This window comes from Cherax quadricarinatus, chromosome 22 (genome assembly GCF_038502225.1).
Source record: "Cherax quadricarinatus isolate ZL_2023a chromosome 22, ASM3850222v1, whole genome shotgun sequence".
In the NCBI taxonomy this organism is placed as follows: domain Eukaryota; kingdom Metazoa; phylum Arthropoda; class Malacostraca; order Decapoda; family Parastacidae; genus Cherax; species Cherax quadricarinatus.
In genome coordinates this window covers 32,343,113-32,415,201 of record NC_091313.1, presented here as the reverse complement: position 1 = coordinate 32,415,201, position 72,089 = coordinate 32,343,113, and the positions used below count along the sequence as shown (strand labels likewise).

At 39.7% G+C, this 72,089-nt stretch overlaps 2 protein-coding genes across 14 annotated transcripts in view; one reads left to right on the top strand and one right to left on the bottom strand.

Annotated features, from left to right (window-relative positions):
• The window catches only part of Tcs4 (Threonyl-carbamoyl synthesis 4), a 154,267-nt gene extending 152,289 nt beyond the window's left edge, over positions 1-1,978 (top strand). The window contains exon 10 of one of the 3 annotated variants that reach the window (XM_053778146.2): positions 640-1,978. In XM_053778146.2, coding sequence (XP_053634121.1) covers positions 640-715 — 76 coding nt within the window. In that variant the 3' untranslated portion in view covers positions 716-1,978. The remainder of the gene's footprint in view (positions 1-639) is intronic. The other 2 variants (XM_053778147.2, XM_053778145.2) reach the window with 2 other exon arrangements.
• Positions 1,979-12,522: 10,544 nt separating this feature from the next.
• On the bottom strand, positions 12,523-71,626 carry LOC128689733 (androgen-induced gene 1 protein-like). Of its 11 annotated transcripts, XM_070087636.1 has the most exons (8): positions 61,961-62,004; positions 61,272-61,484; positions 55,704-55,866; positions 45,086-45,286; positions 41,460-41,597; positions 34,195-34,412; positions 31,488-31,639; positions 12,523-13,455 (listed from the first exon to the last, which is right to left on the bottom strand). In XM_070087636.1, exons 4-8 carry the CDS (start codon positions 45,245-45,247, stop codon positions 13,412-13,414), a joined length of 714 nt encoding a protein of 237 aa, XP_069943737.1. In that variant the 5' UTR covers positions 45,248-45,286; positions 55,704-55,866; positions 61,272-61,484; positions 61,961-62,004; the 3' UTR covers positions 12,523-13,411. The 11 variants fall into 11 exon arrangements, with proteins under 11 accessions (XP_069943737.1, XP_069943736.1, XP_069943738.1 ...); XM_070087635.1 differs by lacking the exons at positions 55,704-55,866; positions 61,272-61,484; positions 61,961-62,004 and adding exons at positions 70,625-70,688; positions 70,745-70,915; XM_070087637.1 differs by lacking the exons at positions 61,272-61,484; positions 61,961-62,004 and adding an exon at positions 70,543-70,656.
• Positions 71,627-72,089: the final 463 nt, after the last annotated feature.

Here is a 72,089-nt window from a genome sequence, read left to right as displayed (position 1 = left end):
GCTAACACAAAGTGGGAGTTGTCACAGTTGCTCTTTGCTGTTAATGTTGTAGCTTTATAACTGTAGTGTAAGCATGCCTCTGGCAAGGCAGTGATGGAGTGAGTGATGATGAAAGTTTTTCTTTTTCGGGCCACCCTGCCTTGGTGGGAAACGGCCGATGTGTTAATAAAACAAATAAATAAAAAAATGCATCTGATACAAAAACAGTTTAGAAATCAAATCACTTTGGAAATTCAGCTTAAATAACATTTCTTGACTAACATGTACAAACAAATGAACCCACCACACAAGTGCAAATTATGATTGTTTTATAAACAATTAACATAGAAAAAGTATATGAAAGCATAGCTTCACCTTCCTGGCTGTATCACAGTTGTGTTGGTGGCTTCTTGTCATGTCTCTCATTAGCTCAGTTTATTTGTAACATACCATAAACTTATTACTTATACCATAAATTTGTTAGTGTTGCTCTTGTATGTGATTTACATTATAAATGAATTACTTATATTGACCTGCAAACAAATATTAAGAATTCAGTTAAAGATAAGCACTGTTACATGATGTAAATATTGCTCTTGAGGCATATTATACAACTTTTTTTATGACATGGCATTAACTTTAAAAATTCTTTATTTTCAGGTGCCAAATAGGAACAGATTTAACTGATGATGTTCGAAGTCTTGGGATTCATGCACAAAAATGGGTTAAATTTTGATACTGTATATAATGAGAGACATTTAATGTTACTGTGTAATGTGTATATTGAATTAAAGTTGTAATTAGTTGTCAATATAAATTTGAGTGATAAAATGGAAATTTATTTAACATTTTGCACTCTGGCAGAATTGCTCATTTTTCCAGTCTGTCACATGAACATTAATTTTTTTTTTCACACACCAGCTCTCGCTCCCACCAAGACAAAGTGACCCAGAAAAGAAGAAATGTAAAGTTTTTCTTTTACTTTTAGTAATTTATACAGGAGAGGGTTACTAGCCCCGTGCTCCCAACATTTTAGTCACCTCTTAGAGCACACTTGGAGAAAGGATTCATCTTCACTTCTCCATGGAGAATGAACATTAATGTATCACACTGTTTTAAAGGTATAATAAAACTTGTCATATTCAGTGAAGTCGAGACCAAGAATGTGCTCATTTTACATAGCATATTTCACTACACGATATTTTTAAATAACTGTTGAATTGTACCCTACAAGGAGGGTTTTTTCATGCTGGTGAAGGGCTCTTGAGTCAAGAAACTAGAGCTACTTTCCCCTTGGATCAAACCTGATTGCCCACACTTTCAGTCCTTTGGGACTGTATGACCCTTTTGGGTTTAGTACCTTCCCAGTGGCATGTACTCAGCCAAGGTAAGCACTGCTTACCCTATAAAAAATTTTTCCTTTCGGAATTAGTACCTACTGAAATTTAATATTTGTTTCTGTGAATTTAAATCTGATGTAAAAGGAGTTCGAACTTAGAAACTCGTTAGACAGGAGAATGTGTGATAATAGAAAAATCTGTCCTCTGGATACATATCAGTGAATCCGCAGTATCAATGTTTATCCACTTACTGGGTAAAATGGTACACTGCTGTCATCTGTAAGATGAAAACTATTAATTTAAATTACATTAATGTAATTTTTCCAAAATCTATGTAAGTAGAATTCAGATCAATCTAATATGCTGTGAAAAGCATTCTGATGATAGAAGCTCCCCTCAGTAATATTTACTATCATCAAAAAAGAAAATCTTTTACTAGAGATTTGGACAATGAAAACAGTGGACTGCCAATTGTCTCCTCCTTCACTTCTGTTCCCTACAAATCACTGCCAGCAACACTGCAGCAATATGAAACAATATTTAACCAGGTAATTATCAGATTCAGAAATTTGGTGAAAATATTTAACCAGGTAATTATCAGATTCAGAAATTTGGATTCAATAGGATTCTTAGATCTTTTGCACTCTCCATCATCAAGTGAGTTTAGAGAAGAATTTACAGACCTTGCTTTTTTGGTCGCTGAAATGTAACTATAATTTTTCTTTATTTTTTAATCAATGAAATCACAGCTGAAGTTAGCTACATGTTGGAAGAATTCAAAAATAAAACTATGTATAACAAATATTTATTAATATTCATACTTTAGCTTTATCAAAAAGGCTAAAAAATTTATTTTCTAACTGCATTATATTCACATTGCACATTGCCCTCAGATATGACATCTCAGTGCCACTAGCCTTCTCTTTGTTGCAACATTCACCACCCATGCTTCTCCTTGAAATCTACAACAGAACACAGTCGCAGCACAAGGCCTGGGGCATCTTTCTGCATCCCTCATGTCAGTCTCACACTTTGTAAAAATACAGTGCACATAAAGGGCCCAAAGAGCTGAAATTCACTACCTGAACCGATAAACGATCCCCTGACTACTTATAAATTTAGGATTTTGCTTAAAAATCATCTCATCTCTCAATATTAACCAAAACAACTTATAATCAGTTGAAGCTACTCTCCCAAATATTATATTATATGACCTCAAGTCTATTAAACATCTGCCAATCCATGAAATATTACTGTTTGAACCATTATTTGTGATACTGTTTTTTTTATGTGCAACTTCAAGATTATTATTTTTATAAACTTCCACCTTGTCTACCTCGCATTAGTACTAAGGTTAAATAACAATTTTTATACAAGTTAACCACTTACCTTGTCTAGATTTAAGTAGTTATTATGTACTAGGATTAGTCTGCCTGAAATGCCCCAGCATGATAGTGGCTTTCTTTGTACTTAGCAAACCAAAACTGTAATTACACTTTTTTCTTTTTTTTCCAACAAGTCGGCCATCTCCCACCGAGGCAGGGTGACCCAAAAAGAAAGAAAATCCCCAAAAAGAAAATACTTTTATTATTATTCAACACTTTCACCTCACTTATACATAATCACTGTTTTTGCAGAGGCACCCAGATACAACAGTTTAGAAGCATATACAAAGATATATATCATCTCTCTCTCCAAACTGCCAATTTCCCAAACCCCTCCTTTAAAGTGCAGGCATTGTACTTCCCATTACCAGTACTCAAGTCTGGGGTGTTAATGTTGCAATTTTATAACTGTAGTGTAAAGCACCCCACTGGCAAGACTGCCTTGGTGGGAATCAGCCAATGTGTTAATAATAATAATAAAAAAAAAGGTCCGGCTATATAAAAATAACCGGTTTCCCTGAATCCTTTCACTAAATATTACCCTGCTCACACTCCTACAGCTCGTCAGGTCCCAAAAATCATTTGTCTCCATTCACTCCTGTCTAACATGCTCACGCACGCTTGCTGAAAGTCCAAGTCCCTTGCACACAAAACCTCCTTTACCCCCCTCCCTAAAACCTTTTCGAGGACAACCCCTACCCCGCCTTCCTTTCCCTATAGATTTATACGCTCTCCATGTCATTTTACTTTGATCCATTCTTTCTTATGACCAAACCACCTCAATTATCCCTCTTCAGCCCTCTGACTAATACTTTTATTAACTCCACACCTAATTTCCACACTCTGAATTTTCTGCATGATATTTACACCACACATTCCCCTTAGACAGGACATCTCCACTGCCTCCAACTGACTCCTCATTGCAGCATTTACAACCCAAGCTTCACATCCATATAAGAGAGTTGGTACTACTACACATGTACTTTCATACATTCCCTTCTTTGCCTCCATAGATAACTTTTTTGTCTCCACATATACCTCAATGCACCACTCACCTTTTTTCCTTCATCAATTCTATGGTTAACCTCATCCTTCATAAACACATCTGCTGACATGTCAACTCCCAAATATCTGAAAAACATTCACTTCTTCCATACTCCCTCTCTCCAATGTGATATTCAATTTTTCTTTATTTAAATCATTTGATACCCTCATCACCTTACTGTTATCTATGTTCACTTTCAACTTTCTACCTTTACACACCCTCCCAAACTCGTCCACTAACCTTTGCAACTTTTCTTTAGAATCTCCCATAAGCACAGTATCATCAGCAAAAAGTAACTGTGTCAGCTCCCATTTTGTATTTGATTCTCCATAATTTAATCCCACCCCTCTCCCCAATACCCTAGCATTTACTTCTTTTACAACCCCATCTGTAAATACATTAAACAACCATGGTAACATTACACATACCTGTCTAAGACCTACATTTACCAGGAAGTAATCTCCCTCTCTTCTACACACCCTAACCTTAGCCTCACTATCCTCATAAAAACTCTTTACAGCGTTTAGTAACTTACTACCTATTCCATATACTTGCAGCATCTGCCACAGTGCTCCCCTATCCACTCTATCATATGCCTTTTCTAAATCCATAAATGCAATGAAAACTTCCCTATCTTTACCTAAATTCTGTTGACATATATGCTTCAATGTAAACACTTGATCTATACATCCCCTACCCACTCTAAAGCCTTCTTGCTAATCCACAATCCTACTCTCTGTCTTACCTCTAATTCTTTCAGTAATAACCCTACCATACACTTTTCCTGGTATACTCAGTAAACTTATTAACATATAATTTTTACAATCTCTTTTGTCCCCCTTCCCTTTATGTAAAGGAGCTATACATGCTCTCTGCCAATCCCTAGGTACCTTTCCTTCTTTCATACATTTATTAAACAAAAATACCAACCACTCCAACACTATAAATCCCCCTGCTTTTAACATTTCTGTCATGATCCCGTCAGTTCCAGCTGCTTTACTCCCTTTCATTCTACATAATGCCTCGTGCACCTCCCCCACACTCACATCCTGCTCTTCTTCACTCCTAAAAGATGTTATATCTCCCTGGCCAGTTCATGAAATTACCGCCTCCCTTTCTTCATTGACATTTAAAAGATCCTCAAAATATTCCCGCCATCTGCCCAATACCTCCAGCTCCCCATCTACTAACTTCCCAACTCTGTTTTTAACTGACAAATTAATTTATTCCCTATGCTTTCTTAACTTGTTTATCTCACTCCACTGTAACCTTTATAAAGAAATACTCTTTATCTTTTATCTTTTTCACCCATATAAGAGCAGTGGTACCACCAATGCTCTTATATGGTACCACCATACATTCCCTCTGCTTCCATGGATAACGTTCTTTGTCTCCACAGACTCCTCAGTGCACCACTCGCCTTTTTCCCCTCATAAGTTCTGTGATTCACCACATTTTTCATACACCCACCTACTGACAAATCCATTCCCAATTATCTGAATGCATTCACTTCCTCCGTACTCCCTCCCTTAAATCTGATATTTCATCTTTCATTACCTAAATTTTTTGTTATCCTTATGACATTCACTTTTAATTTCCTTCTTTAAAATACCCTTCCAAACTCGTCCACCAACCTCTATTTTAATTAAATATATTTTAGGTTCTATGATATAATCGGCAATGATGAAAAGGGGTGGTTACCTGGTTATTCCGGGGATCAACGCCCCCGCGGCCCGGTCCATGACCAGGCCTCCCGATGGATCAGGGCCTGATCAACTAGGCTGTTACTGCTGGCCGCACACAGTCCAACATACGAGCCACAGCCCAGGCAGTTCAGAATTTCTGCATTTATTTTACAAGATAAGAGCATAGAAATTAGAAGATGGCATGGGGTTATGAAACAAATAATTCAGAAGGGGGGGATAGGGTTTTTTGAGGTGATTGTGGACCTTAAAAGACATGCCTTTTTAAAACTCCCCTCCCTCCCATATCCCCTTACCCCACCCTGGTTTTTCTCACAGGTACTTTGCGCAGGTGCATATCGGTGTTCACCTGCCTGTATGCCTTATTAGTCCTCCTTGCCAAGACCAGTATCGTGTACCTCTATCATTTTAGCCCTGGTACTCTCTCTCTCTCACACTTTTCCTCTCGCTAGCTTATTCTTTCCCTATCCCAGCTTCCCTGCTCACCCCACAAGGGTCTTACCTATACTCTCTTTCTCTTGAGGTAGTTTGTACATTTAGGGATGATGGAGGAGAATAGGATAAACAAGAGTATTTATAAGTTTGGAGTGGAGAATAGGAAGAGTAGGGGTCTTCCCAGGAAGGGTAGGAGGGTGTGAAGTCTAAGTAGCAGGGGTATTCACCTCATCAACACTTGCTCTGATGACAGTCTAAGTATCTAGACCTCTGTGATCTTGTTTCGTTTTTCACTTTGTACCAGTTTTTAATTTATAATTCTCTTGAGTTAAGAGTTATTAGCACTGATTTTACTTTGGGCTTAATGTGTTTTCTACTCTGTATCACTATCCTTTTGGCCCTTGACTGTGAAATTTCCATGACCCTCTGTTAACCTATGCATTTTTTTTCTTAGCTTCATGGTCAAATAAGAAAAAGGATGCGCTAGGAGAAGCAATATTCAAGATATGACTATATGTCTTAAATGTTGTGATGTCTGAGTGGTCCTACTCTATTCTTGACTCCTCTATTCTGGGAACCAGAAACTTATTCTGAGGGAGTGAATCTTTTCAGTAAAACTGGCTTGTCTAACAAGAAGTCTCAGAGCAGACTTCCATCCCTGGCCATTAGTCAACTTAGAGACCTGTTTCATAAGACATCTACCAGAGGACACTCATCTTGACCATTACTTTATTCTTTATGTTGTATATTCCTCTTCAAGTAAGTGAATCATTTCATTTATATTTATAAATGTGAAGACCCATACCCTGTTTTTCATCTTTTTTTATAATCTCTTATTAATGAAGATTTAGATTTTCATTCACTTTACATTATTCCTTGTTTTGATTATATTTATTATAATTTTGTTTTCCTTCATTGTTACTTTCCTGAAAAGGGAAAGGACTCCAGCTCTTTTTCTTTGACTTCTGCTATTCTTAATATTATTATTCTTAATATCATTATTATTATTAATATTATTATTATTATTATTATTACTTTTTAACTCAGTAACTGTCTCCTCCTAAGGCAAGGTAACCCAGAGAAAAAAACGCATTCACTCAGTCACTGCCGTGCCAGAAGTGTGTTGTCATCATAAGTCAGATTGCACTCCAGCTGCAATATCCCCACCCCTCCTTCAGAGTACAAGTACTACCTTTCCCACCTCCAGGACTAGTCCAGTTCACTGGCTTCCCTGAATCCTCTCATAAAAGATACCTTGCTCACACTCCAACAGCACGTTCAGTAAAAACCACTTGTCTCCATTCATTCCTAACGTTCTCATACAAACCTGCTAGATGCTTAAGCCCTTAAAACTCAAAGCCTCATTTACCCCCCCTCCCTCCATCTGTTTCTGCGATTACCCCTTACCCCTTCTACCTTGCATCTTATATTTATATACCGTCTTCATCATCCTACTAGGAATGGGACCTGCTCTCCTATTCCTTGGATTGAATCCAAATGCCTCCCATTTCTCAAACACTGTATGACCCCCTATGAGTTTAGCACTCCCCTCCAAAATGCAATAATAATAATTCTTCAGCCTATCCCTCTCCATTCTCTCTACATGCCCAACCCACCTAACCAACCCCTCCTCAGGCCTCCGAATAACCTTGGTGATCCTACATCTGCTTTTAATCTCTGAACTCCAAATTCTCTGCATGATATTCATACCACATGATTATTATTTTTATTATTTTTACCATTTTAATATTTTTTTTTTATCATTTAGAAAGGATGGGGCAAAATAGGATGACTTGGAGAATGTATAAATGTGTAGTGGAGGGGAGGAGGGGTAGGGGTCATCCTAGAAAAGACTGGAGGGAGGGAGTGAGAGGTTTTGTGTCCAAGGGGCTTGGACATACAGCAGGCATGTGTGAGTATGTTAGATATGAGTGAATGAAGACGAAATGTTTTTGGGACTTCACAAGCTGTTGGAGTGTGAGCATGGTAATATTTTGTGAAGGGATTCAAGGAAACCAGTTAGCCGGACTTGAGTCCTGGAGGTGGGAAGTACAATGCCTGCACCTTAAAGGAAGGGTTTGGGATATTGGCTGTTTGGAGTGACATCTGAACTGTTGTATCTAGGCACCTTTACAAAGTGATTGTGTGAATGATGATGAAAGTGTTTCTTTTTTGGGTCACCCTGCCTCGGTGGGAGACAGCTGACGTGTTAAAAAAGATTATTATTATTACAGTATGCTTATTATAGTATAATATTCACAGAAAGTGCTAAACATGTATGGATAATTGAGTGCTGCACAGCAAATTGGTGATGTTAGAAGATGAGTGGAGGATGAACACCTTGGTGATAGGAGGAAGTCAGAGTTGGTGCTGTTGTATAAGGTGAGAAAAGAAGAGAGCAGTAGTGTTTTATTACTATTATATATTTTTGGGTAAGCATTAAATCTGTAGGGGTTATATAACATGTAGTTATCATTATAACCAAAACTAAGCGCTAAACCCACCAGGGTCATATAGCGCTACAGGGCAGGGTGTGTGAACTGTGTAATATGCTTGATCTGAAACTAGCAAGGGTGGAGAGTATAACAGAGGTACAGTTTGTAAGGGCGGTGAAGAGTGCTAAAGGAAGTATAATCAAAGGTTGTGTAATAAATCTGTTGCTGTGAAATACATTAGTTAAAGAGGAAGTCTGTGTCAAAGGTGCGGCCGTCACTTAGGAGGGAAAATAAAGTAAGGGTGTATATAACATGTAAGAAATAGGAAGTAATCAGGTTTGATCCAAGGAAATAAAGGAGAGTGCCAATTTCATAAACCAAGAGTTTTTTCATCAGCATTAAGACAACCCATTGGGAAAAAGTAATTAGATAAAATATTATTTAAATGCAACTCACAGTACACGATTAGCCGGGCTGTGATTCGTATGTTGGGCAACATGCAGCCAGCAGTAACAGCCTGGTTGATCAGGCCAATTCACTGGGAGGCCTAGTAAAGGATGAGGCAGCAGGGGCATTGACCCCTGGAACACCCTCCAGGTAGACACAGTAAATTTTAGTGCCAAGTCAGTGGCTCCACTTAGCCTTAACAATACTAATCCTGCTGCCTCAACCATTTTTTTTTTTTTTGTTTACCACATTAGCAATCTTCCCCCCAGGTAGGCTGGCAAAAAAAAAAAAGAATTATCAGCATTCATTCAGTAACTGTCTTTGCAGATGTTCCTGGACATCACAATTCTCCTTATATTCTGTGAATCTTAAATCCATGGATACTGGACATGTTAAAAATTTAAGAGCACGTTCACTTTTTGTTATAAAAACTGAGCTTCACTAACATGATACATGTATTAGTAACAGATGATTAATAACTCAAACCAGAATGCTTCCTTTTCACGAGGCCTTGTATGATCCTATGGGTTTAGTGTTTTCGTATACAGTGGACCCTCTAATTTCATGATCAATCCATTCCAGAGAGTCTGCCGAATGTTGAAATTCATGAAAATCAAAACCATTTTCCTCATTAATATAAAACCAGTTAATCTTTTTCAGACACCCAAAAGTATTAACAAAAAATGCATTATTCAGAGATTAAATATAGATTTACATACAGAAAACAATTAGAAATATAAAGCAATAATAAAATGTATAAATGAACATTTAACATCACACTTACCCTTATTGAAGACTTGTTGGTGCATGGCAGATGGGGAGGAGGGGAGAGGGAGGCGAGTTTATTGTTTGGAGACAAGACAATATGCTTCAATATGATGCTAATATCAACTCTACAACTTATTTATCTATCACAATTCATCTAATGTGACATAATAAATAATGTTAATAACATAGAAACATGATATATACTCTAGAAAAATATGTCATTACTTATGACTAGTGGTAGTTCTATGTTGTTTGGTTATCAGGGCCACTGGCGGCATAAACCATATAGTGGTGGCGGCGGCGGCGGCGTTGTCAGTGGCTCTATATACCTCCAAGCTGTATAGTCCTTGTGGCTTAGCGCTTCTTTTTGATTATAATAATAAATAATATATACCTCCAATAACATTGGAGGAGTTAAGTTTCATGTCACCCTTTTCCTATCGCTTAATCGCTTAAGTTACTTGCTACACTGTTAATGCTACAGTCTATCATTGCCTGGCGTTATAGCCTCTATCTACTCGTGCTGCTTTAGTATTGTACATATTGTAGAATCACTTAAGGCACATTATCCCCTCTTCTTCCTCCACTTTGGCACTTTGCTATGATTTCTTTCTTTAATTCTATCTTGTTTCTCACCTTCTTTACCAAAGGGCTGGTACTAGGAGCTTTCTTTTGGCCCATGGTGGCTTATTTAACAGTTGCAAGCACAAAAACAATGGATTATTACGAAATGTTTCTATGAACGCGGGGGTGATGCTCAGTCACCAAGAAACAATGCCAAACTGTCTCTTGAATGCGTCTGTAGGAGGCTTTGTGTGTGTTGGGCCACTGGGACACATACCGAATGGCCGCCAAATTTAGCGGGAAGTCACGAAAATAGAGGCTATTTTGGCGAAAAAAATTGCTGATAATCGAAATTCATGAAAATAGAGCCTCACAAAATTAGAGGGTCCACTGTATATATGTATATTTTTTTTTTAATGTATCAGCCATTTCCCACCAAGGCAGGGTGACCCCAAAAAAAAAAAAAAAAAAACCCAAGAAGAGAGGAGAAAGATCTTTCATTATCATTCAACATTTTCACCATTTATAAATGCATATTTTTTTTAGGAAGATAGGGGCAACTGATATATCGGATCATTATTTAGTTGTAGCTACAGTTAGAGTAAGAGGTAGATGGGAAAAGAGGAAGGTGGCAACAACAAGTAAGAGGGAGGTGAAAGTGTATAAACTAAGGGAGGAGGAAGTTCGGGTGAGATATAAGCGACTATTGGCAGAAAGGTGTGGTGTAAATATTATGCAGAAAATTCGGAGTGTGGAAATTAGGAGAAGGTGTGGAGTTAATAAAAGTATTAGTCAGAGGGCAGAAGAGGGGTTGTTGAGGTGGTTTGGTCATTTAGAGAGAATGGATCACAGTAGAATGACATGGAAAGCATATAAATCTATAGGGGAAGGAAGGCGGGGTAGGGGTCGTCCTCGAAAGGGTTGGAGAGAGGGGGTAAAGGAGGTTTTGTGGGTAAGGGGCTTGGACTTCCAGAAAGCGTGCGTGAGCGTGTTAGATAGGAGTGAATGGAGACGAATGGTACTTGGGACCTGACGATCTGTTGGAGTGTGAGCAGGGTAATATTTAGTGAAGGGATTCAGGGAAACCGGTTATTTTCATATAGTCGGACTTGAGTCCTGGAAATGGGAAGTACAATGCCTGCACTTTAAAGGAGGGGTTTGGGATATTGGCAGTTTGGAGGGATATGTTGTGTATCTTTATATGTGTATGCTTCTAGACTGTTGTATTCTGAGCACCTCTGCAAAAACAGTGATAATGTGCGAGTGTGGTGAAAGTGTTGAATGATGATGAAAGTATTTTCTTTTTGGGGATTTTCTTTCTTTTTTGGGTCACCCTGCCTCAGTGGGAGACGGCCGACTTTTTTAAAAAAAAAAAAAAAAAAAAAAAAAAGATTGTACTTAGTATGGTAGGACTGCTGGTGTCTTTTTCTGTCTCATACACATTCAAGATTTCAGGTACATCTTGCTACTTCTACTTACACTTAGATCACACTACACATACATGTAGTGTGACCTAGTGCTTGTTAATTTCCGCTTATCTCCATGGAGAAGTGGAACAGAATTCTTCCTCCATGAGCCATGTGTGTGTTGTAAGAAGTGACTAAAATGCTGGGAGCAAAGGGCTAGTAACCCCTTCTCCTGTAGGTTACTAAATTTAAAAAGAGAAACTTTTGTTTCTTTTGGGTCACCCTGCCTCGGTGGAATATTGCCAGTTTGCTGAAAGAAGATTGTACTTGCTATATTACCCAACATGGCTTACCCCTTCACCTTGTATCCTTTTAATACACTATATACTGTAGGGTAATACAAAGACATTTATAACAGAGCAAGCCTTTATTAGACATTTCACTATAAGGTGAGCTTTCCAAGTCATGAGACATTTGTATCACAGAATGCCTTTAATACACAGCATTTCACTCAGAGGTGAGTGCACCTTTGAGTGAAATGTTTTTTGATAAAGGTTTCCTGTGTTATGTCCTTGTATTACCCTACTTGTTGGCATTTAGCCTTCCATTCCTATCGTACTGTGTTGTCCTCCTCATCTTTCAGTCAAAAATACACATGGTCAGACCATTTGAAGTAAATTTTTCCACATTCCTTTTTTAGTTTCATATTAATTGCAAATTTTCATTCTCGGCTTAATATAAATTTTAGTACTTTATTTGTAAGTGAATGTTCCTATATTTCCACATATTCAGAAAGATTATTGTTGTGCCTATTCAAATGTAGTTTTTAGATTTTTAACTAAAGTTATTCAAATATTGAACAAATTATCGTCATCAGTTTAAGTGCTAAACCCAAAAGTGTCATACAGAAATATTGAATAAAATATTAAAATGGATAGATGAACAAGATCGAAATGAATGTGTAATAATACTATTAATTACACCATTCTATAATGCATTAAAGAATATACCCATATAGTCACTTTATTCACATGTTTATTTGTAAATAAATACACCTGCTTACACCACAAATACAAATCAGCATAGAAACTATAACGCATTATTACTATTCATGTATGTACACAATATCCATTCATAAAGATTTTAGTCTTCCTAACTGCCAGAACATATAAATCTTTTAACATATAAACAAACTTGTGGAGAAAATACAACAGCAGGTAAATATTTTACATTTCAGACTTATATTGAAACCCTCTTCAACAGTCTTTTGAAGATTATCCCTTTAAAGGTGCTTTGATGCCAGTGAAGGAATCTTGACCCAAGGAATTTGAGTTACCTTCCACTTCCTTGGATCAAACCTGACTACCTCCTATTCCTTAGGAGCTGTATGATCCCTACTGGTTAAGCACTTCCAAATGAATATATATTAATACTGAAGATAATTATTAGGCTTAGATTATTATAATCAAAACTAAGCACTAACCCCACCAGGGTCATATTAGGCTTACAGCCTGTCTACTACACGAGGGTCATTAAATATTTTAATTCCTAAACTATGGATTAAAATAAACTTTTAGCATATACATATATACCAAGAAACACATGCAAACCTAGTTTTACCCTTCAGTCTGTTGAAGAGTACCATAATATGAGACCAAAATATACAATTCATACCATACCAGTGACTATTGTGCAATTACTATATTTTGTGTATTTGCATATATAAATCTTGATGTTTAATGGTTACAACTTGTCTGACCAATGCCTTAGTTCATACAGTTTTGCACAATGTAATAAAGCATAATGAGTGTTGTAAACATTTTGCTTTGAATTCAGATAACATGAAATTTCTGTGAAAAATATTTGTAGCAAAGTATCTTCTGTCAGCTGCACTACTATTGCTCTCACTCTTTCTTCCCCTTTCTTTTTGTCTGCTCTTTTGGAGAACCTGTAACAAATTAATGCTGTTCAAAATATTTCAGTGGAATTAGAAAAAATATAATACAATATTTTATGAGATGAAAAAATAATTAGATACAAAATAAAATTTTTACCAAAATTTCTATAACTATAAACAAAAATATTGTTAATATGGTATTATATCTCAGCCATAAACTGAAACATACATTTGCAATACAAATGCTGTAATCACATTTTTTATCTAGGATGATTCATAAGCTGATTGATGTACTGACTATTGTCATACTGGCTCTGACAAGGTGGAGTAATAAGGCCACCTAAGAAAGTGATCACTATTCATGCCTAAGTTTTATTTTTGAAATTGCTATGGATTCATCTACTCTTATGTTTGAAATATAACAGTGAATTAACTGAATCACCTCACTTAACTAGAGTGCACTCCCTATAGTCAGTATGAATAGCAATAGTAATCATTTTCATTAAAAAATAGATATAACAATGTTGACTTAATGGTTTGTGTACAGAATAAAACGGCTCTTGGTTATATTATTCAACTGTTGTTGGCAGGAGAGGTGCAGCAGTCATAGGTGGTGTCACATTTGTCCAATGTGGAAGTAGGTCGTGCCCAAGGGTTAGGCAAGCGAAGAATTCCTAAGTATTAAGATACCAAGAAGTTGCAGTGTCTGACAGGATTGTAGATGAATAGTTCAAAGAACCGACATGTTAAATTAGACACACGTACAACTCTTGGGTATCTTTATTGAGAAAACGTTTCGCCACACAGTGGCTTCATCAGTCCATACATAGGAGAAACTTGAAGAACAGGAGGAGAATGAGGTAATCAGTCCCTCAACCTTGAGTCGATGTGGTCAGTCCATCAATCTTCAACCTATGACTGCTGCACCTCTCCTGCCATACGGTTTATAAGATGCTTCTCTGCTTATATGCCGTATTCTATTCAAGATTGATGGACTGACCACATCGACTCAAGGTTGAGGGACTGATTACCTCATTCTCCTCCTGTTCTTCAAGTTTCTCCTATGTATGAACTGATGAAGCCACTGTGTGGCAAAACGTTTCCTCAATAAAGATACCCAAGAGTTGCACATGTGTCTAATTTAACAACATGTTGGTTCTTTGAACCATTCATCTACAAGTATCATATTGCTGATCTACAATACTGACAAGCTGATGAGTGAGACATGGGAAGCTTGAATATCTTTATTGCAGAAACATTTTGCTTGCACAGTTGGCTTCATCAGTTGAATACAGGAAAATATAACACTGGAGACAGAAATTAGTCCTGCAACCTTGATATTAACTGATCTAAAGCAGAGGCATGTTGCCAAACCTTATATAATGAAGTATAAGTGAGCTGTAGCAGCTGGAGATGACATAGGTGAATGTAGCCCACCAATGGAAGTAGGTCAAGCTAAATGGTTTGATGCAGCAATACCATGACATCTCGGTACGAAGTCTTCTACAGCTCCTTTGCCAATGGACTGTCGTGCATGACACTTCTACACGTACTGCTACACCTCGCTTCTGCTCCAGTGTATAAGGTCTGTTGCATGCCTCTGCTTTATGCTGAGTAAATAACCACTTTAAAATCAAGGCTGAGGAACTGATCACCTCAATATTACAGCTGTCCCCAGTATTATATTCACAGTAATGTGACTGACATAGCCTGCTGCACAGGCAAAACATTCCATCAATAAAAAAACCCAATTGTTACACAAGTATCTTATTCGTGTCAGTACTGTATACCATCAATAATATGATACTTGTCCAACACAATGGTATCTTGGTACAAGTGTTTTGCATGACCTACTTCCACTAGTGGGCCACACTCACCTGTGACATCACCTCCAGCTGCTATGCCTCACTTCTGCTCTAGCAAATAAGATCTGGTCACATGCCTCCATTTTAGGCTGAAGGACTGATCACCTCAAAATCAGATGAATGTAAGAAACATCCAGCTATGTGTTATCTTTATTTTCAAGACATTTTGCCTGTTCAACAGGATTCTGTTGGATTACAGAGGAGGCAACAGTAGTAGTGAAGACGCAGATATGAAGTGACCAGTCCCTCAGCCTTGAAGAAGTGTATGGTTAGTCTCTCAGTCATGGTGTGTACTCGGCTCTATAGCATCGATCACTGTTAAACTCAGACATGAGAAAGCAGCCAAAAGTGAGCTATGGAGGTGGGGGTGGCATCATAGTAGGCAAAGGCCCACTAGTGAAAGTGAAAACATAAGAATTTTGAAGTATTGCCTATTGACCCCTCTTCAAGGGGGGCTCCTTGGCGTGGTGAAGAGGCTCTTGGTCTGAGGAATTAGCCCTGTCGGTCTTCTTCCTCAGACCGAACCTAATTACCCCCCATTCTCCCCTCCCCTATCCCATCCTCCCCATCCTCCCCTTTTTCCATTCCTCCTCCTCCTCCTCACCCCTCCCTTTTGCCCTTCCTCTTTTTAGCCTTCGTGATTTCTCCCACAGGCGCGCTAGTTCCTAGGTAGGGGAAAGGACACCGGGGTCGATCCCATTCCGTTGAGGTTTCTTGGCGGTGGCGTAGTTTGCCGTGGAATCTGGATTGCCTAGGGATGTCCCGATCCCTCTCCGGTATCCCGGAGTAGCTTTGGGTGTCTTTTGGGCGACGGGTGTATCTCTGGAAGCCACCTTTCGGATTCCGGGGGTGGTGGCTGAAGGAGGTATGCTTTGTGGCGGATATCCGGCCGCCCTCTCTTTTGTCCACCGAGGTAGCTCGGCAGATGTGAGGTTGCTATCCCGGATTGCTGGTTTACTGGCATGAAGGGTAGGGTATGGCACGGGTTCCATGCTGCATCTGCGCTACTAGCGGTGTCGAGTCCTCTTGGGCGCGGAGGGAGATTTCCGGCCCTTTCATTCCTCCTGGGAACTATTCCTCCCCGCTCCCCCCTTTTTTTATTCTTTTTTTTGTTTTTATTTTCTTTTCTTCTTTCTTTTTTTTTCTTAAAAACAAAAAGCAAAGGAGTAACCTAACCATGGCAGCCCTAGTCCATGAAACCACTACCCCCGGGCCCCTTCTTGATACCGCACCCCATTCTGACCCTGCCTTGTGTTTAGACCACTCTTCGGACACTCCTGATGCCCCTGTACCTCTTGCTGGTGCTGTTTCCTCACCCGCTTCAGGTACCGGGGCTTTGACTGACTCCTTCGATTTGTCTGAACTCCGCTCTCCTTTGACTATGCTTCCGGCTTCTCCCTCTACGGTACGGCAATTTTCGAATCGCCCACCCATTTCATGCCGGACCAACTCCGGTCCTACTCCTAAACGCCAACGTCAATCTCCTGATGATGCTCCGTCGTTACCTTCCCATTCTACTCGGAAACGACCGACACGTCAAGCACTCCCTCTCCACGCTCAGTTTCGGACCACACAATGGACTAAATTCTTTACTTTAAGACCAACTTCTTCTTCTGCCTACCTTTCTGACCATAGTATTGCCAAAGCGCTCCTGCGTCATGTTGGCAGAGATATTTCATTTCACGCTCTCAAGAGCGGTACGCGCATCGTCACTGTCCAGAATGCTACCCAAGCTCATGATCTTTCTCTCCTTTCGAATATCGATACTACTCCTATCACTATTGAAAAACATCTTTCTCTCAATTCTTGTAGTGGTACTGTCATTCTGCCCCATACCATAGTCCAACAGAATTTCCAGTCATGTGGCAATGACATTTTTGAACAGCTGGAACTCCAGGATCTCCCAATCCTCAAAGTAGACACTTATGTCCTTCCTGCCCGGGGGCGGAGACGTTACCCTTGCAATGTGGCTCGTTTAACTTTTGACAGCCGAGAACTCCCGTCCTCTGTATATGTCGCGGGACATCGGTTACAAGTTCGAAAGGTGATACCTACACCGCAACAATGTAGAAATTGCTGGCGTTTTGGTCACCCAGCGAAATATTGCAGATCTATGGCCGAATGCCCAGTCTGTGGTGCCGACAACCATTCTAATACATCTTGCAGTCAACCTCCATCTTGCCTTAATTGTAATGAAGCTCACCCTTCGTACTCCCGCCGTTGCCAGGTCTACTTAAATGAACGTGAAATCCGTTGCCTCAAAGAGGCAGAAGGTCTCCCTTATGCTATGGCAGTTACTCATCTCCGCCTCCAAGGGAGACTACCCCGTGTTTCTTATTCTCGTGTTTCCAAACATCCCCCCACTTCTGGGGTCCCATCTTCTGCAGCCTCCTCTGTTGTTACCCCTCCCATAGCCATTACGGCATCTAATCCTTTTGCTGTCCTTGGCTCTGACGTCCCGACTACAACTCAGTCTGTTCTCACATCTTCGCGTCCTTCCTCACAAGCCCCAGTATCGACAAGACCTCGTACGACACCTAATACCAATCGCCCCTCTACTCAGAAGTCCAAAAAATCCACATTGCTCAAATCTTCTTTGCCCCTTCCTTCCCTTCTTCCACCTCCACACGTTACCTTTCCAGTCTCTGTACCTAGTTCTTCCCCTCTCTCTGGCTCTATTACAAGTGTGGAGATTCACCCTCCTCCTCGTACTATGCCTTCCACCCCCGTCCCCTCCCAAGTTTCTCCCTCTTCTGTCACCTCCCAGGTTTCTACCTCTTCTGTCCCCCCCCACACTTCATCTCCAGTCCCTTACACTTTTCCCTCCCCCTCTACTTTGGTACAGTCCATTACTGTCCCAATCTTTACTCACCCTCCTCCTCCTATCTCCAATATGGTTTCCCATACATCTTTGAATTCAGAAACACTTGAAGCCATTTCAGAATATATTGCAGAGACTAAACCTTCAATGGACACTGATTCACTTCCTGTTCCTTCTCTTCCCTCTCCTCCATCTTCACAACCCCATTCTTCGCAACGCTCCGTTCCTTCGCTACTTGAACATCTTCCAATGCCACCACACGTTGACTTTTCTAACCCCTCTAGTCCGTAGGTGCCTTTACCTACAGATTCCTGATATTTTCTTCATCGCCAATCATGGCCTATTTACAGTGGAATATCCGCGGCCTCAGGGGTAATCGGGGTGAGCTTCAGATGTTGCTTTCCAGGTTTTCCCCTGTTGGTGCTTGCTTACAAGAACCAAAATTACACTCGGCTGTTTTCCAACCTATCTCAGGCTATAATTTATTGTATTCTTCGGATCCTTTCTCAGATGGGACCTTTAATGAAAGTGCCCTTCTTCTACGCAATGATATTCCGTACTGTCAACTATTTGTCCATACCTCGCTGCATTACACTGCAGCCCGTATCCACTTGAATAAGTGGTTTACAATATGTTCTTTATATCTCTCTCCTTCTCGAGCATTTTCTATCCCAGACTTTGCCTTTCTTGTTTCATCCTTACCACCACCACTTCTGTTACTTGGTGATTTTAATGCCCACCATTTCCTCTGGGGGGGGTCTCATTGTGACTCACGTGGCATTCAGTTGGAGGCTTTTCTTGCCTCTCACCCCCTCCATGTTTTAAATACGGGTACTCCCACCCATTTTGATCCTCGTACTCATACTCTCTCTTGCATCGATCTATCAGTCTGCTCTTCCTCCACTGCACTAGACTTCACCTGGTCTGTTCTACCAGACTTACATGACAGCGATCATTTTCCGATCATTCTTACTTCTCCTTCCTATTCACCACCTTCCCGTAGCCCTCGCTGGCAATTTGATCGGGCAAATTGGGATCTTTACTCACACCTCACTGCTTTTAGTGAGGTTCCTTCTTCATCCTCCATTGATGAGCTCCTATACATCTTCTCGACATCAGTTTATACCGCAGCTTCTCATTCTATACCCCAAACCTCAGGCAGGCATTCTCAGAAGTGCGTGCCTTGGTGGTCTCCTGCTTGTGCTCGTGCAGTACGTTTGAAACGTGCTGCATGGGGCAGGTACCGGTACAATAGAACCGCTGAGAGACTTGTTGATTTTAAGCAGAAGCGTGCGATCGCTCGCCGTGTCATCCGTGAAGCTAAACGCACTTGTTGGCGAGACTGTTTCCACCATCACCTCTGCTTCTTCTATGAGTGCAGTCTGGAAAAAAGTGAGGAAATTGAGTGGTAAATACTCTCCTGACCCGGCTCCTGTTCTACGGGTCACTGGTGTTGATATAGCAAACCCTCTCGACGTTGCCATTGAACTTGGCACACATCTGGTCCGTATTTCCCGAGGGCTCCATCTATGCCCCTCGTTTCTTTCCTCAAAGTCTGCCAGAGAGTTAGTACCCTTGGACTTTTCTTCTCTCGGAGAAGAACAGTATAATGTGCCTTTTACACTTCAAGAACTGGAGGCAACGCTCTCAGCTTGCCGATCATCGGCAGCTGGGCCTGATGACATTCATATTCGTATGTTACAACATTTACATCGGTCAGCCCTTGTAGTCCTCTTACACCTCTTCAATCTTATTTGGGCACAAGGAGTTCTTCCCCAGCTGTGGAAATCTGCCATTGTTCTCCCTTTCCGCAAACCGGGTACTACAGGACATGATGCCTCCCACTATCGCCCCATCGCTCTTACAAGTGCAGTTTGCAAAGTGATGGAACGCCTCGTAAATCGACGTTTAATGTGGTATTTAGAGACTCACAACAGTCTCTCCGCTAGTCAATATGGCTTTCGTAAGGGTCGTTCTACCATAGACCCCTTACTACGCTTGGATACGTATGTTCGTAATGCCTTTGCGAATAATCACTCAGTTATTGCCATATTTTTTGACCTTGAGAAGGCATATGACACAACTTGGAGGTATAATATTTTGGCCCAGGCCCATTCCTTAGGCCTCCGAGGCAATCTACCATCCTTCCTTAAGAACTTTTTAACTGACAGACATTTCCGTGTTCGAGTCAATAATGTTCTTTCCCCGGACTTCGTCCAAGCTGAAGGTGTCCCTCAGGGATGTGTTCTAAGCACAACACTTTTTCTCCTTGCTATAAATGATTTGGCCTCTGTTCTTCCACCCAATATTTGGTCATCACTCTATGTTGATGACTTCGCTATTGCTTGTGCAGGCGCTGACTGTCACCTTATTGCAGTTTCTCTCCAGCATGCGGTCGACCGTGTTTCCACTTGGGCCACCACACATGGGTTTAAATTTTCAAGTACCAAAACTCACCAAATTACTTTCACTAGACGCTCTGTTATCTCCGATCATCCTTTGTATCTCTATGGCTCCCGTATCCCCGAACGTGATACAGTCAGGTTTCTAGGCCTTCTCTTTGACCGTCGGTTAACCTGGAAACCTCACATTACCTCTCTGAAGACAACTTGTCACAGCCGGCTAAACCTTCTTAAAACCCTTGCTCATCTTTCCTGGGGAGCTGATCGTCGAACTCTGCTTCGCCTACATTCAGCCCTCGTTTTATCGAAACTCGATTATGGTGACCAGATTTATTCCGCGGCCTCTCCTGCTACTCTCTCTAGCCTTAACTCTATCCATCACCAAGGCTTACGTTTGTGCCTTGGTGCTTTTCGCTCTTCCCCTGTTGAGAGCCTCTATACAGAAGCAAATGTTCCATCCTTGTCTGATCGCCGTGATGCCCATTGCCTTCGTTACTATGTACGCTCTCACGATCTACACAATCCTTCCATTTATAGAATGGTCACCGATATTAGTAGACATTCTTTATTCGTTCGCCGCCCCTGTTTGCTCCGTCCCTTTTCTCTTCGCCTACTTTCACTCTTGTCTTCCCTTCAGTTACCACCTTTATATGTTCATGTAGCATCTCACTTTTCCCTACCCCCCTGGGAAGTTCCAGCTGTTCGGGTCTGTTCTTTCTCACTCCCTTGCTCGAAAGCTCAACTGCCTACGGTGGCTTCCCGCTCTCTTTTTCTTGATCACTTCCACTCTCATTCTCATGCCACCGCTGTGTACACAGATGGCTCTAAGTCTTCAGACGGCGTCGGATTCGCAGCAGTGTTTCCGGACAGCGTCGTACGAGGGCATTTACTATCTTCAGCTAGCATTTTTACTGCTGAACTGTATGCCATTCTTGCAGCACTTATTCGTATCGCATCTATGCCTGTGTCATCATTTGTAGTAGTCTCAGACTCCCTTAGTGCTCTACAGGCTATTCGAAAATTTGATACATCTCATCCCCTAGTTCTCCGTATCCAACTTTGGCTACGCCGTATCTCTACCAAACATAAAGATATTGTTTTTTGTTGGGTCCCTGGTCATGTCGACGTACAGGGCAATGAACAGGCAGACACTGCTGCGCGGTCAGCAGTATATGACCTACCAATTTCCTATCGAGGTGTTCCATTTCTGGACTATTTTGCTGCAATAGCTACCCACCTTCGCACCCGTTGGCAACAACGTTGGTCAACTCTGCTCGGTAACAAACTTCATTCTATTAAACCGAGCATAGGTTACTGGCCGTCTTCTTGTCATCAGTGCCGAGGTTGGGAGACCACTCTCTCCCGCCTTCGCATTGGCCACACTCGTCTTACTCATGGGTATCTCATGGAGAGGCACCCTGTTCCTCTCTGTGAGCAGTGTCAAGTTCCAGTATCGATTAGCCACATTCTGTTAGACTGCCCTCTCTATCAACGAGCACGCAGAATTTACCTCCAACGTCGTCTTCGTTCTCCTACTCTCTCTTTACCTTCCCTTCTTGCTGATGGACCCTCCTTTAATCCTGACTCTCTCATTGACTTCTTGACAACGACTGATTTACTCCACAAACTCTGATGATACTTTTCGCACTCCCCTCAGCCCTTTCTGGTTCAGTCTCTTGCTGCCCTTTACCCTTTCACCATCCACTGCCCCGCTGTTATCCGTAACCTGTTGCTCATCCATCTCCCTTTTGCCACCTGATGCCCTCGCTTCCTTCCTGCCCTGCAGCGCTGTATAGTCCTTGTGGCTTAGCGCTTCTTTTTGATTATAATAATAATAATGCCTATTGACCCATGTTAGGCAGGTCTGCATCACTAATTCTTCTCATTCATAACTGTTGATTGAGCAACAAAATTGTAGATGTCCTTTGTACCAAGATCCCATGGTGATGCTGTATCAATCATTAAAATAATGGTATAATGGAGACAACAGTAGTAGTTAAGAGGTATGTCTAGTTCCATAGCTTCACTGCAAAGTTATGGAACTGAACACACATGGCCAAAGGATTGAAATTCTCAAACTAACTTCAAGACTGAGGGACTAATCACCTCATATTTATGTCTCCCTCCACTTATGTTATCTCCTGTATTTTGACTAAAGTAGCCTGGTGAGCAGGTAAAATGTCAATAAAGATATACTGTTACACATGTATCTTACTTATCTGCTTGTCATTACCGTATACCATCAATATAACGATACTTGTCAGACACAGTAACTTGGTGGAGCAGACTACAATTTTGCTGCTTAACTAATATTTATGAGTGAGAAGAATTAGTTTTGAGGACCTGCCTAGCATGGTCCAGTAGGCTTGTTGCAGCACTCCTTAATTCCTATTTTCTTACTTCCACTAGTGTGATCCCACTTCCTATGACACCATCCCCATCTCCACAGCTCACTTCTGGCATTATATCAGGCTGCTTCCTCATGCCTGAGATTCACAATGAGCAAAGCTATGGAGCTGAGCACACAATGTGACTGAGAACTGACCACTCAACTTCAAGGCTGAGGGACACATCGCCTCGTATATCTCTGCTACTTATGTCATCTCTGTATTTCGACTGAGAAAAACTTCTGAGCAGGTGAAACAGTTCATCAATAAAGATACCATACTGTTACACATATGTGTCTTACTGATCTACTTGTTGATATTGTATGCCATTAATATGATTACTCAAGACTGTGCGAGGGGCTTGGACTTCCAGCAGGCATGTGTGAGCGTGTTTGATAGGAGTGAATGGAGACAAATGGTTTTTAATACTTGACGTGCTGTTGGAGTGTGAGCAAAGTAACATTTATGAAGGGGTTCAGGGAAACCGGCAGGCCGAACTTGAGTCCTGGAGATGGGAAGTACAGTGCCTGCACTCTGAAGGAGGGGTGTTAATGTTGCAGTTCAAAAACTGTAGTGTAAAGCACCCTTCTGGCAAGACAGTGATGGAGTGAATGATGGTGAAAGTTTTTCTTTTTCGGGCCACCCTGCCTTGGTGGGAATCGGCCAGTGTGATAATAAAATAATAAATAAAAAGACTGCTCTAACTCTCTATTATTATATCTGACTGAAGAGGCCTGCTGCACTGGTTAAATATTTCAGCAATAAGGATACCTGAGTATTACATCATGTTCATCAACTTGTCAGTATTGTATACCATCAATAATAGGATAGAGGAGAGCCCCACATTACGGCATTTTGATAATGCAGTGGTTTTCAATTATACCCATTCTTCATTTATTCACCTCTTCAAGGGGGGCTCCTTGGCGTGGTGAAGAGGCTCTTGGTCTGAGGAATTAGCCCTGTCGGTCTTCTTCCTCAGACCGAACCTAATTACCCCCCATTCTCCCCTCCCCTATCCCATCCTCCCCATCCTCCCCTTTTTCCATTCCTCCTCCTCCTCCTCACCCCTCCCTTTTGCCCTTCCTCTTTTTAGCCTTCGTGATTTCTCCCACAGGCGCGCTAGTTCCTAGGTAGGGGAAAGGACACCGGGGTCGATCCCATTCCGTTGAGGTTTCTTGGCGGTGGCGTAGTTTGCCGTGGAATCTGGATTGCCTAGGGATGTCCCGATCCCTCTCCGGTATCCCGGAGTAGCTTTGGGTGTCTTTTGGGTGACGGGTGTATCTCTGGAAGCCACCTTTCGGATTCCGGGGGTGGTGGCTGAAGGAGGTATGCTTTGTGGCGGATATCCGGCCGCCCTCTCTTTTGTCCACCGAGGTAGCTCGGCAGATGTGAGGTTGCTATCCCGGATTGCTGGTTTACTGGCATGAAGGGTAGGGTATGGCACGGGTTCCATGCTGCATCTGCGCTACTAGCGGTGTCGAGTCCTCTTGGGCGCGGAGGGAGATTTCCGGCCCTTTCATTCCTCCTGGGAACTATTCCTCCCCGCTCCCCCCTTTTTTTATTCTTTTTTTTGTTTTTATTTTCTTTTCTTCTTTCTTTTTTTTTCTTAAAAACAAAAAGCAAAGGAGTAACCTAACCATGGCAGCCCTAGTCCATGAAACCACTACCCCCGGGCCCCTTCTTGATACCGCACCCCATTCTGACCCTGCCTTGTGTTTAGACCACTCTTCGGACACTCCTGATGCCCCTGTACCTCTTGCTGGTGCTGTTTCCTCACCCGCTTCAGGTACCGGGGCTTTGACTGACTCCTTCGATTTGTCTGAACTCCGCTCTCCTTTGACTATGCTTCCGGCTTCTCCCTCTACGGTACGGCAATTTTCGAATCGCCCACCCATTTCATGCCGGACCAACTCCGGTCCTACTCCTAAACGCCAACGTCAATCTCCTGATGATGCTCCGTCGTTACCTTCCCATTCTACTCGGAAACGACCGACACGTCAAGCACTCCCTCTCCACGCTCAGTTTCGGACCACACAATGGACTAAATTCTTTACTTTAAGACCAACTTCTTCTTCTGCCTACCTTTCTGACCATAGTATTGCCAAAGCGCTCCTGCGTCATGTTGGCAGAGATATTTCATTTCACGCTCTCAAGAGCGGTACGCGCATCGTCACTGTCCAGAATGCTACCCAAGCTCATGATCTTTCTCTCCTTTCGAATATCGATACTACTCCTATCACTATTGAAAAACATCTTTCTCTCAATTCTTGTAGTGGTACTGTCATTCTGCCCCATACCATAGTCCAACAGAATTTCCAGTCATGTGGCAATGACATTTTTGAACAGCTGGAACTCCAGGATCTCCCAATCCTCAAAGTAGACACTTATGTCCTTCCTGCCCGGGGGCGGAGACGTTACCCTTGCAATGTGGCTCGTTTAACTTTTGACAGCCGAGAACTCCCGTCCTCTGTATATGTCGCGGGACATCGGTTACAAGTTCGAAAGGTGATACCTACACCGCAACAATGTAGAAATTGCTGGCGTTTTGGTCACCCAGCGAAATATTGCAGATCTATGGCCGAATGCCCAGTCTGTGGTGCCGACAACCATTCTAATACATCTTGCAGTCAACCTCCATCTTGCCTTAATTGTAATGAAGCTCACCCTTCGTACTCCCGCCGTTGCCAGGTCTACTTAAATGAACGTGAAATCCGTTGCCTCAAAGAGGCAGAAGGTCTCCCTTATGCTATGGCAGTTACTCATCTCCGCCTCCAAGGGAGACTACCCCGTGTTTCTTATTCTCGTGTTTCCAAACATCCCCCCACTTCTGGGGTCCCATCTTCTGCAGCCTCCTCTGTTGTTACCCCTCCCATAGCCATTACGGCATCTAATCCTTTTGCTGTCCTTGGCTCTGACGTCCCGACTACAACTCAGTCTGTTCTCACATCTTCGCGTCCTTCCTCACAAGCCCCAGTATCGACAAGACCTCGTACGACACCTAATACCAATCGCCCCTCTACTCAGAAGTCCAAAAAATCCACATTGCTCAAATCTTCTTTGCCCCTTCCTTCCCTTCTTCCACCTCCACACGTTACCTTTCCAGTCTCTGTACCTAGTTCTTCCCCTCTCTCTGGCTCTATTACAAGTGTGGAGATTCACCCTCCTCCTCGTACTATGCCTTCCACCCCCGTCCCCTCCCAAGTTTCTCCCTCTTCTGTCACCTCCCAGGTTTCTACCTCTTCTGTCCCCCCCCACACTTCATCTCCAGTCCCTTACACTTTTCCCTCCCCCTCTACTTTGGTACAGTCCATTACTGTCCCAATCTTTACTCACCCTCCTCCTCCTATCTCCAATATGGTTTCCCATACATCTTTGAATTCAGAAACACTTGAAGCCATTTCAGAATATATTGCAGAGACTAAACCTTCAATGGACACTGATTCACTTCCTGTTCCTTCTCTTCCCTCTCCTCCATCTTCACAACCCCATTCTTCGCAACGCTCCGTTCCTTCGCTACTTGAACATCTTCCAATGCCACCACACGTTGACTTTTCTAACCCCTCTAGTCCGTAGGTGCCTTTACCTACAGATTCCTGATATTTCCTTCATCGCCAATCATGGCCTATTTACAGTGGAATATCCGCGGCCTCAGGGGTAATCGGGGTGAGCTTCAGATGTTGCTTTCCAGGTTTTCCCCTGTTGGTGCTTGCTTACAAGAACCAAAATTACACTCGGCTGTTTTCCAACCTATCTCAGGCTATAATTTATTGTATTCTTCGGATCCTTTCTCAGATGGGACCTTTAATGAAAGTGCCCTTCTTCTACGCAATGATATTCCGTACTGTCAACTATTTGTCCATACCTCGCTGCATTACACTGCAGCCCGTATCCACTTGAATAAGTGGTTTACAATATGTTCTTTATATCTCTCTCCTTCTCGAGCATTTTCTATCCCAGACTTTGCCTTTCTTGTTTCATCCTTACCACCACCACTTCTGTTACTTGGTGATTTTAATGCCCACCATTTCCTCTGGGGGGGGTCTCATTGTGACTCACGTGGCATTCAGTTGGAGGCTTTTCTTGCCTCTCACCCCCTCCATGTTTTAAATACGGGTACTCCCACCCATTTTGATCCTCGTACTCATACTCTCTCTTGCATCGATCTATCAGTCTGCTCTTCCTCCACTGCACTAGACTTCACCTGGTCTGTTCTACCAGACTTACATGACAGCGATCATTTTCCGATCATTCTTACTTCTCCTTCCTATTCACCACCTTCCCGTAGCCCTCGCTGGCAATTTGATCGGGCAAATTGGGATCTTTACTCACACCTCACTGCTTTTAGTGAGGTTCCTTCTTCATCCTCCATTGATGAGCTCCTACACATCTTCTCGACATCAGTTTATACCGCAGCTTCTCATTCTATACCCCAAACCTCAGGCAGGCATTCTCAGAAGTGCGTGCCTTGGTGGTCTCCTGCTTGTGCTCGTGCAGTACGTTTGAAACGTGCTGCATGGGGCAGGTACCGGTACAATAGAACCGCTGAGAGACTTGTTGATTTTAAGCAGAAGCGTGCGATCGCTCGCCGTGTCATCCGTGAAGCTAAACGCACTTGTTGGCGAGACTATGTTTCCACCATCACCTCTGCTTCTTCTATGAGTGCAGTCTGGAAAAAAGTGAGGAAATTGAGTGGTAAATACTCTCCTGACCCGGCTCCTGTTCTACGGGTCACTGGTGTTGATATAGCAAACCCTCTCGACGTTGCCATTGAACTTGGCACACATCTGGTCCGTATTTCCCGAGGGCTCCATCTATGCCCCTCGTTTCTTTCCTCAAAGTCTGCCAGAGAGTTAGTACCCTTGGACTTTTCTTCTCTCGGAGAAGAACAGTATAATGTGCCTTTTACACTTCAAGAACTGGAGGCAACGCTCTCAGCTTGCCGATCATCGGCAGCTGGGCCTGATGACATTCATATTCGTATGTTACAACATTTACATCGGTCAGCCCTTGTAGTCCTCTTACACCTCTTCAATCTTATTTGGGCACAAGGAGTTCTTCCCCAGCTGTGGAAATCTGCCATTGTTCTCCCTTTCCGCAAACCGGGTACTACAGGACATGATGCCTCCCACTATCGCCCCATCGCTCTTACAAGTGCAGTTTGCAAAGTGATGGAACGCCTCGTAAATCGACGTTTAATGTGGTATTTAGAGACTCACAACAGTCTCTCCGCTAGTCAATATGGCTTTCGTAAGGGTCGTTCTACCATAGACCCCTTACTACGCTTGGATACGTATGTTCGTAATGCCTTTGCGAATAATCACTCAGTTATTGCCATATTTTTTGACCTTGAGAAGGCATATGACACAACTTGGAGGTATAATATTTTGGCCCAGGCCCATTCCTTAGGCCTCCGAGGCAATCTACCATCCTTCCTTAAGAACTTTTTAACTGACAGACATTTCCGTGTTCGAGTCAATAATGTTCTTTCCCCGGACTTCGTCCAAGCTGAAGGTGTCCCTCAGGGATGTGTTCTAAGCACAACACTTTTTCTCCTTGCTATAAATGATTTGGCCTCTGTTCTTCCACCCAATATTTGGTCATCACTCTATGTTGATGACTTCGCTATTGCTTGTGCAGGCGCTGACTGTCACCTTATTGCAGTTTCTCTCCAGCATGCGGTCGACCGTGTTTCCACTTGGGCCACCACACATGGGTTTAAATTTTCAAGTACCAAAACTCACCAAATTACTTTCACTAGACGCTCTGTTATCTCCGATCATCCTTTGTATCTCTATGGCTCCCCTATCCCCGAACGTGATACAGTCAGGTTTCTAGGCCTTCTCTTTGACCGTCGGTTAACCTGGAAACCTCACATTACCTCTCTGAAGGCAACTTGTCACAGCCGGCTAAACCTTCTTAAAACCCTTGCTCATCTTTCCTGGGGAGCTGATCGTCGAACTCTGCTTCGCCTACATTCAGCCCTCGTTTTATCGAAACTCGATTATGGTGACCAGATTTATTCCGCGGCCTCTCCTGCTACTCTCTCTAGCCTTAACTCTATCCATCACCAAGGCTTACGTTTGTGCCTTGGTGCTTTTCGCTCTTCCCCTGTTGAGAGCCTCTATACAGAAGCAAATGTTCCATCCTTGTCTGATCGCCGTGATGCCCATTGCCTTCGTTACTATGTACGCTCTCACGATCTACACAATCCTTCCATTTATAGAATGGTCACCGATATTAGTAGACATTCTTTATTCGTTCGCCGCCCCTGTTTGCTCCGTCCCTTTTCTCTTCGCCTACTTTCACTCTTGTCTTCCCTTCAGTTACCACCTTTATATGTTCATGTAGCATCTCACTTTTCCCTACCCCCCTGGGAAGTTCCAGCTGTTCGGGTCTGTTCTTTCTCACTCCCTTGCTCGAAAGCTCAACTGCCTACGGTGGCTTCCCGCTCTCTTTTTCTTGATCACTTCCACTCTCATTCTCATGCCACCGCTGTGTACACAGATGGCTCTAAGTCTTCAGACGGCGTCGGATTCGCAGCAGTGTTTCCGGACAGCGTCGTACGAGGGCATTTACTATCTTCAGCTAGCATTTTTACTGCTGAACTGTATGCCATTCTTGCAGCACTTATTCGTATCGCATCTATGCCTGTGTCATCATTTGTAGTAGTCTCAGACTCCCTTAGTGCTCTACAGGCTATACGAAAATTTGATGCATCTCATCCCCTAGTTCTCCGTATCCAACTTTGGCTACGCCGTATCTCTACCAAACATAAAGATATTGTTTTTTGTTGGGTCCCTGGTCATGTCGACGTACAGGGCAATGAACAGGCAGACACTGCTGCGCGGTCAGCAGTATATGACCTACCAATTTCCTATCGAGGTGTTCCATTTCTGGACTATTTTGCTGCAATAGCTACCCACCTTCGCACCCGTTGGCAACAACGTTGGTCAACTCTGCTCGGTAACAAACTTCATTCTATTAAACCGAGCATAGGTTACTGGCCGTCTTCTTGTCATCAGTGCCGAGGTTGGGAGACCACTCTCTCCCGCCTTCGCATTGGCCACACTCGTCTTACTCATGGGTATCTCATGGAGAGGCACCCTGTTCCTCTCTGTGAGCAGTGTCAAGTTCCAGTATCGATTAGCCACATTCTGTTAGACTGCCCTCTCTATCAACGAGCACGCAGAATTTACCTCCAACGTCGTCTTCGTTCTCCTACTCTCTCTTTACCTTCCCTTCTTGCTGATGGACCCTCCTTTAATCCTGACTCTCTCATTGACTTCTTGACAACGACTGATTTACTCCACAAACTCTGATGATACTTTTCGCACTCCCCTCAGCCCTTTCTGGTTCAGTCTCTTACTGCCCTTTACCCTTTTACCATCCACTGCCCCGCTGTTATCCGTAACCTGTTGCTCATCCATCTCCCTTTTGCCACCTGATGCCCTCGCTTCCTTCCTGCCCTGCAGCGCTGTATAGTCCTTGTGGCTTAGCGCTTCTTTTTGATTATAATAATAATAATAATAATTCATTTATTCAGACTTCCTATAATAAATATATTCGCCACATACTATAAACTAAGGGTGAAATATTTTAATGTAAGTAATGTGCACTGTATTTTTTAGGCCTAGCTTTATTGCTCGCTTAATATATGATAGCGTAAACATGTTATCTGGCTTTTATGTGCATTTGAAAGTGAAAAAAGGCTATGATTTTCACTTTACAGCAGTAGCCCAGAACCTAACCTGCTGTACGTATAAGCAGGGCCCTCCTGTACTCGTCTGACACAGCAACATCACGGTATCTTGGTAAAGTGGATGTATTCTGCAACGCCTTTTCTAAATAACTGTTAAGCAAGATCCACTTCATGTTTGATGTCACTTTCAGCTTCTGCTCCAGTATGTAAGGTCTCTACATATCTCTGCTTTAGATTGAGTGAGTGACCACCTCCTATCAAGGTAAGGGACTGTTATTATTATTATTATCACACTGGCCGATTCCCACCAAGGCAGGGTGGCCCGAAAAAGAAAAACTTTCACCATCATTCACTCCATCACTGTCTTGCCAGAAGGGTGCTTTACACTACAGTTTTTAAACTGCAACATTAACACCCCTCCTTCAGAGTGCAGGCACTGTACTTCCCATCTCCAGGACTCAAGTCCGGCCTGCCGGTTTCCCTGAACCCCTTCATAAATGTTACTTTGCTCACAATTACTTCTACTGTCTCCTGTGTTATATTCCCCTGTATTTGGCTGCAGCAGCCTGCTGCACTAGGAAAGCTTTTTGGCAATAAAGATACATAAGTGTTGCAAGTGTGTCTTATTCATCAACCTTTTGGTACTGTGTACCACCAATAATTACCCAAGCTGTATACATGTATTATGTTTGGTGGCTTAGGACTCTTATCAAAAAAAATTAATTAGTAGGACAACAAATTAGACTGAAGTGCTTATAATCTAGTAGATAAAGACTGTCAAACCATAATTTTACAGTATGGAGCCATGTTCTTTGTCTCATTAGTAAAGTGAAACTCGATTTACACAACCTGTTATCTTAAATTTTTCCAATTTTTAACTGTAGTCTAAAATTACTATTCTGCACTTACCCCATACCCTGTGGTGAAGCTTCTGACCCAAGAAAACAAAAAGAAGATTTGGTAAAAGAAGAGCAGCTAAGAAAAGTGTTCTTCCAGTAAAGTCCAGAACTTCAAATACTGGATACACCCAGATGCCACCAGCATATGCAATGTAACAAATCCTGCAAAAAAAAAAAAAAAAATAAATCAGTACCAAATATCATAAAAATGCTATGAATAGTTAAAGATTATATTATTCTTTCCCCTCAAGGCTGTATAGCCCTTGTGGCTTAGCGCTTCTTTTTGATTATAATAATAATAATTTCCCCTCAAGGAAGGTTCCTTGACACGGGTGAGGGGCTCTTGATCTAGGGAATTGGATCTGTGCTCTGGTTCCCTGAATTAGGCCTGAATACCTTCCACATCTCCCCCACAGGCATTGCATAATCCTATGGGTTTAGCACTCTCCCTTGATTATAATAAATTATTCTTTTTATATAACCCCCATACATATGCTTCCTCATGAATAAAATGAAATAAAATGTACTCTTATTACAATAAAACTCATATTGAACCTTTTGCTAACTGCCAACCCTTGTTAACTGATTTCCTTTATGGCTGGCAATATCATTAAAAAATACAATAAAATTTCACTGCATTATAAGTGGTAACCTGGTGGATGGCAGAGAAAGAGAGCAGTAAGTACATCTGATTAATTTTGATTCAGTTTATCTCATAAAATCATGCACAGCCTCCATGTGCATTTCTATTGTCACGTCCTAATTACTGCCATTATTTTTTCAGCAAAAATTTATGCAATCCTTTGAAAAGTGAATATAACACAAATAATGTTCAACAAGCATTTAAAAAATCATTACTCATAAAAGTATATTGTATGGACTATGAATTTAACAGTGGTTTAACTTCTGTACCGTGGGTGATACTGAACAATACTCTGAAAGTAATGTCTTCCAATTTTATGCTATTCTTGTACCGAGTCTCTATGAACCAAAGTTAGTGGAATTAGATAAAAATGCTCTGACTTTGGTATTAAAAAAATCATAATGAACCATTTGTAGATGCTTTTGGGAAATATTTAATTAGCTAATGAAAAATCTCTTCAACCCTTGGATTTAATGCAAACAAAGCTCTTAAAATTATTCATGGTTGGCTAAAAACTACCAAACTCTTTACATGAGGATAAAGCTTAGTATTCTTAGTCAGTTTCAAGACAAATGAACCTACCATTGTACTTGTTATTAAGAGACTGAAAAATAAAACATCAAAGCAAATCTTACTAGATGTCCAAGTAGATACAAAAAAAAAAGCAATAATGTAGAATTCTACAACTACGTATAAGACAATACTCATTATAGACACCAAGAGCACTTTAACCATCCATGAAATATATACATGTTTGTATTCACTGGGCTGTATAGCCCTTGTGGCTTAGCGCTTCTTTTTGATTATAATAATAATAATTGTATTCACTGGACATTCCATCCCTCCAAGTACTCCACAAAGGCTCTGAGGTAAAATTATGACCACTCAACTTCTTTAACCCTTAAACTGTCCAAATGTAGATCTACATTTGCACGCATAGTGCTCCGACCTTGATTTTCTCCATGAGAAAGAATGTAAAAAAAAAGCGGAGATCTACATTCGGAGTGCTACGTGAGCAAATGTAGATCTACATTTGGACAGTTTAAGGGTTAAAGTTACTGATTGTATCCCTTGTACAGGGTGCTATGATGCTGAAGGGCTCTTGATCCAAAGGACTGGAGCTACCATTTCCTTGGCTCAAACCTGATTACCTCCCATTCTCAAGAGGCTGTATGACACCTATGGCTTTGGTGTTTCCTTATACTATTAATAATATCTGATTTGGTATTAAATAAAATGCATGCAAAGGTGAGTTAACTTCTACAAGATTAAGACTGCTAAGCATTACATCTTTGTGATAATTAAACCTTTATATAGCAAGACCTCAGTATAACAGAAATAAATGGAAAGGGGGTGTCCAATTAAACGAAAATACACAGTACTGCAATGCCATATGCACATGCAATAGTCAGCTGTATGGAGAGCCTATTGGACACTCCCACACTACTGCTATTACAAAAAATCTTAATGGATCAGACTTGGGCCACTGTATGTATTTGTCTGCTAACAGACAGACAAAAAGCTCAATGCAGCAGAAATGTTGTTACATCAAGCATTTGTCCAGCCAAATATTTTGTCCTTTATATCAGAAATCCATTACATGGGTCCATTATATTGAGGTTTTACTATAAAATATATCCAGACCAGATAAATACTGTCTTCTTAATCCTTTATTTTTGTCAACAAACTACATTCTTATGTAATCACACAACCCTGAGTTACATTCCCTTGGAAGACAATCTTACAACTCTACAAATTAGTTCTACATGACAACCAAAAACTCCTTTCTCGAAACAACAATGTACAGTAATTCAATTTTAACCCTATAAAATATTAACTATAATAAATTGAGTGTTATGCCTATTTATTTTAACATAATCCTCTCTTTTATTTAATTCATGCTAGAGACATTATTATCACAGCATTAAAGTGCCAAATTTTAAAATTCTAAATTTAAGTTTAAATTCTAGATTTAAATTTAAAATTCTAGAGTTGAAGTCTAGATTTCAAAGATTGACTATTTTAATATTCCATTTATTTACAGAAATGTACTAAAAACTATAATGATACATACCAGGAAAGGTAGAGGAAGTAAGCAACAAGTATAGGCACATAGAGTTTCCATCCTTTCAGATAAAAGTGATATACCATGTACATCTCTAGAATGGTGCCAATGACTGGCAAGGTATGCATGATGTGGTTCAGCCAAGAAGGGAACCATTCATCAAGGGATGCTGGGAAGATTAGCTCCCGGTCAAAAGCATACAAAGCCCAGAAGATGAATGATACAAACTGTCAAAAGAAAAAGATAATGAATGAGTTGAGTATCAGTGGTAATAATATAATAAAAAAATAGAAAATACATAGTATTTGCAGTTTGGAGGGTCATCTGAACTATATTATTGGCACACTTCTGGCAAGACAGTGATACAGTGAATGATAGTGAAAGTGTTTCTTCCTTTTCAGGTCACCCTACTTTGGTAAGAGACAGCCAGTGTGTTGAAAAAAAAATGTGTGCGTATATATGTACAGCAGGGCACCACTTATGGCAGGTTAGGTTCCAGGCTACCGCCGTAAAGCAGAAATCGCCATAAGTGGAACACACTTTTCTTCCACTTATAAATGCATATAAATACTAGATAATAAGTTTACACTAACATATATTAAGTTAGCTATAGAACTAGGCATTAAAAAACAATAAAAAAGTAAAATACACATATAGTACACTCATTACTTACCTCAAAATATTTGTAGTTTTAATCTAGGGTGAGATGAGTAGTATGTGATGGCTACCATACCAGGCCACCCCACACACACACATAGTATTCTGACATTTAAGCATCCCAGAGTGATAAAATGCATATACAGTTCACTCATTACTTACCTTAAAATATTTGTAGTCTTAATGTAGGGTCAGAGGTGGGTAAACGAGATAAAATGAATAAATGAGAGAGAAAGAGAATGAGTACATGAGGGAGGACAGGCGCAGAGTTATGTAAACAAACCAGGCAAATGCAAGTTTTGTAAACAAACAAAGTGTACACGTCTGGTTTGTGTACAAGTTGTCTCTACATTGATACGGAGGACTACATAAAGAGGAACACTCTCATTCTCATATAACACCATTTTTAGAAGAAATGAAGCCCTGAGTGAAGGCAATGGAAAAAGTCTCACAGACTTTTTTTGGGGTTATCCTAGGTACTTTACACATATGCTGCTATGTATGATAATCTATGTAACTGTATTTGTGTATACCTAAATGAACTTACTTACATATGAAAGGAATAATTTTCTGCAGTTACCCATCATAGATGGATTAATGAAAATACGTATGTATATTAACGTAATATACGACATTTAATGAGACCCGGTGATTATTATTATTATTATTATCATCATCATCATCATCATTACTAATATGGTGTCTCAAGACATAAGACACTCTTACTAATTTTAATGTGTACCTGCATGCCAGCACAGTATACATAAGTATAATTATCAGAGTATATATAAAATCGAGAGAGAGAGAGGAGAGAGAGATTTTGGGAAATGTTGAGTGAATGCGTAGGGAGTTTTGAATCAAGTGTGAGAGTAATGGTGGTTGGGCATTTCAATGCTAAAGTGGGTAAAAATGTTATGGAGGGAGTAGTAGGTAAATTTGGGGTGCCAGGGGTAAATGTAAATAGGGAGCCTTTAATTGAGCTATGTGTAGAGAGAGATTTGGTAATAAGTAATACATATTTTATGAAAATGAGGATAAAGAACAAAGAAGGGAATGTATGAAAGTATAGTAGTACCAACACTCTTATATGGATGTGAAGCTTGGGTGGTAAATGCAGCAGCGAGGAGACGGTTGGAGGCAGTGGAGATGTCCTGTCTAAGGGCAATGTGTGGTGTAAATATTATGCAGAAAATTCGGAGTGTGGAAATTAGGAGAAGGTGTGGAGTTAATAAAAGCATTAGTCAGAGGGCAGAAGAGGGGTTGTTGAGGTGGTTTGGTCATTTAGAGAGAATGGATCAAAGTAGAATGACATGGAAAGCATATAAATCTATAGGGGAAGGAAAGAGGGGTAGGGGTCGTCCTCGAAAGGGTTGGAAAGAGGGGGTAAAGGAGGTTTTGTGGGCGAGGGGCTTGGACTTCCAGCAAGCGTGCATGAGCGTGTTAGATAGGAGTGAATGGAGACGAATGATACTTGGGACCTGACGATCTGTTGGAGTGTGAGCAAGGTAATATTTAGTGAAGGGATTCAGGGAAACCGGTTATTTTCATATAGTCGGACTTGAGTCCTGGAAATGGGAAGTACAATGCCTGCACTTTAAAGGAGGGGTTTGGGATATTGGCAGTTTGGAGGGATATGTTGTGTATCTTTATACGTATATGCTTCTAAACTGTTGTATTCTGAGCACCTCTGCAAAAGCAGTGATAATGTGTGAGTGTGGTGAAAGTGTTGAATGATGATGAAAGTATTTTCTTTTTGGGGATTTTCTTTCTTTTTTGGGTCACCCTGCCTCGGTGGGAGACGGCCGACTTGTTGAAAAAAAAAAAAAAATGATGTAGCACGTAATGAAAGTAGTTTATTAGATTATGTATTGGTGGATAAAAAGTTGATGGGTAGGCTCCAGGATGTACATGTTAATAGAGAGGCAACTGATATATCGGATCATTACAGTGGACCCCCGGTTAACGATATTTTTTCACTCCAGAAGTATGTTCAGGTGCCAGTACTGACCGAATTTATTCCCATAAGGAATATTGTGAAGTAGATTAGTCCATTTCAGACCCCCAAACATACACGTACAAACGCACTTACATAAATACACTTACATAATTGGTCGCATTCGGAGGTGATCGTTATGCGGGGGTCCACTGTATTTAGTTGTAGCTACAATTAGAGTAAGAGGTAGATGGGAAAAGAGGAAGGTGGCAAAAACAAGTAAGAGGGAGGTGAAAGTGTATAAACTAAGGGAGGAGGAAGTTCGGGTGAGATATAAGCGACTATTGGCAGAAAGGTGTGCTAGTGCAAAGATGAGTAGTGGGGGGGGTTTGAAGAGGGTTGTAATAGTTTTAAAAATGCAGTATTAGAATGTGGGGAAGAAGTTTGTGGTTATAGAAGGGTGGGGGCAGGAGGAAAGAGGAGTGATTGGTGGAATGATGAAGTAAAGGGTGTGATAAAAGAGAAAAAGGTAGCTTATGAGAGGTTTTTACAAAGCAGAAGTGTTATAAGAAGAGCAGAGTATATGGAGAGTAAAAGAAAGGTAAAGAGAGTGGTGAGAGAGTGCAAAAGGAGAGCAGATGATAGAGTGGGAGAGGCACTGTCAAGAAATTTTAATGAAAATAAGAAAAAATTTTGGAGTGAGTTAAACAAGTTAAGAAAGCCTAGGGAAAGTATGGATTTGTCAGTTAAAAACAGAGTAGGGGAGTTAGTAGATGGGGAGATGGAGGTATTAGGTAGATGGCGAGAATATTTTGAGGAACTTTTAAATGTTAAGGAAGAAGGAGAGGCAGTAATTTCATGCACTGGTCAGGGAGGTATACCATCTTTTAGGAGTGAAGAAGAGCAGAATGTAAGTGTGGGGGAGGTACGTGAGGCATTACGTAGAATGAAAGGGGGTAAAGTAGCTGGAACTGATGGGATCATGACAGAAATGCTAAAAGCAGGGGGGGATATAGTGTTGGAGTGATTGGTACTTTTGTTTAATAAATGTATGAAAGAGGGGAAGGTACCTAGGGATTGGCGGAGAGCATGTATAGTCCCTTTATATAAAGGGAAAGGGGACAAAAGAGAATGTAAAAATTATAGAGGAATAAGTTTACTGAGTATACCATGAAAAGTGTACGGTAGGGTTATAATTGAAAGAATTAGAGGTAAGACAGAATGTAGGATTGCAGATGAGCAAGGAGGTTTCAGAGTGGGTAGGGAATGTGTAGATCAAGTGTTTACATTGAAGCATATATGTGAACAGCATTTAGATAAAGGTAGGGAAGTTTTTATTGCATTTATGGATTTAGAAAAGGAATATGATAGAGTGGATAGAGGAGCAATGTGGCAGATGTTGCAAGTATAGGGAATAGGTGGTAAGTTATTAAATGCTGTAAAGAGTTTTTATGAGGATAGTGAGGCTCAGGTTAGGGTGTGTAGAAGAGAGGGAGACTACTTCCCAGTAAAAGTAGGTCTTAGACAGGGATGTGTAATGTCACCATGGTTATTTAATATATTTATAGATGGGGTTGTAAAGGAAGTAAATGCTAGGGTGTTCGGGAGAGGGGTGGGATTAAATTTTGGGAAATCAAATTCAAAATGGGAATTGACACAGTTACTTTTTACTGATGATACTGTGCTTATGGGAGATTCTAAAGAAAAATTGCAAAGGTTAGTGGATGAGTTTGGGAATGTGTGTAAAGGTAGAAAGTTGAAAGTGAACATAGAAAAGAGTAAGGTGATGAGGGTATCAAATGATTTAGATAAAGAAAAATTGGATATCAAATTGGGGAGGAGGAGTATGGAAGAAGTGAATGTTTTCAGATACTTGGGAGTTGACGTGTCGGCAGATGGATTTATGAAGGATGAGGTTAATCATAGAATTGATGAGGGAAAAAAGGTGAGTGGTGCGTTGAGGTATATGTGGAGTCAAAAAACGTTATCTATGGAGGCAAAGAAGGGAATGTATGAAAGTATAGTAGTACCAACACTCTTATATGGGTGTGAAGCTTGGGTGGTAAATGCAGCAGAGAGGAGACGGTTGGAGGCAGTGGAGATGTCCTGTTTAAGGGCAGTGTGTGGTGTAAATATTACGCAGAAAATTCAGAGTGTGGAAATTAGGAAAAGGTGTGGAGTTAATAAGAGTATTAGTCAGAGGGCAGAAGAGGGGTTGTTGAGGTGGTTTGGTCATTTAGAGAGAATGGATCAAAGTAGAATGACATGGAAAGCATATAAATCTATAGGGTAAGGAAGGCGGGGTAGGGGTTGTCCTCAAAAGGGTTGGAAAGAGGGGGTAAAGGAGGTTTTGTGGGCAAGGGGCTTGGACTTCCAGCAAGCGTGCGTGAGCGTGTTAGATAGGAGTGAATGGAGACGAATGGTACTTGGGACCTGACAATCTGTTGGAGTGTGAGCAGGGTAATATTTAGTGAAGGGATTCAGGGAAACCAGTTATTTTCATATAGTCGGACTTGAGTCCTGGAAATGGGAAGTACAATGCCTGCACTTTAAAGGAGGGGTTTGGGATATTGGCAGTTTGGAGGGATATGTTGTGTATCTTTATATGTGTATGCTTCTAAACTGTTGTATTCTGAGCACCTCTGCAAAAACAGTGATAATGTGTGAGTGTGGTGAAAGTGTTGAATGATGAAAGTATTTTCTTTTTGGGGATTTTCTTTCTTTTTTTGGGTCACCCTGCCTCGGTGGGAGACGGCCGACTTGTTGAAAAAAAAAAAAAATATATAAAATATGAAATAACTTTTAAAAACACTTGAAGAGACTTAGTGCTTACAGATCTCACAGAATGTAAACAAACCGGGTGGGGCATGGTGACCGCATTAGAAAGTCAAGGGGGGGGAGCCGTGAAGAGAGTTTTGGTCATAATTTGAAATGACCATATTAGCAGAACGCCATAAAGCAGGGCCCTACTGTATATATGTATAGTCATTAGTCCAGAGCTCTTGATCTGAGGGACTGAAGCCAATTTAGCCTCAAACTTGTTTATATCTGGCTTTAACCTCTAATGAAGGTGTCTTTAGTTTTCTAATGAATAACTGATATTATGAATACTCATTTTTTTTTAACATGCCGGCTGTTTCCCACCAAAGCCAGGTGACCCCAAAAATAGAAACATTGTCACCATCATTCACGCTATCACCATCCTTATAGCAGCACTAAATCAAGTGAAAAGTTTGTACGAACATTATTTCAATAATTAATAAATATGGTGGTACAGTACATAGTCTGATCTTTGAAAAAAAAAATTAAACTGATTCAATGATGTTTTGTGTGTAATACAATAAATTGCAAGAAATAGGTATGATTTGGTAGAATGTTCCACTGACCTATTCTCTCATGAAAGAAAGAGCTATGTTCATTGTTTGAATTCATATTTTTCCTTTAGCAAACTGACTTATTTTTACAACTTTTAAGACAAACTATATGCCAGTCTTCCAAAAGAAATCTGTGGTTTATGATTATTATTTTCATATGGAAGTACTAAACCCATAAGGGTCATACAGCACTTGTGGAATGGGAGACAATCAGGTTCGACCCAGGGGAGGGCAGGGATGCTCCAATTATTTGAATCAGGAGCCATTCACCTGCAACCAGGTACCCCTTTCCCCACGAAAGGATTTTTTAAAGAATACAGCCCTTTTCTTCCAATTTACAGGCATACCATGCTAATACGGTAGGTAAGGTTCCAGACCGCCACTGTAAAGCAAATCACAGCCTTTTTCTTCACTTGCCAGTGCACATAAAAGTCTAAAAAAAGATATGAACTGTCATTTATTAAATGCACAATAGCACTAGGCCTAAAAAACATTGCAAAAGTAAAAATAATAAATAAAAACTGAAAATTGCCAAAAACCATCTTTAGAGCAAGACAAGCACCGAAAATAATAAATATGTGTGCCTATATTAGGTAAAATTTACTATACTTTACTTTGGCTCTGCTCAATACAATCCCTATTCTATTTCTCAAAACAAGCTACAGTAATATTTTTCACTTAGCATTATGATTATACGCCATCAAAAACACTCATTTTTAAAATACATACACTAATGTTTTGCCTTACTGAAATATACCTTTAACTAAATGCCTTTAGATAACAAGTATTGACAGCATTGCATTTAGCCATCGTTTTTATTATACTATGGTTCTTTTTCATTTTAAAAGAAGAAACTATTTTCCTTTATCATGTTTTTAAGATACAGTGGTACCCCGAGTTTCATACAGCTCCCAACTCGAACAATCATGTAAGTGTATTATTGTAAGAGCTTTTGAAAGTGTATTTTTGGGGATCTGAAAAGGACTGATCTAATTTACATTATTCCTTATGGGAACAAATTTGTTCGGTAACAGTACTCAGCCTTCTGGAATGAATTATGGCCGAAACTCGGAGTACCACTGTACTGAGACAAAGAATATACTATTTACATTATACAAAATGTCTGCATGCAGTATATAAAAGATTAGTTTATTTGCTTCTTAAATGTCATACTGGTTAGAATTCCTTAATTAAACATTTTATAGCATAATTTTATTTTTCCTCACTTTAAATATTTCTTGTTATCTTTCTCAAAGACAATGCTATACATAATGTGCAGTGTGGTACAAAAAAAAATTCTTATAACTTACCACACCCATTGGAAAAACTAAAGATGTAAACAGCCAATCACGTAATTTCTGCAGGGAACTCTGTCGGCTGAGGGTCATTGTATTTGATCCAAAAAAGTCGTTCAGCACGCACAACCCAAAGAAACCACATTGTAGGAGCTGCAAAAGTTTGATAATGCAAATCCTTGATATATATTCCTTTTAGTATGACAAACAGAGAAATAAACATCATTTTGCAAAACTAGTACATTAAATATGCCCCGTGTTGTTAATACATACCATATGTAACTTTAGTGCAACCTATAGGGACCCATAGCCTCAGAGAAATAGATAAAAAGGCTTCAAGGAAAAATATTTAGATTTCTTCCCAAAGCCATTTGAATATTGCACTTCTACCACCAGATTTTTTTTTTTTTTTGAACTGCACAAATAGAAATACAGTGGTACCTCGGTATACATTCGCTTTGGAATAAGTCCAAATTGGTATACATCCTGTTTGGAGGCAAAAAATTTTTGCTTTGTATATTACCTTTGTTTGGAATACGACTCACCTAACAGGACCTATATTACACGAGAAGGCATTACCAGGATACAAGCCAATGAAGGATAGATTAATTCTCTTGTTCTGTGCCACTGCAAGTGGGGACTTCAAACTGAAGCCTCTAATGATCTACCACTCTGAAAACCTGAGGGCCTTTAAAAAACATAATGTGCAGAAAACTCAGTTACCTGTGATGTTGAGGTCAAACAGCAAGGCTTGGGTAACCAGAGAATATTCCAGCGAATGGCTTAATGTTGTGTTTGGGCCAAGTGTAAAAAGTTATTTAAGAGGAAAACCTGCCTCTGAAGGCCCTCCTCATAATAGACAATGCTCCAGTTAACCCTCCAAGCCTGCAGGACTATGTGCTGCTGGAGTCTGACTTCATCACTGTAAAGTTTTTCCACCCTAACAAGACTCCTCTCATTCAGCCCATGGATCAGCAGGTCATCAGTAATTTCAAGAAGCTCTGCGCTAAAGCACTATTCCAGAGGTGCTTTGAAGTGACCTCTGACACAGAGTTAACCCAGAGAAAGTTTTGGAAAGATCACTTTACTATTGCCCATTGCATAACTCTCATTGACAAAGCCTGGCAGGAAGTTTCATACAGAACAATGAACTCTGCTTGGAGGAATTTGTGGCCAGAAGCAGTGGCTGAAAGGGACTTCGAGGGCTTTGAGGCTGTGTCTATAGTGGAAGATATTGTCTCTCTGGGCAAGTCCATGGGTCTGGATGTGAGTGATGGTGATGTGGAGGAGTTAGTGGAGGGGCACAGGGAAGACCTGACCACTGAGGAGCTGCAGGAACTTGAGGAGGAGCACAAGACTAAGATGGATGTACTCTCTTTAGGCTCAGAAGAGGAGATAGAGGAAGCCCCTACTTCATTAATCAAGGAAATCTTTGCCAAATGGATGGATGTCAAAAACTTTGCAGAGAAGTACAACCCCAACAAAGCCCAAACAAGCCGTGATAGCATTGTCTGGAATGACCAGACAATGTCACATTTCCAAAACATCCTGAGGAGAAGGCAGAAGCAAAGTTCTTTGGACAGATTCTTAGTAAAAGTCAAACCTGGTGAGCTTCAACCAGGTCCAAATAGGAAAAAGAGACAGAAAAAAGATGGGGACTCTTCTTCTAAACAACAACATTTCCTCCTCCTCCCTTCTCAGCACTATCCTAGTAGGCACTCGACTCTTTTCAGCAAAGTGAAACTAAATTTGCATTTATTTCATCTAATTCTTTTGTATTTATGTATGTATTTTAGTATTAAGCAGTGTTTAAATTACATATTTTAGTATTAAGTAGTGTTTAAATTATTTTATACAACCCCATTAATGTATAATATGCCAATAACACTATAATTTTTTCATGGAAACGGATTAATCGTTTTCCCTATATTTCTTATGGGAAAATTTGTTTGGTATATGTCCTGTTTGATATAAGTCCAAGGTCCTGGGACGGATTAAGGACGTATACCGCGGTACCACTGTACGTATTTTATTACTATATGTATATAATATGGTACAGTAAGATTAAAGAAACACTAATATGAATACTGTACTGTATTATACTCCCAACATACAGTAGAACATCAGTGTCAGGAGAAAAATGAACTAGATTACTACAAAGTGCTTGCCTCACCAACACCAACAATGCTCCTTTCTCTCTAGTTACATATCACAGCTATCCAATGATATGTAACTAAAACTATCTACCCCTCTCCCAGTCTTCTACTACTATTAATAATGCTATACTACTACTACAACTATACTACTACTACTACAACTATACTACTACCTGGAAGGTGTTCCAAGGATCGACACCCCCACAAACCAGTCCATGACCAGGCCTCATGGTGGATCAGGGCCTGATCAACCAGGCTGTTACTGCTGGCTACTACAAATCTGAGCACTACCAGAGACAAAAAGCACACCTCACTGATAACCCTGGTTGTTGCTATAGTTTATTTTTTTTAACCACACCAGCCATCTCCCACTGAAGTAAGATGAGCCAAAAATGAAGAAACACTTTCACTATCACTCACTCCATCACTGTCTTGGCAGAGGCATGCCAATACTACAATTCAGATGCCCCTCCAAGCTGCAATATCCCCACCCCTTTTTCAAAATTAAGGAACTGTACTTCCTACCTCCAGGACTCAAGTCCAGATACCCGATTTCCCTCAACCCCTTCATAAATGTTACCTTGCTCACACTCCAACAGCATGTTAAATCATAATAGCTACTTCCCTCCACTCACTCAGATCATTTTTTGCTTTATTTGAGCAACTCTTAGAAGTAAAACTTTCACCAACTGACCAGACACCTTAAAATTTATAACGTATATGACTACAACATATGCAAAGACATTTTCTAAGATTATGTTTTAAAACAAAATTATTTTTAAAAATAAAAAAATATATATAATGTATATTGCAGTTCAGAAACTTGCCATTATGAGGAGACAACGATAAAAAAATTTATCCAGTCTTCTGTTCAAGTAAATTTCCCTCTCGGCCATGGTTCTTTATGTATTATATACAATATCTTATAAATATCCCAATGCTTATGTTACTACTAAAAACTACTAGCACTGCATAAGAAGTAAAATATTTGAAGCAATCAGAACTGCATTTGGATTTGTATCACAATACTGTAAGTCATTAGAGGACACATTCCCCCCAAAAAGGCAAAACCAGTTAGAATATTTTTAAAAATATATCTGTTTTAACAGATACATGAATTACCATATCAGTCCATTTCAAGGCAATGATCTGTGTAATAAAGTTCAAACATCATTTTAATTATATTTTGTACAGGATTTTGTACCCAGGAGAATACTATGGTAGAAAACTATGTGGACAGCTAATTGATAATGAGGATCCATGTAAAAATTCCTCAAAATTTTTTCTGACAAATTAAGAGAATGCAATGAACAAAATAAATTCTCCGATACAGAACACAAACTACAAAATACCTGGCAAGTTTTCCATACATTAATTTTACATTGACACAGCAAATTACTACACAATGAACAAAGCATACACATTATCAAACTGAAGTGATACATATTTTAGTCACAGGACTACTAAGAAGCGTGACATCCTTACCATATCAAGATGTGTCAAATATTTGAATCGTCCACCAAAGTTATTTCTAAACTGTTCAGTCTTCGAGCCTGCTGGAGGTATATTATGATACTCATCATAATACAGTCCATACAAAAAAAAGATGAATAAGACTGCATGGCTTAACGTGGCACATGTAATCATCTTTGTTACTGTACTTCAACTAGTTATATGGTTTTATCACTGAAAAGTAAAATAAGCATTACAATATTACAGTACAGTATAAAATAAAAATTCAATACCACATGAAATCAATATATTATATTGTTCTGTACTGTATATTCAAGACAAATTACCCTAAACTATATACTAAACCAACATTAGTAGATCAGTGATATGTACAAAAAGATAATGTCTATCAATCATCTTATCTTGAATAACCAATTGAGATAAGAAAAATAGGCCACTTCTATCATTAGTTACCCTATCACAGATATTATTAAGTCGTAAGTTTTAATAATGCATTCAAAAATTTGGTTAGCTTTCACATTTCTGGTAAGGACTTCCGAACACTGGAGTGGAACCTTAATCCTGTCATAAATGTCAAGTTCATAAAAAAAGCAAAAGTACCTGAGAGTTGATGATAAACAGTGACGGAAAACATGTTATCACTAAGAGTATTTATAAACATTATTTCATAAACCAGTAAGAATACATGCAAAGAAATACCAAGAAACATGTCATCAAGGTGAGCTATGGTATTTTAAATCACAATTTTTCCCTGAAAGGGTGCAATATAGTCATCTTCTGTTTTTCTATTTTAAAATAAGTTACATGTTATCACATAGTTTAATAATATTACATTGCTCTAAGAATTATTTCACATATCAATTTTTTTTTTTAACACACCAACTGTTTTCCACCAAGGTAGGGTGACCCATAAAAGAAGAAACACTTTTACTATCACTCACTCCAACACTGTCTTGCCAGAGGTGCACTGATACTACAGTTCAGATACCTCTCCAAACTGCAAATATCCCCACCCTCCTTCAGAGTGCAGATACTGTTTTTCCACCTCCAGGGCTCAAGTCTGGCTAACTGGTTTCTCTGAATTTCTTCATAAATATTATCCTTGATCACATTTCAACAACATGTCAAGTCATAAAAACCTCCTGCCTCCCCTCCTAACATGCTCACACACCCATGTTGGATGTCCAGGCCCCTTGCATACAAAACATCTTTTACTCCCTCCCTCCAGCCTTTCCTTGGATGACCCCATCCCTGCATTTCCTCCACTACAGATTTATACACCCTCCAAGTCATCCTATCTTGCTCCACCCTTTCTAAATGTCTAAACCATCTCAACAACCCCTCCTCAGCCCTCTAGATAATACTTTTAGTAGCCCTATACCTCCCTCCAACCCTTCCTGGAATGATCCCCATCCCTCCTTCCTTCCACCTAGATTTATAAACCCTCTTGGTCATCCTGTCCTGCTCCATCCTCTTGAACCAAACCACCTCAGCTGCTCCTCAGCCCTCTGAATTATACCTTTGGTAATTCTCGTCTTCTAATTTCTACACTCAAAGACCATGTATGATATTCATGCCACACATTGTTCTCAAACATGATGTTTTCACTGCCTCCATCCTCCTCCTTACTGCAACATCTCACATCCATGCCTCCTACACATAAAAGTGCTAGGACCTCTGGTACATTATTATTATTACAATCATAACTAAGTGCTAAACCTACAAGGGTCACTATACTCTGGTACAGTCCCCTTTTTGCCTCCACAGATAAACCTCATTCCACATATCTCTCCACACCACCTACCTTTTTTTCCCATTGTCTATCCAATGGTTCACCTCATCTTTTATAGATCTCCCTACCAACAACTCCACTTCCAAATACTATATGAAAACGAATGAAAACGAAAATGTATTCAGTTCCTCCGTGCTCCCTCCTCCAATCTGATATCCAATTTTTCATTACCTATACAGTGGAATCTCGACTTACGAGTATCCCAATATACGAGTTTCTCGAGATAAGAGCCGTCACTTGGTCGATTTTTTGCTCTGAGTTACGAGGCAACATCCGAGTTATGAGCCAGCTTCCCATTTAACCCACAACCTGCACACCTCGCTTGTTTATCTATGATTTCATGCTTTAATTCCATGGAAATCATCCTCTTTTTATTCTCAGCACTGTCCTTTACACTACTTTCTTAGGACCCATGGTTAGAAAAAAGAAATTTGGCAAATTAACTGCACAAAATGCAAGCAAACACGAGAGAAATGCTCCCACAGCGAGGTAAACAATGGCTGCTCCAACTAATGGTGTTCTGAAGCTCCTATTATTATTTTTATTTTTATTATAATAATAATTTTTTTTTTCAACAAACCGGCCATATCCCACCAAGGCAGGGTGGCCCAAAAAGAAAAACGAAAGTTTTTCTTTTTAAATTTAGTAATGTGTACATTATTATTATTATAATCAAAAAGAAGCGCTAAGCCACAAGGACTATACAGCGCTGCAGGGCAGGAAGGAAGCGAGGGCATCAGGTGGCAAAAGGGAGATGGATGAGTAATAGGTTACGGATAACAGCGGGGCAGTGGATGGTGAAAGGGTAAAGGGCAGCAAGAGACTGAACTAGAAAGGGCTGAGGGGAGTGTGAAAAGTATCATCAGAGTTTGTGGAGTAAATCAGTCGTTGTCAAGAAGTCAATGAGAGAGTCAGGATTAAAGGAGGGTCCATCAGCAAGAAGGGAAGGTAAAGAGAGAGTAGTAGAACGAAGACGACATTGGAGGTAAATTCTGCGTGCTCGTTGATAGAGAGGGCAGTCTAACAGAATGTGGCTAATCGATACTGGAACTTGACACTGCTCACAGAGAGGAACAGGGTGCCTCTCCATGAGATACCCATGAGTAAGACGAGTGTGACCAATGCGAAGGCGGGAGAGAGTGGTCTCCCAACCTCGGCACTGATGACAAGAAGACGGCCAGTAACCTATGCTCGGTTTAATAGAATGAAGTTTGTTACCGAGTAGAGTTGACCAACGTTGTTGCCAACGGGTGCGAAGGTGGGTAGCTATTGCAGCAAAATAGTCCAGAAATGGAACACCTCGATAGGAAATTGGTAGGTCATGTACTGCTGACCGCGCAGCAGTGTCTGCTTGTTCATTGCCCTGTACGTCGACATGACCAGGGACCCAACAAAAAACAATATCTTTATGTTTGGTAGAGATACGGCGTAGCCAAAGTTGGATACGGAGAACTAGGGGATGAGATGTATCAAATTTTCGTATAGCCTGTAGAGCACTAAGGGAGTCTGAGACTACTACAAATGATGACACAGGCATAGATGCGATACGAATAAGTGCTGCAAGAATGGCATACAGTTCAGCAGTAAAAATGCTAGCTGAAGATAGTAAATGTCCCCACATGACGCAATGTGTACAGGAGAAGGGGTTACTAGCCCCTTGCTCCTGGCATTTTAGTCGCCTCTTACAACACGCATGGCTTACAGAGGAAGAATTCTGTTCCACTTCCCCATGGAGATAAGAGGAAATAAACAAGAACAAGTAGTAGAAAGAAAATAGAAGAAAACCCAGAGGGGTGTGTATATATATGCTTGTACATGTATGTGTAGTGTGACCTAAATGTAAGTAAAAGTAGCAAGAAGTACTTGTAATCTTGCATATTTATGAGACAGAAAAAAGACACCAGCAATCCTACCATCATGTAAAACAATTACAGGTTTCCGTTTTACACTCACTTGGCAGGACGGTAGTACCTCCCTGGGTGGATGCTGTCTACCAACCTACTACCTACAATAATAATAATTATTATTATTAATTTAGGGAACTGGAGCACAGATTCAATTCACTAGATCAAGAGCCCTCGCCAGCGTCAAGGAACCTTGATGCTGGTGAGGCCTCTCCCACCCTCAACCTCCGTCACCATCTCTACTCCAAGTGTTTAAGTATACACTTTATATAAACAGTTTAATTTCTTTACATTCTCTAATACATATGTATTATGTTGTATTATAATATTATGTTTTTATACAATATTTCTTATTTATAAATACATTGTTTCAGTGTTTTCCTTAGGAAACTAGTGATGTACTGCAGTTAGCCTCACAAACACACTGTTTTCTCTTATAATAAGAGCATGGGAAGATACTATAGTCAGAGTGGGAGAGGAAATGGCGGATGCTTCCACCGCCACCATCACTCACCATATTATGACCTATTTTATTCATTCTAGAGAATTTATCATGTTTCTATGTTAATTATACTGTTTATTATGTCATATTAGATCAATTGTGATAGATAAATAAGCTGTAGAGTTGATATTAGCATCATATTCAAGTATTTTGTCCTTCCTCCAGAGAGTAGGAATTCCGCTGTACTTTTTATTACCTGCATCCCTTATTATTTTCTCTGTTCACTTTTAATTTCCTTATTGTAGATACCTTCCCAAATTCCACCACCAATCTCTGCAACTTCTCTTCAGAATCTTCCAAAAGAACTGTGTCATCAGCAAAGAATATCTGTGACAACTCCCATTCTATATCAGATTCATTATCTCTAAACCCTACACTTCTCCCCAACACCACTGCATTCACTTATTTTACAACTCCATTTTTTTTATGGTGATAACTTATCAATTATTTTTTAAATATGTATATTTATTAATGAATGTAACATGTTAACAAGTACAGTTATAAATACCTGTACTAAATTGCAATTATAGAAAGTAAAAGATCAACAAGGATTTCTCTCAAATGCAGTTATCACAAAAGTCAATTACATTCGAGTATTGTATGCTACACAAAGCAACCTTTGGACAATTATTTAGGTCTCTTCATCCAGTGGCCAATATCCCATACAGTAATACAAATACTGCATATCATAATCCTAACTATGCACAAAAATTATAGGAGTTTCAGCAATTAATCTAAACATTGTATAAAAATTGGGTTCTGGAGCTCAGTGTACCTGGCATTTAAGGCAAACTGTAAATACAGTACAGGTGACCCTCACTTTTACGAGAGAGAGAATGTAGTCCCATCAACAAATAATTGCTCATTTTAGGAAATGCACCCAACTCAACAACCTTTCACAAAGTTGTACTTTCAAAGTAACCTGATGCTCATGAAGGGCTCTTGTTGGAGGGAATTGGAGCTACCTGGCATTAACTAGGATCAAACCTGAAAACCTCCTATTTCTAGTTCCCCAGGTGCTGTATGACCCCTATGGGTTGAGCGCTTCCTCGCACATTTGGGAATACAATTTTGGGAAAGCCCCTGTCTCATAAGAGCAAATTTATATCACATGCAGGGAATCACTGGGGGAAATGGAATTATAGGTACAGTGGACCCCCGCATAACGATTACCTCTGAATGTGACCAATTATGTAAGTGTATTTATGTAAGTGCGTTTGTACGTGTATGTTTGGGGGTCTGAAATGGACTAATCTACTTCACAATATTTCTTATGGGAACAAATTCGGTCAGTACTGGCACCTGAACATACTTCTGGAGTGAAAAAATATCGTTAACCGGGGGTCCACTGTATTGCATAAAAACAAATTTGCACATGATGAACCAACATAAAGTGAGGGATTACTGTACTGTATGCTAAATCTAAAGATTATATCAGTGATTATATATTGTATTTTATTTCATTATGAAGTTAGGTTAATCATATACTGTACACAAAATAAAAGCTGAATATAAGCAGAAATTTCATACACTGACTTAATTAACCCTTTCAGGGTTTCGGCCGTACTAGTACGACTTACGCACCAGGGTCCTTGACGTACTAGTACTCATAAATTCTAACGCCTTCAAATCTAGTGAGAGAAAGCTGGTAGGCCTACATATGAAAGAATGGGTCTATGTGGTCAGTGTGCGCAGTATAAAAAAAATCCTGCAGCACACATTGCGTAATGAGAAAAAAAAAACTTTGACCGTGTTTTTGGATAAAAACAGCGACTTTGCACTGTATTTTCATATGGTATTTATTGTTGTATTCTAGTTTTCCTGGTCTCATTGTATAGAATGGAAGACATATTACAGAAATTGAGATGATTTTGACTGGTTTAACAATGAAAAGTACCTTGAAATTGAGCTAAAAGTAGCAGAAATGTTCGATTTTTACCAAAGTTCAAAAGTAAACAAATCATGCTAAGCGTCCAATACACGTCAACTGGTGAGTCTAATATTCTTTCACAAGTGCGCCGATATTATTTATACCATTTCTACACTAATGCAGTAGTCTGCATAACAGTAAATCTTTTATTTTTTGTGAGAATAAAAATTCAAAATGGAAAGCAAAAGAATGTAAGAGGGGCATGGGGACATTACTAATGAACAGAGGAAATGTTATTTTAGTGCCAGGAATGTCTTTCTTGTTTATTCTGGACCCTATTTGGAAATTGGCATCTTTTGAAATTTGTGTGAAATTGGCAAAATTGCTAAATTCTGACCACTGTATTGGATAGTTGAAATTGGTAAATTGGTGGTTTCTTGTACTCATTCGATAGAAAAAATGGAGTTCTAGCGAAGTACATGTAGTTATGATTTTTGTCGACTAGTACATTGGAATTGGCCGAAAATAGGGCTCAAAGTGGGCAAAATCGCCGATGCGTAAACATCGTCGAGACCTCTAACTTCGCGAGAGCATAATTCCATAAGTTTTCCATCAAATTTCATACTTTTGGTGTCATTTTGATTGGGAAAAGATTCTCTATCTTTTCATAAGAAAAAATAATTTTTTTTTTTTTTTTGAAATTTGGGGGGACCCTGAGAACAAGTCTCTGAGAGGGCCTGTGGACCCTGAAAGGGTTAAAGAAAAAGGAGAAAAGGAGAAAAATGCATGAATTTCTATCTCAACATTCTGTACAGTATAAACAAAGGCTTGCTAAACATATCACTGCCATCAGTAATCTGTAATTACTTTACTGTGATTCACTTATACCTATTATTAATTATGTAATCTGTTTAACTCAATTATAAAGTATGTTATTCATACCAGTTACATTAAACTTATGTTGCATATTTAATAGCTAAACTTAATGAACTTTAACCCTTAAACAGTCCAAATGTATATACTATATGTTCGTGTGCGTAGCGCCCCAAACGTATATATACGTTTTCTTTGTCATTCATTCAACGTTGCCACGATAAGCCTGAGTCACCTAGACATGAGAATGGGTGTGCACACTCACTGTGTGCCATATTAAAATAATTGGGGATGCCTGGGTACCATATGCTCTTTTTTCCTATTAAAAAAAGACAATTTTTTTTCTCTTAAAAAATTTGGGGCGCTACGCGAGTGAACGTATATATACGTTTGGACCGTTTAACCCGTAAATGGTCCAAATGTATATACAGTGGACCCCCGGTATTCAATGGCATCGGTATTTGATAAATCTGGTATTCGATGCATTATATCGCAAAAAAATTTCCTCGGTATTCGATACGATTCATACGAGACCTGTCCACGTGTGGCCTGAACTGCCCCGTGTGTGCCAGTGTTTACAAGCCAGCCATTGTGCACGCATCTAAGGATACATTAGGTACATTCCATATTATCCATATTATCACTGTGTTTGGTGCTTGTTTCTGCAAAATAAGTCACCATGGGCCCCAAGAAAGCTTCTAGTACCAACCCTGTGGTAAAAAGGGTGAGAATTAGTATGGAAAGTAAGAAAGATTTTGAAGGGTTTGGGGCTAACCCTGAGAAGCCTATGCCAGTTGTGGAATCCATTGTGCCTACTTCAAAAATTAAGGAAATGTGTGCACAGTGGGTTGAAGTGCAAACTTTTATGGATGAAAATCACCCTAACACAGCTATTGCAAGCCGTGCTGGTGACTATTACAATGACAATGTTATGGCCCATTTTAGACAAATCGTAAAATAACGGGAGGTACAGAGCTCTATGGACAGATTTGTTGTGCGACAGAGGTCCAGTGACTCTCAAGCTGGTCCTAGTGGCATTAAAAGAAGAAGGAAAGTAACCCCGGAAAAGGACTTGCTACCTCAAGTCCTAATGGAAGGGGATTCCCCTTCTAAACACTAACACCTCTCCCCTCCTCCCATCCCATCAATCATCACCAAATCTTCATTAAAGGTAAGTGTCAATTATTTTATTGCTATTGTAATTATTCTATTGCATTGAACTTAATATTTCATGTAGTAAAATTTTTTTTTCATACTTTTGGGTGTCTTGCATGGATTAATTTGATTTCCATTATTTCTTATGAGGAAAATTGATTCGGTTTTCGATATTATCGGTATTCGATGAGCTCTCAGGAATGGATTAATATCGAATACTGGGGTCCACTGTATACGTTTTTTCAACATTTGAAAGTATGTAAAAAAAGTAGATCATCTTTTTTTTTTTTTTTACATTTGAAAATGTGTAAAAAAAACTTTGATCTACTTTTTTTTTTGTTATATTTGAAAATATGTAATAAAAAAACGTAGATCTACTTTTGGAGCACTACACATGTGAACATAGATCTGCCTGGACCGTTTACGGGTTAAGGGTTAATATAAACTTCATAATTTTTTTAAATAACCTGCAGATTAACAACACTGACAAAAGAAAGAGAGAATTTGCAATCAGACATCATAAGAAATGCATAATTATATGACAATACTGAAACAAATCTAAAATTGATACTCATACAGTGTTCTTTCCCAGACATTTTGTGTAGCAGACAAACTAAGTTACAGCACAGTACATAATAAAGAGATGTGCTCATGAAGAATGTAAACAAACCAGGTGGGGCACACCGTATTTGAAAGACCGCTTGCCACGTAGCAAATTTTGGTCATAATTTGAAATCGCTATATTAGTGGAATGCCATAAGGCAGAACACGGTAAAGTGGGGCCCTACTGTGCATGCTTATAGCTTATATGTCCAAGTAAAATCAAAACAAACTAAATAACATTTTGAGGACTGTAATGGCTACCACACTAACACAAGCCTCAGCATAGGTTCCCGCTTGGGAATATATGTTTGCTCTAAGTTAATATTAAATGTGAAATTGTAGAAGGCATCAAAATATGCCCTAAAAAGATTTTTTCAGTTCATCAATCCCTCAACAAAATGACTTAATAATAAAACACTGTATGCCTTTAAGCTTGTCTAACTCTCATAAAGTAAATGAAATAAATTAAGTGAGATGTTTCTCCTCACCAAATTTTTGAGTACTGTCTATATTAATCCTTGAATTTGCCCTAATAGGCAATGTAACTTATCCAGGTAAAGTTAATCTTGATTGCATTTATAATACAGGTACAAGACAAATAGAGTACATAAAAATTATAATATAGACTATTACAGAGTATAATATTTTCTGAGATGTAAGCAACTGACTGGCAGGCACTATTGAAAACCAGTTTAACTACAAGAAATTGAAGTTAAATACTAAATAAAACAGACAGAATATTAACAGATCATAGCACAAATTCCCAGTTGAGTACCACACCAACTACATGCATACAAATAAGCACAGTTATAAGGCCACAATTCTAGTAGCTACTCATAGTCAGCTTTATATGTACTTAAAATATACTGTATACTGTGGAAATATAAACACATATGCAGTATAATGTGATCCTTTATTGACTACGTTTCGCCCACAGTGTGGGCTTTTTCAAGTCACAAACAGAACTACCTGGGGTGGAAGGAACGCGAGTATTTATAGTATTTGTAGCCCACTGTGTGGGCGAAACGTAGTCAATAAAGGATCACATTATACTGCATATGTGTTTATATTTCCATTGTGTCCGTATTTTATACCATTTATTTCCACTGTATACTGTGGTAAAAGACACATGCACACACACTTAAAATATTTTATTATGGATATGTTTGAGTCCTAGGACCTTATTCACTCCACACATACATGGGCATAAGAAGCATAGGTTTATAGAGGAAAAGGTACATGTGAGGTAAGCTGATCCTTTGTAAGGTCAGATATGGTATAAACCTTGGTAATAAATACCGATAAGTTGGTTTAGAAAGACACATAAGCAAACACTATGACATATTAGAAAACGTTTCGGTCCAGAAGTGATCAAGGTCCCAGGACCGAAACGTTTTCTAATAAATATGTTACAGTGTTTGCTACGTATCTTTCTAAACCAAGGTCAGATATACTGAAAATCATGTGTAACTTTAATAGCTATCCAAGATTTTCAGCTCACCTGACCTCCCTAGGGTTCAGCTTACCTCAGATGTACCTTTCCCAATATAAAGCTATGTTTCTCATACCCTGTGTATGTTTGGAGTGAATGAAGTCCCAAGACTGAACTGTATCCATAATAAAATATCTTTAAGTGTTTGTTTGTGTCTTTAACCCCAACTTGTTGGTAACATATACCAGATTTTCACCATATTGTACTGTACGTGTGTATTACTTGCAATAGCTAAGGGGAAAAAAACAGAAACGGCATTAATTTCTATGCCAACTAAATGAATTTAGAAATGCATGGATGAACCAAATACTCTAGTTCACACATGCATTAACATACAGGGTACAAAATACATATTAAACAAAACTACAATGCAAATAATAGTAAATTAAATGTAGACAATTATTTACTCCATGTAAAATAGTAAGTTATTTAAGATTACCTCCATACTGACTGAAGTCAAAAGTCACAATCTGGTCATGGAGTGGGTGCTAGCTTTCTGCCGTCAGTGTACACTCCTATCATCCACACACACCAAACATCAATTGCACTCATGTCAACTTAAACACCAATATCTTTGTAGTACTGACACTACCCTTGACAAACTGTTGAACAAATGAGCATTAATAACATTTTATCATGTCACTCTTAAGCTAGTTATATATTTATCCTAACACAGTATGCTCTATCAGCATATGAACTAAGGTTTTATATACATATGCTGCATCACCAAATACTGTCTTTCCTAAATCAAGCAATTAAGAATAATATCTAAGCACATAATTGGTTTAGAAAACCAACAAATTGAAAAATGAGACACTTATACAACACTTGGGTATCTTTACTGTGGAAATGTTTCACCAGCCAGTCCAATATAGGTAAAACTGGAGAAAGATGAGGAGTTTGAGGTAATCAGTCCCTCAATCTTTAATAACAGTACAGTGGAGCCCCAGTTTTTGTATGCCCCAGTTTTCGTAGGATTCGGTTTTCAACGACTTTTTTCATCAAAATTTTGTCCCAGTTTTCGTACAGCCCCCCGGTTTTCATAGAGTTGAAAATGGTCCGTACCAAATGCGTCAACATGACTCAGCCATTCAAGTGCCCACACAAAGCATCCCATGCATTCGTGACTCAGTCTGCCTTTGTTTCTCATTGAGTGAGCATCACCCAGCGTGTTCATCCGAAACATTTCGTAATAATCCATTGTTTTTTGTGCTTGTTTATTGAGTGTGACTGCTAAATAAGCCACCAGGGGGCCAAAGAAAGCTCCAAGTGCCAGCCCTTTGATAAAGAAGGTGAGAAACATAATAGAATTCAAGAAAGAACTTACAGCAAAGTACAAAAGTGGCATACATGTGGCCAATCTCACCAGGATGTACAGGAAGTACATCCTGGGGAGATGTACTTCCCCTATCTGGGGAAGTAACCCCGGATAGGGCCTTGTTACCTGAAGTCCCTATGGAAGGGCATTCCCCTTCCAAACGATAACCTCTCCTCCTCCCTCTCCCCTCCTCGCTCTCTTCCATACACCAACAAGAGTCTTCAATAAAGGTAAAAGTATTTATTTATTTATTTTTTATTTATTTATTAATTTGAACATGATACATTGAAGTACAAAAAAATACAGTGGTTAAGTGTAACATGCCAAAGCCCCTTGTGTGCAGAGCATTATGGGCAGGCTTAAAATTAACTTAAGATTAACTAAGCAATGATATATTCAGTGGTAAACATTATTGTAAATAGATAACAATTTAGCACAAATGAGTATTCCAAAGACAGGTCATATGGTCATTCACTGTGTTGCTGTGCCTTCAGTAGAATGGAGTACATATTCTGTTAGGTAATGCAATTAAAATTAACAAAGCTTGATTGCGTCACAGGTTAAACATTTATGAGATACAATTATTCAGTATTTATTTAGTTGTGGGTGAGTAAATGATTTTTAGGTAGAGACTTGAATTTATAAAGACAGTGTTTCTTTTATATTCACAGGTAATGAATGCCAGATTTATTCATTTCATTAAAGCCACCATGGGGCCAAAGAAAGCTCCGAGTGCCAGCCCTTTGATAAAGAAGGTGAGAAACATAATAGAATTCAAGAAAGAACTCACAGCAAGGTACGAAAGTGGCATACATGTAGCCAACTCACCAGGATGTACAGGAAGTACATCCTGGCGAGATGTACTTTCCCTATCTGGGGAAGTAACCCCGGATAGGGCCTTGATACCTGAAGTCCCTATGGAAGGGAATTCCCCTTCCAAACGATAACCTCTCCTCCTCCCTCTCCCCTCCTCGCTGTCTTCCATACGCCAACAAGAGTCTTCAATAAAGGTAAAAGTAATGTTAAATGTTCATTTATTCATTTCATTAGTCATTTATATTTATTTCTCATTGTTTTCTGTATGTAAAACTATATTCTCTATAAAAAGTATTTTTTGTTAATATTTTTGGGTGTCTGGAATGGATTTACATTATTTCTTAGGGGAAATAGTCCTTCAATTTTCATCAAGCTCTTAAGAACGGATTAATCATGAAAATCGAGGTTCCACTGTACTTTTATTCCACAACAAAGATACCCAAATGTTGCACAAGTGTCTTTCTTCAACTTGATGACTTTCTAAATCATTTATATACCTGTCAGACACAACAGCATCTTGGAGTCTTGATACAGGGAATTCTTCAGCACTTGCCTAACCTACAGGAATAACCTACTTCCGCTAGAGGATTTTTCCACAAGTGACACTTCTTATACAGTAATTGCTTTACCTTACCTGACAGCAGTATATGAGCCCCTTCTCTGTCCATATGCTGTACTTTTACTCAAGATTAATGGACTGAACACATCATCTCCAAGCTGAGGAACTGATTACCTCAAACTCCTCCTTGTCCTCCACTTTTCTTCCCTAATGAAGCCACTGGCTGGTGAAATGTTTCCACAATAAAGTTACCCAAATGTTGCACTAGTACAGGAGGTCCCCAATTTATAGCACTTCACTTTACAGCATTTTGTTAATGAAGCAGTTTTCAATTACAGTATATCCATTCTTCATTAATTCAGACTTCCTACAATAAATATATTCACCACTCACTATAAGGACAAAAATATTTTAAAGTACTGTGTATATTGTATATGCATCTTTTGTGCCTGGCTCTATTGCTCACCTAATATATGATAGTGTAAATATGTTACCAAGCTTTTAAATGCATTTGAAAGTGGAAAAAAAAAGCTATTTTCACTTTACAGCAAATTTTGCTTTACAACAGTAGCCCAGAACATAACCTGCTGTATGAGCAAGGCCCTCCTGTATTTCATTCTTCAACATCAAAGCAGTCAACTTACTATAGGCTACTCACCAGAATAACATTTTCTCCAGGAAAGAATAATAAAAGAAAAATTATTTGTTCTGGAAAATTAAAGAAGACTTTTAAAAGTGTCACCATTATAGCCCCTAACAGAGATAGTGTAAAAAAATATAATTATACAATTAGTTTTAATCTTTACTTTTTAAGCTAAATATTTTAATATTCCTGACCTGACAAATAAAGGCTTAAACATCTATTTAAAACTTTATTTTCAACACATTTTACTGTGAATAAAAATGGTATTATAATACAAAAAGCCAATTTAATAAACAGCATTTCAGGTAAACTTAGATTAGAACTAAAAGTACTTGATGCTGTACTAAAATGTTCACACAGATGTGTAATTCTTACTGCTTATGAGTCTAGTACAAGTTGACGGTAATGTTTATTTTCCATAGTATTGCATAGTATAGAATGGCACATCTTTTTCGTGTTCCACATTTTCATTGGCTCTAAATTGTCCCAATGTTCTACCTGATGGTGAAAATCACCAGCAAATGAAACATAATGAACAATGGCTCAATTTGAAGCCAACGAAAACATGGAACACCAAAGAGAGGGTGCTGTATATGTGGGCCCTATTATATGCAGTTATATAATAGTATATGGATAAGCTCATAGTTATGCAATGCATTTCAGGCAGACTTAGGATTAAGCATACATTAACTAATTATAGAATGGGTATACAGTGGAACCCCAAAAAACGGTTGCTGCATTTATTGGCCAAATCACATTTAGGCCAGTTTTGGGCTGAAATCTTGCTCCGTATTTTGGCCAGTGCCTCGCTAATCGGCCGTATTATGTATGTCAGCCCGCCTCCCGCCAGGATGCCGCTGCATAGGTGAGTCAGTCTCCCTGTGTCTCTTGGTGAATGAGCATAAACTCTGCACATTCATCCAGACATATCCTTAAAATCCATTGGTTTTTGTGCATGTTTAAGTGCGACTGTGAAATAAGCCACCATGGGACCAAAGAAAGTTTCTAGTAAAGTTCCTTTGGTAAAGAAAGTGAGAAACACGATGGAATTTAAGAAAGAAGTTATTGAATAATATGAGAGTGGTGTTCAAGTGCTAGAACTTGCCAGGATGTATGGGAAATCCAAATCAACAATCACTTCTATCGTGTCAAAGAAAGAATAAATCAAAGAAGCTGATGTGGTGAAAGGGGTAAACATATTAACGAAAAAGAGATCACAAACAATGGAAAATGTGGAGAGGCAAGGAGTGTAGCAGGCAGGCAGGGAGTGTAGCAGGCATGCAGAGAGTGTAGCATGGAGGGAGGGAGTGTAGCAGGGAGGCAAGGAGTGTGGTAGGGAGGCAGGGAGTGTAACAGGCAGGCAGGGAGTGTAGCATGGAGGAAGGGAATTTAGCAGGGAGGCAGGGAGTGTAGCAGGGAAACAGGGAATGGGGGAGGGGGGCAGGGAGCATGGAAAGGAGGCAGGGAGTGTAGCAGGCAGGGAGGGAAGTAACCCCAGAGAGGGCTTTGATACCTGAAGTCCTTATGGACAGGATTCCCCTTCCAAACAATAATCAGTCCTCCCTTTCTCCTTCTCCCTGTCTTCCATAAGCCAACAAGAGTCTTCAATAAAGGTATGTAATAGTGATTTAAATGTTCAATTATTTACTTTATTTAGTTCTCATTGTTTTGTGTATGTATCTTTAAAAAAATTATTTTTTGTTAGTATTTTTGGGTGTCTGGAACGGATTAATTGTATTTACATAAATTCTTATGGGAAATATTGCTTCTAATTTAAGCCTTTTCAAATTTAGGCCGACCTTCTGGAACAGAATACGGCCAATATTCAGGGTTCCACTGTATATTACATAAATGTTCATGAAAATTTAATGAAATTATATGGATTTGGATTAAAGGGAATTAATTACAACAATTATTCTAAGTACAGTAATAACTCCTGAGCATTACAACTCTTGTAATAACTTTAATTGTTACAACAGATATGGATGTAATAAATTAAGTACAATGATCATTCCATGTAATAAACTCTTGATTGTTACAACAGCTATGTTAGAATGAAAGGTCTGCAACATATGGCACAATTTATAGGTGTAAAAGAATAAAGGAGACAAGAGATACATGAGCATGAATACTGGATGAATACTCAACAGGCAGGTTTCAGAGATATATTTCATAATTTTGGAAAATGGCTAAGTATGAATGTGTTGTGTGCAGAATATCTACATAAAGATAATTTTATTCCCCAAGATACAGTATAACAGAATTACAATAGTAAGCTAACAGTATCCAGCACTGTACAGTATACAGTATCTTACAAGGAAAAGCCCACAGTAATGCATAAGATTTTGAGTAGTCTGAAGCCAGCAATAATAGTATTAATGCTATGAAAATATAAAACATATTGAGCATTGTTGTATATAAATCTAGGGCATATAAAAAAATACAACTACATACATAACATCATAACAGAAAATTTATCGAAAATTGGGTATTTAGTAAGAGAGATTAAATTAAAATGAAACTTAACTTTATGAGACTTGAAAGGCAAATATGGATGTAACGATGTAATAGGGTAATGTCAGGAGATATAATTAAATAAGAAAAATGAAATATATTGCAATTTATAAGTCAAGACATAAATATATATTGCAATTACAATTAAAGGAGTTACCTCAGACATTTTTGCAGAAAAACACATCCAGCACACAAAGTTTTGTATGTTATTGTTTATGTTGAATTCATTTAGAAAGTTATAGTTTCTAAAAGCTTCAAGGGAGGAGGTGCCTTGATGCTTAAGAGCTCTTGATCCATGAAATTGGAGCTACCTTCCATTTCCCTTTAATCAAACCTGATTGGCTCCCATTCCTACGGTGCTGTATGATCCCTGTAAGTTTAGCACTGCCTCATTAATATACAAAAAAAAAGGAGAAAAAAAAGAAAAAGAATAGCAAGTTTTTCCAAATTTTTGTCCTTTTCATTGGCATCTAGTTTCTAGAGAGATTCAGGTGAACACGGTGAATATCAAAAAAGATACAGTGTACTAAGCATGATACCTATGAGTTCTGTTACAGTTCTCAAGAAAGTTACTTAAGTAAGCATTAGCACTGCATTGCAGTGGACCCTCCCTTTTCGTGATTAATCCGTTCCAGAGTCTGACGATATGTGAAATTCACGAAAACTGAAACCATTTTCCCCATAAAAAATAATGTAAATCCAATTAATCCATTTCAGACACCCAAAAGTATAAACAAAAAATACATTTTATAGAGAATAACTATATTCCATGGCTTATTTATCAATCACAATTTATCTAATAAAACATAATAAACAATATTAATAACATAGAAACATGATATATACTCTAGAATAAATAAAATATGTGAGGAGTGGTGCTTGTGTTATTGTTGTTGGGTTTATAAGGGCCACTGAGAGCATAAGGCAGCCATACATATTAGTGGTAGTGGAGGCGGCAGGAGAAGCCACCAACACTATACACCCAAACAATGTATGCAATTTATAAATATGAAATATTTACACTTTACAAATAAGAAATATTTACACTTACTGTACCTTGGACATGCTGGCATTGGTTTAGGGTGGTGGAAGATAGGCAGGGCAGCGTATGTTTGTCAGTGGCCCTATATACCTCCAATAACATTGGAAGAGTCAGTTTCATGTCGTCCTTTTTTTATCCCTCAATCGCTTAACTTACTTGCTACACTTAATGCTACACTTTATCGCTGGCTGGCACTATAGCCTTTATCAACTCCTACTGCTTTGGCATCGTACATATCGTAAAATCACTGAAGACACATTCTTCCCTCTCTCTTCCTCCTCCACTTTAGTACTTTGCTATGAGTTTTTCTTGAATTCTATTGTGTTTCTCACCTTCTTTATCAATGGGCTGGCACTAGCAGCTTTCTTTGTGCCCATGGTGGCTTTATTTAGCAGTCACACAGAATAAACAAGTGCAAAACACAATGAATTATTATGAAATGTTTCCTATGACCTCACAGGATAATGTTCACTCACCGAGAAACAAAGCGACACTGCCTCAGAATGCATGTACTCACCTAGTTGTGGTTGTGGGGGTTGAGTCACAGCTCCTGGCCCCACCTCCTCAACTGGCCACTACTCAGTCACTCTTCCCACTCCGTGAGCTTTATCATACCTCTTCATACCTTGTGTATATACCTCTTCATAAAGCTATGTATGGATCCTGCCTCCACTACATCACTACCCAGGCTATTCCACTTCCTGACAACTCTGTGACTGAAGAAATACTTCCTAACATCCCTGTGATTCATCCGAGTCTTCAGCTTCCAACTGTGATCCCTTGTTGCTGTGTCCCATCTCTGGAACATCCTGTCTCTGTCCACCTTGTCTATACCTCTCAGTATTTTATATATCGTTATCATATCCCCCCCCCCATCTCTCCTGTCTTCCAGTGTCGTCAGGTCGATTTCCCTTAACCTCTCCTTGTAGGACATACCCCTTAGCTCCGGGACTAGTCTTGTTGCAAGCTTTTGCACTTTCTTTAGTTTCCTTACATGCTTGGCTAGGCGAGGGTTCCAAACTGGCACTGCATATTCCAATGTGGGCCTAACATACACATTGTATAGGGTCCTGAATGAGTCCTTATTTAGATGTCAGACTACTGTTCTTAGGTTTGCTAGGCGCCTGAATGCTGCAGCAGTTATTTGGTTGATGTGCGCCTCCGGAGATGTGCCAGGTGTTATACACAAACCAAGATCCTTTTCCTTGAGTGAGGTTTGTAGGCTCTGGCTCCCTAGACTGTACTCCATCCATGGTCTTCTTAGCCCTTCCCCAATCTTCATTACTTTGCACTTGGTGGGGTTGAACTCCAGAAGCCAGTTGCTGGACCAGGCCTGCAGTCTGTCCAGATCCCTTTGTAGTTCTGCCTGGTCCTCATCTGATTAAATTCTACTCATTAACTTCACATCATCTGCAAACAGGGACACTTGGATTCTATTCCTTCCGTTATGTCATTCACAAATACGTACCAGAAACAGCACCGGCCCTAGGACTGACTCCTGTTGCACCCCACTCATTACAGGCGCCCACTCTGACACCTCACTAAGTACCATGACTCGCTGTTGTCTTCCTGACACGTATTCCCTGATCCACTGTAGTGCCTTCCCTGTTATCCCTGCCTGGTCCTCCAGCTTCCGCACTAATCTCTTGTGTGGAACTGTCAAACGCCTTCTTACAGTCCAAGAAAATGTAATCTACCCACCCCTCTCTCTCTTGTCTTACAGTTGTCACCCTGTCATAGAACTCCAGTAGGTTTGTGACACAGGATTTCCCATCCCTGAAACCGTACTGGCTGTCGTTGATAAGCTCATTCCTCTCTAGGTGCTCCACCACTCTTCTGATAATTTTCTCCATGACCTTGCATACTATACACGTCAGTGACACTGGTCTGTAGTTTAATGCTTCATGTCTGTCTCCTTTTATAAAAATTTGGACTACATTTGCTGTCTTCCAGTCTTCCGGTAGCTGTCCTGTTTCAATAGGTGTACTGAAGATAGTTGTTAGTGGTACACAAAGCACCTCTGCTCCCTCTCTCAGGACCCATGGAGAGATGTTATCTGGGAGGCTGTGTGTGTGTGTGGCACTCGGACAAGTACCGCAGCACCGACGAGAACGAAGGAAAGTAACGAAAACTGAGCCAATACAGTGGACCCCTGGTTAACGATATTTTTTCACTCCATAAGTATGTTCAGGTGCCAGTACTGACCGAATTTATTCCCATAAGGAATATTGTGAAGTAGATTAGTCCATTTCAGACCCCCAAACATACACGTACAAACGCACTTACATAAATACACTTACATAATTGGTCGCATTCGGAGGTAATCGTTATGCGGGGGTCCACTGTATTTTTACGAAAAAAGTTAGTGATAACTGAAATTCATGAAAACAGAGCCCAATGAAAAGGGAGGGTCCACTGTATAGTGTTTTGAAGATGTACAGCAAACAGTATACAGCCTCTCCTCACTTAGCAACATACTCATTTACCAATGACTCATACTTACAATGGGCTCTTTGACCAGTATCCATACCTAAATAATATACATTAGAACTGATTTCCTTTATTCTGTTTATTATAATATACAGTACACTACAGCCTGTCCTCACCCGACGGAATTCTGTTACTAAGACCACATCGGTAAACAAATTCGTCACTAAGTGAGGAGCATTCTATGATGGTTGTGGGTTTGTGTCAACTATCTCTGATATTCTTTTAATGTCACCTCTGTACCATTTATAACATTTCTGGTATATGTATTTTTAAATGTTTATACAGCAGTGTACTGTATATATGTATTGTAATAAACAGAATAGAGAAAATCAGCTCTAATGTACATTATTAAGATATGCATACTAGTCAGAGAGCCCGTCATAAGTTTGAGTTGTCGGTAAATGAATACATCGCTAAGTGAGGCGAGGCTGTACTGTATAAACATTTAAAAATATACTAAAAATGTTATAAATGGTGCAAAGGTGACATTAAAACAATATCAAAAATGGAAAGATGATTGACACAAACCCACTACTATTATAGTATGCTCCTTACTTAGCGACAAATTTGTTTACCAGTGTGATCTTAGGAATGGAACTCCGTCATTAAGTGAGGAGAGGCTGTATATACAGTACAGCAACTATATTTAAGAGAGTTAGGGATTTGAATAAGGGCATAGTGTATTACCTAAAAGCTTCCCTTTGCTGTGTGATAATTGGCTTGAGGTGAACAGGTGTGGAAGCACCAAGCACAATTTTTTTAAGTGAGGTATAGGGAAATGAATGCAGAGTGGGAGACATATGTAACAGCAAATTTTGTAGAGTATACTTTAAGTATTTGCTAAATTTTTAAACAAGCTGGTTATGGGCATTAAATTTTGATTTATTATCTATGAGTTTGTGGTTCTGAGGATAGCATCCTCAGCTCTTAAACTGAGAGTCCACAGTTTGCTTCCAGGCATGGATGAAACATTGCACACATTTCTTTACACTTGCTGCCCTGTTCACCTAGCAGTAAGTACATGCCCAGGTGTTAGTTGATCACTGTGTGGTGTATCCTGGGAGATAAGCTTAAAGGACTGCAATGAAACTATGACAGACATTTCCTGACAACACACTGACTTTATTGGATTATCTTGGGTAGCTAACCCTCCAGGTTAAAAATCCAAACAAAATCATATTTTTTCTTATTCTTTTTCTCTACTTTGGAGTCTATGATGCATCCAACAAGATAAGCAGACTCTTGGATGTCACTACTGCCTGGCTCTGGCTGGGTTAAAAGTATCTTTGGCAGGTTAAACCACCACCACCAGATGTAGACCAAACGAAATGTAAACTTTGCCAGATGGACTACTGTCACACCCTACATCATTATGTACTGGAGTGCAATAAAATTAATAAATTTAGAGACAACTCGCTCAGAAATGTTCAAGAAATGGCAAAGTATTTTATCCACGACTCATGAAATCGTAATGACAGTGGCTAACGCGACGGTCTGGAGTTTTAAGACTCTGACCGCGGGTTCAAACCCCACCCGTGGTATGGTTTATTTTATCCACAGTCGTAAGTTGAAATGGACGTAAGTCAAACCTTACTACAGAATATCAACATCACATTTTTGTAATGACTTTATTTTATTGTTTTATTTTGGTATTTCATTTTTTACTTTTTATGCTGTTAGTACTATATTTTATACTGTAAGGTTTAGGATAAACACTGTACAACACAAACAATTGTTTATTTCCCTGAAATTTGGCATAGAAAACATGGTTGTATGTCGAGCAGGTCGTAAGTTGAATGGTAGGTGTAGTATATTACAGAGGATTCTGGGGAAATATCCTAACTTTGCTAGCTGTAAATAAAGCATTACCATGTGTGTACTCACCTATTTGTGGTTGCAGGGGTTGAGTCATAGCTCCTGCCCCCACCTCTTCACTGATTGCTACTGGGACCTCTCCCTCCCTGCTCCATGAGCTTTATCAAACCTCATCTTAAAACTATGTATGGTTCCCACCTCCACTACGTCACTTTCTAGGCTGTTCCACTGCCTGACAACTCTATGACTGAAGAAATACTTCCTAACATCCCTTTGACTCATCTGAGTCTTCAACTTCCAATTGTGACCCCTTGTTTCTGTGTCCCATCTCTGGAACATCCTGTCTTTGTCCACCTTGTCTATTCCTGGAGTTTACCTGGAGAGAGTTTCGGGGGTCAACGCCCCCGCGGCCCGGTCTGTGACCAGGCCTCCTGGTGGATCAGCGCCTGATCAACCAGGCTGTTGCTGCTGGCTGCACGCAAACCAACGTACGAGCCACAGCCCGGCTGATCAGGAACTGACTTTAGGTGCTTGTCCAGTGCCAGCTTGAAGACTGCCATGGGTCTGTTGGTAATCCCCCTTATAAGAACATAAGAACATAAGAACGAAGGAACACTGCAGAAGGCCTACTGGCCCATGCGAGGCAGGTCCAAGTCTCCTACCGGCTTAAGCCAATGCACCCAACCTAGTCAGGTCAGGTCACATTGACTTAAGGGAGGAACACGGCAACCGACCTGGTAGCACAAGCTATCACGTCTAACTCACACCCACCCACATCTACTCATGTATTTATCCAACCTATTTTTAAAGCTACACAACGTTCTAGCCTCTATAACGGTACTTGGGAGTTTGTTCCACTCATCCACAACTCTATTACCAAACCAGTACTTTCCTATATCCTTCCTGAATCTGAATTTTTCCAACTTAAAACCATTGCTGCGAGTCCTGTCTAGGCTAGATATTTTCAGCACACTATTTACATCCCCTTTATTTATTCCTGTCTTCCATTTATACACCTCAATCATATCCCCCCTAATTCTACGTCTTTCTAGAGAGTGCAGTTTCAGGGCCCTTAGTCTATCCTCATAGGGAAGGTTTCTGATACATGGGATCAACTTTGTCATCCTCCTTTGTACATTTTCCAGAGAATTTATATCCATTCTGTAATACGGTGACCAAAACTGTGCAGCATAATCTAAATGAGGCCTAACCAAGGATGTATAGAGTTGAAGAACAACCTGAGGACTCCTATTATTTATGCTGGGAGGCAGTTGAACAGTCTCGGGCCCCTGACACTTATTGTATGGTCTCTTAACGTGCTAGTGACACCCCTGCTTTTCATTGGGGGGATGGTGCATCGTCTGCCAAGTCTTTTGCTTTCGTAGTGAGTGATTTTCGTGTGCAAGTTCGGTACTAGTCCCTCTAGGATTTTCCAGGTGTATATAATCATGTATCTCTCCCTCCTGCGTTCCAGGGAATACAGGTTTAGAAACCTCAAGCGCTCCCAGTAATTGAGGTGTTTTATCTCCGTTATGCGCGCCGTGAAAGTTCTCTGTACATTTTCTAGGTCAGCAATTTCACCTGCCTTGAAAGGTGCTGTTAGAGTGCAGCAATATTCCAGCCTAGATAGAACAAGTGACCTGAAGAGTGTCATCATGGGCTTGGCCTCCCTAGTTTTGAAGGTTCTCATTATCCATCCTGTCATTTTTCTAGCAGATGCGATTGATACAATGTTTTGGTCCTTGAAGGTGAGATCCTCCGACATAATCACTCCCAGGTCTTTGACGTTGGTGTTTCGTGCAGTATTTTATATGTCGTTATCATGTCTCCCCTGACCCTCCTGTCCTCCAGTGTCGTCAGGCCGATTTCCCTTAACCTTTCTTCGTGGGACAATCCCCTTAGCAAACCTTTGCACTTTCTCTAATTTCTTGACGTGCTTGACCAGGTGTGGACTCCAAACTGGTGCTGCATACTTCAGTATGGGTCTAACATAAATGGTGTACAGAGTTTTGAACAATTCTTTACTGAGGTATCGGAACGCTATCCTTAGGTTTGTCAGACGCCCATACGCTGCAGCAGTTATCTGATTGATGTGCGCCTCTGGAGATGTGCTCGGTGTTATACTCACGCCAAGGTCTTTTTCCTTGAGTGAGGTTTGCAGTCTTTGGCCACCTAGACTATACTGTGTCTGCGGTCTTCTTTGCCCTCCCTCAATCTTCATGACTTTGCATTTGGCAGGGTTAAATTCAAGGAGCCAGTTGTTGGACCAGGCTTGTAACCTGTCCAGGTCACTGTAGTCCTGCCTGATCCTCGACCGATTTAATTCTCCTCATTAGCTTCACATCTGCAAACAAGGACGCTTCTGAGTCTATCCCCTCCATTATGTTATGTATGTGCGCGCACACGCGCTCGTGTGGGTGTATGACCCACTTAATATTTGTATTTATAACTCAATACAATTGTGACTGGGTGTGGACGTATCAGTGGCTCATTACTTTGTAATTTGTTCATGATTGTAACCATGTATAGGAGTGTTAATGGTTCATTACCTTTGTAACTTGCCATGATTGTGACCGGATCTACCTGGAGTTCATTACCTTTGTAACTAGTTCAGCTATCATAACTTTGGAGTCCAGTCCCTGGACCCATTATGTACCTCTGTAATCTTTTGACTACCACCCACAGGATGGGTATGGGGTGCATAATAAAGATGTTAAACTGAACTTTGGAGTCATTAATATTCATCAATAACTGTGGACATGGTTTAATTGTCCATAGAATATTTTTTCTATATTAAGAGTGAGTTTACTTGTTATCATTTTAGTGAAGATCTCTGTAATTCTTCATTAACTATAGAAGTGATAAAAAGACACAAGAAAACAAAGAAACCTTCAATTATAGACACATGACATTTTCTTCACATGTAGTGAACTGTTAAGCGAATCTGACTTGCTGGAGAAAATTCCCTACATGTGAACAAAATACTGAGTACCTCTATGAATAAAAGCTCTTCTGTTTTCTGGACTATTTTTATCATTCCTTGTCAGCTGCTGTCACAATTTAGCATTAACTATAGTATTTAAAGTCAGGGGATGGTCAGAGCATAAGGTATTGGTTGTGTCATCAATAAGAGTACTGGCCTATAAAAGTCGGTGGCATTTGGAGAGTTACTTATGTAGAAAGGAAGAGATGAGGACCCAGGATACTACCTTGGGTAACATCTAGTTTAATAGGTTGGGTATTCAACAAGTGCTATTTATTACAACATGCAGTTGTCTATTTGTTAAAAATAAGAGCAGTGAGGTAATACAATACGTGAACTAGGTCTACTGGCCCATGCCATGAAGGTGTAATTCACATCCAACCACACCTACTTATGTACCTGTACAACCAACATTTAATAAAAACTCGAAAATGATACTTGTCTCTTTTTTTAAAGCTGCATAAACTCTCAAGCATATTTACAATTGCATCATTCAGTATGTTATTTTATAGAACTGTTATTAAAGACAGACCTGTAATTGCTAACATTAATTTCATCACCAACTTTGGGGATAAACCGTTACCCTGGCTCTTTTGAAGCAGTTTGGTGAAATGTGTCCTTCAAGTGATAATTATTAAAATCAAGAAAGAAGCGCTAAACCACACGGGCCATACAGCTTCAAGTGATAAAATTACTAAAATGGGTGAAGATAAAACAAGTTTCTTGTACATAATGGTGGATAGTGATTTAATAATTTACACTATTTCAGAGGTTATGGTAGGAGCCATGTAGGAGTTGGGTAATTAGCAGTCAGAGAAGGGGTCGGCCTACTTTTTTTGTGTTCGACCATAAATATCTTAAGATCTTGAAAATAACTGAAATAAGTCACGGTGCTTGACTTTACTGGCTTATTCTAGATTAATTTACACATGCTCATATATAAAATAATTGTACAAAGCTAAACCTGCTTAAAGAACCTAAATAAAAGCTGACTGACTTTCTTGATAACTGAAAAAAATAAAAACAATGAAGTTTATTAATGTATACATACACACAAAGTTATACAAATTATCATACATAGTAACATGTATAAATTACCTACGATAACCCAAAATAGTAAATGTGAATTATTTCCATTGTGGCCCTCGAATCTTAGGCAGTAAATGGTACGAAATGATACCTATTATGATGTTGGGTAGACACTTTCGTACAGCTCAGTGTATTTGTTATTCAGTCCTAATACATTATTATAATCAAAAAGAAGCGCTAAGCCACAAGGACTATACAGAGTCCTAATACAGAGATGCTCCTTTATAGGTTGCCTCTGTATTAGGACTGAAGAACCACTAAACGTTTCTTAATAAATGTCCTGAGTTATACGTAAATGGGGTTATGAAGAACGTTAAATGTTAAGGTTGGAGGCGGTCAGCTGGTGGCAGCAAGTTTGTTGACGTCTCACTCTCCAGGATCACCCATATTCTTCCAAACTTTATTTCTCACATATTCCTCCTTCAGCTTGTTAAAAAGCACTTTAACAATAACAAAATATTTGCATAAATATATATTATCTTTACAATTCTAAGCCTATTCAGTATATAAAATCAAATAGGCTTTTTTCAGGTAATAGAGAATGGATTTTTTTTTTCAGAATTCTAAACCACCTAAAATGAAAATACCACAAAGACACTTCTACTTATGTCTAGAATTATAGTTGAAACCATTTATACTGCACATCTCGATTAATAAGCAAATATTTTCTCGTACAATAAGCTTAATTAACGTAATGGTGGAATACTATGACGTCAAATTATTACAATACAGGTATGCTCTTAGTAATAGGCGAGTGAAGGATATTTTTCAAGAATGAGAAGAAGTGTTATCGAACTTAGGTGAATTGTGTGAAAAAAGTTAATTAAGATACCACAGGCAGTGTATGTGAGGGCTAAGTAGTCACCCCAAGCACACCGGTACACAATACTAACGTCACTCTACTCACCGCGTCAATAAATGTCAGATATTTGAACCTTCCACCCATCGCCCAGAACACAGATTCGTACTCTGATCCTGCAGGAGGTTTAACGTCATAATAGAGTCCATATACGTAACATACGAAAACCCCAGAATGCATTAGCTTTATCCAAAACTCCATGACTGCCGACTTTCTCACTGCACCAGTGTGGATGTGGGAGAAAATGAAGGTGGGTCGGGGGGGACTGTGGAATCTGCGCCGCCTGTCAATGACACACTGATCACTGTGGTAACTTGGTTTAATGTTTCTGGAGACAGTATGAGGGTTGTGTGGGTGGTCACGGACATTGGTATAACCATCTAATCTTTCATGTGGTTATGTCATTAAAAATTATCTAGACTTGAATGTATTCAGAAATGCGCCTTGTTGCCATGCCCCACCATGTACCTATATCATTTGGATGTTTTGGGTATAGAGGGAATAATATATCTTCAAAACTTCTTTGGAAAAAATAATTACAGTTTTCTGCATTATTCATCACTTATTAACTAACTCATATATATTCCAAGAAACCTACATCGTACGTCCGCCAGTAACAATCATAGCTACTATGAATTTGACGATTATTTACCGATACACTCCACACATATTAAATATCGCGCTATTAAAAATGTAT

Bases quoted from the DNA above. Each gene is read 5' to 3' on its own strand.
- LOC128689733 (XM_070087644.1), bottom strand. From the start codon at position 45,247: ATGATTACATGTGCCACGTTAAGCCATGCAGTCTTATTCATCTTTTTT. The intron at 41,598-45,085 runs GTAAGGATGTCA...AAACTTTTGCAG, and splicing joins ATTTGACACATCTTGATATG to CTCCTACAATGTGGTTTCTT. The intron at 34,413-41,459 runs GTAAGTTATAAG...TTCTTTTGACAG, and splicing joins TAGTTTTTCCAATGGGTGTG to TTTGTATCATTCATCTTCTG.